The sequence below is a fragment of the Vitis vinifera genome, chromosome 13, assembly GCF_030704535.1.
Source record: "Vitis vinifera cultivar Pinot Noir 40024 chromosome 13, ASM3070453v1".
In the NCBI taxonomy this organism is placed as follows: domain Eukaryota; kingdom Viridiplantae; phylum Streptophyta; class Magnoliopsida; order Vitales; family Vitaceae; genus Vitis; species Vitis vinifera.
Window position 1 is genome coordinate 8,260,314 of NC_081817.1, and position 72,089 is coordinate 8,332,402.

A 72,089-nucleotide genomic window follows, 5' to 3' on the forward strand; every position below is an offset into this window, starting at 1 on the left:
ATTAAATTCCAACGGCTAATTTGACAAAAAAAATCTATAAATACTCCATTCCATTTCATACATAAAATTTTGATAATTTTTTTTTATCTCCATCAAAAATTTTAAATTTGGGGAATTTGGTGGTGACGGGTTGGATTAACTTCAAATGAAGGCTAATTAAGGTATGTTTTACTTTTCATAAAATTTATTTTTATTATGCATAGTTCAATTTTATTTGTTATGTATAGTTTAATTGATATTGCCTAATTTTAAAATTTATCATATTAACATTAAATTTCATATTGAAATTAATTTGACATATATGCATATTTAATTTCAATTTTTAGTTATTTTAAATTTTAATTTAATTCATATGAAAATTTAGTTATAATGTTTGTCTATCTGATATCACATCACATATATGCATAAGTCAATTTTAATTTCAATTTTTATTAGTAACAATTATTATAAACTTCATGAATAATATTAAATTAACTTAGATATTTATCTTTAATAATTTTAAATTTAATTCACATGAAAATTTAGTTATAATGTTCATCTATTTGATATCACATCACATATATGCATAATTCAATTTTAATTTCAATTTTTATTAGTAATGATTCTTATAAACTTCATGAATAATATTAAATTAACTTAAATATTTATCTTTAATAATTTTAAATTTAATTCATATGGAAATTTAGTTATAATGTTTGTCTATTTGATATCACATCACATATATGCATAATTCAATTTTAATTTCAATTTTTATTAGTAATGATTCTTGTAAACTTCATGAATAATATTAAATTAACTTAGATGTTTATCTTTAATAATTTTAAATTTAATTCATATGAAAATTTAGTCATATTGTTTGTCTACTTGATATCACATCACATATATGCATAATTTAATTTTAATTTCAATTATTATTAGTAATGATTCTTATCATTTTCATGAATAATATTAAATTAACTTAAATATTTATCTTTAACAATTTTAAATTTAATTCATATGGAAATTTAGTTATAATGTTTGTCTATTTGATATCACATCACATATATGCATAATTCAATTTTAATTTCAATTTTTATCAGTAATGATTCTTATCAATTTCATGAATAATATTAAATTAACTTGGATGTTCATCTTTAATAATTTTAAATTTAATTCATATGAAAATTTAGTTATAATGTTTGTCTGTTTGATATCACATCTTATATATGCATAATTCAATTTTAATTTCAATTTTTATTGGTAATGATTCTTATCTGTTTCATGAATAATATTAAATTAACTTAGATGTTTGTCTTTAATAATTTTAAATTTAATATTAGTTTCATATGGAAATTTAAAATACAAGCTTCGAAAATGGTTAGTGCAAGTGCAAGTGGAAGCGATGTCATGGGTCGAAATCCTTGTTGGAAATATTGTATGTACACCTATGGAAGGAAACAAAAATGGAACAATATGCAATTATTGTGGGTTGACAATAAAGAATGATAGGATTACTCATTTTAAACTTTACCTATCACATACAGACCCTAATTCAAATACCAAAAAGTGGGTGCCTCCATAAGTGAAATAAGAAATAAGACAACTTTTAGAGGAAAAAAAATAATGCAAAAACGAATAAAACTGCCTATATAGAAGAGATTCGAGATTAATTGTGAGACACAATAGGAGGAAGACATAGACAAGTAATTGATGAGAACGATGAGAAGAACATTGATGATGATAATGATGATGATGTGTATATGTATTCGGTTGACATGCACCTTAATGAGCGACATGCTTATAGAGCGATAGTTCGAGCATCAAAAGCTAGTGGATGGAATCGAAAACAAGAAGAACATTTGTAAGAGGCAAAAGAAAAAACAGGTATATGCAAAGTGGAAGATCAACTTATCAATTTGAATTATTATTGTTTCTTATCAACTTTATCAATAACATTAAATCAACATATATGTTTAATTTTAATAATTGCAATAAGCGAGTCTTCACATCCAACTAATCCAACAAGGCACATGCGAAGATCGCAAAGTATTCGACATTTGGATCTATCACTGCCTATTGCACCCTCATTGTACAAATCTTTAGTAGCAAGACAGAAAAATGTTAAAAATCTTTTAAAATGTGGTGCCATCAAGGAAACCATGCTATAATTGATCAGTAAGTTTTTCATATATGAGAGTGTTGCGCCCAATAAAGCAAACTCTCACCACTTCAAGAACATGATTGTTGGTACACAACAAGCAGGTAATTACTATAACTTTAAAAGTTTTATTTATTTTAACAATATCATTATTATTTGTAAAGTATAAATGCCAAAAATATTCTTATATGCTTTAATTATATATGGATGGTAGGTATGGGTATAGAACCACCATCTCCTTATGAAATCAAACACAAGTACTTGGATATGGAGTACAAAGACATGGAAGGTTATGTCAATGTTCAAAGAGAAAAGTGGAAGACTTATGAATGCATGATTATGTGTGACGAATGGATTGGACCCGCAAAATTAAGCATAATTAATTTCATGGTATATTCAAAAGGCAACACAATCTTCCTTAAATCTGTTGATACATCAAATAGCATAAAAGGACAACAAATACATATATGGTTTGTTGAAGGACGTGAAGAAGGAAGTCGACAAAGAAAATGTGGTACAAATAGTTACAAATAATGGGTCAGCATTCGTAAAGGCAAGGAAGCTATTAATGAAGAAATATAATTTATATTACCGTGTGCAACACATTGCATCGACTTAATGTTCGAAGATATTAGTAAAAGGCCCAGTATTACAGATGTGATTACAAAGGCTCAAAAGATAACAAACTTCATCTACAACCATAGTTGGTTGCTTGCGTACATGCAGAAGGTGTGTGGTGGAGACATAGTTCGCCTTGGAGCAACAAGATTTGCAGCCAATTATATTGCCCTCAATAATATTTTGAAAAAGATGTTGGACTTGAAGAAAGTGTTTATCAGTGATGAATGAGCACAACTCAAGTTAAGTCACACACTAATCGGCCAAGAGGTTGAAAAACTTATGTTTGACCATGCATACTGGGAGAGTGGCAAAGCTAGTGTCAATCAATGAGGTGTTATACACGGTTCTTCATATTATCAATTCAGAATTTGTTCCTAAAATGTCATTTGTGTATGAATTGATTCGAGTGATGAAAGAGAATCTCATTTGACTTAATGATAGAGAATGAATGTTAGAAATAATCGCAAATCGTTGGGATAGAACTCTTAAACATCATCTTCATGTAGTAGGTAACTAAGTATTATCCATCTTCAAAAGTTATTGGTATTTAATATATTTCTTTCATAACATTCCAATTCTACTTCACTATTGTAGCATTCTATCTCAATCCAAGGTTTCAATATAGATGTGGAGTTGGTAGTGATCCTGATCTAGTTCAAGTTGTTCATGATGTTTTTGTGACATTAGATCCTACAATGGAAGGTCTTAGTCAATTTGAAAATAAGATAAATTATTAGGGTTATAATATAAATTAAATAATTGAATTTCATTTACACAATTTTTTATTTTCAATTATTTAATATGTAGCTTATACTATTCCGAGATGCAAAAAGAGGATTTAATGATCGAGCAACGATTGCTTCGAGGTTAGAAATGGTTTCTGGTGAGTATTATTTGTGAATAAAAAATACATTTCATTAGCATATTATTGTAGATTTCTAATATAAGTATTGATATCATTTATTTGGTTAAGTTGAATGGTGGTTCATGTATGGAAACCGCACTCCTACATTAAGAAGGTTGGTCATCAAGGTTTTATCGCAAATTACGTCATTTTCAGCTTATGAGAGAAATTGGAGCACATTTGCCCTAATTCATACAAAGCAAAGAAATTGGTTTGCTTACTCATGCTATAACAATTAGTTTTTTTTTATTATAACATGAAACTAAAGATCTGTGATATGGAAGCAGAAAAAGATTACCTTAATTTACCTAACATTTCAGCTGAGATTGGTGATGAAGAAGATAATCAATGTTTCAATGGGTTAGGTCTCTTCATTTAGATGATGAAGATGGAAATCCCGACCCACGAATAGTCACACATGTCCAAGAAATAGGTGTTGATGTTGAACGGGTGTTATCCGAAGAAGTTCATACTAATAGTTTCAGCCAAGACAGAAGAGATTCATTTCTATAAGGAATTTCTCAGTCGACAGTCACTTCTCGACCCTCTTTCGACTTTACAAGTGTTGAACATAGTAGTAGACCTAGTGCTGCTGGTACTTCCGCTTCTAGTTATGATAGTTCAAGAGGAAAAGGGACTAATGATGGTAATGACCCTGGAAATAATGGAGGGGATATTAGACAACAGCAGCAAAATGGACAACCATTTACCTCATTAACTTGTGAAGATGATTTCACACATTGTACTCAAGATGAAGACCATGGCTCTAGAAGAGCTAGTCCAAGTGTTGGAGCCATTGGAAAGCCATGTAGAGAAAGACAACAAAGGATGACGCCATACAACAAGGACTCATTTTCGGCTAGTTTTGAGTCAATGAGTATAGAGACTCAATTCAATGACTCATTAAATAAAGCCAACATTTATGCTTTTTATGCAATGGGTTATGGTTAGCCTCCTCTAAATCATTCAAGTTCCACTGATGAAGAATATGAAAGGTATAACTATCCTTCTTCTACACAAATGTCATACTACCTTCCATATCAAATGCAACAACAAGGATTTCAAACTAGCACATGGGAAAACCTCATATTTCCCATCCATGGAAAGGTTATGGGTAGGAGTCAAGAAATTTATGCATGGAATGTTCATACTTACAATCAGTACTATCGAAACTCCATGTCCTGGTATGAATATTGTCTTCAACAAGATGGGATCCCTTCATCTAATAATGTGATGGAACCACATCAGTCTTCATTTTGGTACTAAGGACTATTGCAATGTCTTATGTATTACATTTATGTATAAATTATTCTCATTTAATAAAATCAAATATTCCTTAACTCAATTCTAACTTTCTAAGTATAAACTTCCAAAATTCATATTTTCTATCCTTAAAATTCAAGTATCAAACTTCCGATATATCTCTACTTACCGTTATTTTTCTCCTTGACCATACCTATGTCAATTACACTTACAAACTAGCTTTAACATGTGTATATTCTTGCTTATTTTATCTTCTTTTTTTTTTTTTTTTGGAGTTTATCCAATCATTCCCATGAATTTTGAATCATTTTTGCCCCATTGATATTTGTGTCAAAAAATCCACCAATATTTCTCCAATATTTTTTATACATCCATAAAATCCAAGTATCAATATATCTGTGTTTACCAATATTTCAAACCTTGCTTATGACTTAGAAAAATGCAAAAAACCAAGAATTTCATAAGTGGCTTGCAAACCATGTAAGTTTCATTTGTGTAATTTTCTTCTACAATATGGTTCTAAAGAATTAATGCAATTTAATTAAGGTTTAATATTAAACTATAAATAATGATGTATTTCAATATCATAGAGAAAAAATTTATATGTTAAGTAATCACCAAAAGCAAATAATGAACTATACTTATTTACTTGTGAATCAGATAATTGAGTCCACACATAGGGTTCACTTCCACTCAAAAGATCATGACAATCACCAAAGATAGTGACATGTGTTTCTAGGGAGTATCATGAGGAGGAGGTTGATTTCTATGGTGCTTTGTAATCACAAAAGATTGTGATAATCAATGTATCGGTAAAAATAATGAGATATGTGTTTTGGTGGAGCATGATGATGAGAACGTTGATTTCTATGTTGTTTTATCAAATGTGATTATTTTGAACTATTTTATGGACCCAAATTGTTCACATGCATCCTCATTCGACAACAATACTCATTTTTTATTGTGAAAAAACTTATTTTTTGAAAAGTTAGAGTTGCCACTTATTTTTGTTTATTTTTAAAATGAAAACAAAATAAGAAATAAAACTCTAATATGACTCTTTTTTAAAGAAAAAGCATGCCTACAAATGTCAAGTCCAAATCCAAAACTCATGTTACTTATTAAGAAAGTATCATAAGGTGACACCTCTCTAAGCACTAAAAAAGGTATCTACTAAGCACGTGAAGAGAATTATAATAATTAATTAATTAATTAATTATAGGTACTAAGAAAAAGAATGACACAAATCAATTTATAGTAAGATATAACAAATATTAAATTAGAAGAATAAAAATTAATTAACAAGGGAATTAAACAAATCGGTTTGTTAAATTCATTAAAAAGGGATTTAATTATTTTAAAGATTAAAACACTTTTTAAAGAAATTTCAAAAGGATTAAAAAAAATCATTCATTTATTTTCAACAAGTGATTTGATTTACTTATTATTATTCAATTTTATTTTCAAGAAAATTATTTTTACTCATTATTATTAAAAAAATTTATTGAATGCAATTTTTTATATATATATTTTGATTTTATTTTATTTACAAGAAAGATGTTTTTAATTTACTTTTGCTAGAAAAAGAATGCTTTTCTACGAGTTTATTTACCAAAGTACTTCAATGTAATTTTTATTTAAGAAAAGTAATTTTTACAAATCATTTAAAAAATATTTTTTATAACTTTATCTATAAAAAAAAAATTTCAATTTTTTTTGCAAGCAAATTGATTTTTATTACTTTTATAGAAAACAAGACTTTTACAATTTTATTTACAAAATTATTAAAAAAAAAAAAATTGAATCTAGACATATCCTATCCATAGATATTTCCAAGACTACCCTCTAATCGAAGGTGGGCTCTCTCACTTTCTTTTTTTCCCCTTGGTTTTTTTTCTCTCTCACTTGAACACCCAATGAAATTGGGCATCCCAACCTTTTTTCTTTCTTTTTTCTGTTCTCCTTTTTCCGTCCCCAACCCCCATTCCCACTTTCTCACCAAATTAAATCAAGTTTTATATTACAATTAAACGAATTAAGTTTTATTTTTTTAATACTTTGATTTTAACTAATTTTGTGAAATAATTCTCATCTTTTTTTCCCTAATTTTGAAAGCTTACTTAATTAAAAAACAAGTTTTATTTTTTTAAAGTATAATTCATTTATTCATTATTTTATATTTTATTTTAAATTTTTTATAGAATATTAAACCTAAATTTTTTTTTAAAAAAAAAAAAACATACACACACAATCCACATGTGTTGAAATTAAATTTTTTGTTTCGTTCAAAATAAAAATAGAAAAAATATTATTAAAAAAATATTAACTTACCTTTAATTTCATTCAAAAAAATTAGTAATGATCATTCTTTAAGCATATTTAATTTTAAAAACTATATTTGAAGGTATATAAAATTAAAATTTTAAAAGTGTTTGCATTAAATTTTTAAATATAAATTCACAATTCTCATTATAATACATTGATATTAAAAAAAATTAATGTTTTTTATTAAATGTATAAAAAAGTATATTTTGTTTAATTGAAAATTTAAACCATTAAAATTGTTTTTATTTTAATAAATAATGTTTTCAAAAAGTACATTATTTACAATTTTTTGGCATATTATTTAATAATCACCGTAAAAGTCATCATAATGACAATAAAAAACTTAACAAACTAGTACATCCTACTATTAACTATGATACTTTTATCTTTACTTTTAGGTAAAAATAATATCATTATCCATGTTTGATGTAAACGCTGAAGTGATGAGTAATAAAGACATTAGTACATAATTTTATTTATTGTGGTAATTTTAGTTATTAGCATTGTTACGTAAAAACTATGTTACTATTTTCAATGGTAAGTTTAATATAGAGATTGAAATGGTGATTGGGTCCAATCAAGTGTACCACATCTTAACTTATCTCCTAGTTAGAAGGTATTCTTGGAAACATGTACAAAATTTCTATTTTAGTGTATGAAATGAAAGTTATTTTCTCCAAAATGTATTCCCAATGACTTTTTGGGTTTTGAATTTATTCATATTTTATGGACATGACATGTTTACATAATTTCCTCTTTTTGTTTTTAAAGGTTTTGAATTATTTTTTTTTTTAAATGTTTATCTAATTTTATTATTAAAAAAACGATTTTCATAATTTTATTGAAAAAAAAAAAAAGCATTTCAATTTGATTTTTTATTTTTTATTTAAAAAATGAACTTTAAAATTTTGTTTAAGAAATAATTTTTCATTTTTCACAACTTTATCTAGAAGGAAAGAACTTTACTTAGATTTTATAACAAATTATTTTCACAAATTTTAGGTAAAAAAAAAATATCTCAATTCAATTTTATTTGAGAAAAAAGTCATTCACAATTTTATTTATCTATAAATTTATTTTGAAAGATGATTTTTTTTTTTTTATTTTAAATAAGGAATTTTTCTTACTTTTCTTATAAAAAAAAAATTTACTTTTTCAAAGAAAAAAAAAAAGAAGATTTTTTACAAGCTTATCTAGAAAGAGAGTTTTGTTTATCTTTTATTAAAATTATTAAAGGAGTGTTTTTTTATTATTATTATCAACAAAAAAACAAGATTGCAATTTTGTCAAAATATGATTTCCATTTTACAAAAAAAAATGTTGATTCATTATTTTTAATATATATATATATATATATATATATTTAAAAAATCACTTTTTAAGGAAGAGATTTTCAAATTTGTAAAGATAAAATAACTTTAGTTTACTTGATAAGAATTACTTTAATTTTATAAAAAAAATTATTTATTAGGAAAACCATTTCAAATTTATTATTAAAAAAATAATTTCATATTTTAAGCAGATTGGTTCCAAATTTATTATAAATAAATAGAAAATAATAATAATTTCAAATAAAAAAATTTCAACATATTAAAAACAAACTAGATCTTAGTTTTATTTTATCTACTCAAAAAAAGGTTTTATATTTTAGGAAAATGACTATGAATTTATTAAAAAATAATAATAATTTATTAAAAAGAAAGAAAAGTCAACAGGTTTATTATTAAAAAAAGAATTTAGTTTATAAAAATTATGAATTTCTATTTATTATTTTTTTGGTACATTATTATAAATTATTAAAAATTTTATTTAAAAAAAGAGTTTCAAATTTATTATTAATATAAGAACGGTTCATTAAAAATATTTTACAAACAAAAAGATTTTTATTTTTTTTTAACAGATTTGCACAACAACACAAAAATAAAAAATAAATAAATAAGAAAAGTAATTTATGCATGGTAATAACAAAAAATTCATACTTACCAAAGAAACCAAAAAACTAAACAAAAACGATATTTATAGGGATATTTATCAAAACAAATCAAATATGCACAACTCAAAAAACTAATATTTATATTAATGGCAAACAAAATAAAACCAATAGATACAAATAAATAAATATGAGAACATGGATTCAATCTGCTCTTCCCATAATCAAAATCCAGCCCTCCATGTGTGCTCATCTTGGGCCTCATTTTGCATCTCCACAACCAACTCTTGGTCAACAATCAAGTCCAACAAAAATGAGAGATTAAAATGCAACCTAAGGTCCAACAACAAAATGATATCAACATGCCATTGATAGCCCAAATAACAAGTTATGCGAGGCCCAAAATAACAATGAAATATCAAGCCCAAATGCAATCAGTGTCAATCAGTCCAATTTAATAATTCAAATAAGTTAAATTCAATTAGGAAGATAAACCCAAAGGAATTGCATGACCCATCAAATAAAGCAAATGAAGCCCAAAACCAAATAGACCAAGCAAAAACCCAAACAACATGGCCCAAATGAAGCCTAAATCAATAAGCTCAAATCAGCCCAACCCCACAAATGATTACTATTCAAATCAAAGAAAAAAATTACCACATTTTTTAAACCCTAGCACGAAGAAATGGAATGGCATTGAGTGGTAGTGCGCAATGGATTGATGGTGGCGATGTGGGTTTAGTGGCAATGGGTATGAGGGCAATGGAAAGGATAGAGAGAGAAGGATAGAGGGCAAGGGAGAGTAAGGTGGCATGACGAAGTGGTTGATCGATAATGTGCATTACCAATCGTGGGTAAATCAAGGGTGAAAATATCGGTAATCACGGATATATCGATACTTCGATTTTACGGATATATCAGAGATATATCGGTGGATATTTTGGAAAAAAATATCGATAGGATTAAAATTGTTTAAAACTCATGAAAATGTAAGAAAAACCTCATAATAATATAATTAGAAGTATAATAGACATTTTATAGTTATTTTATTGAAAAAATTGATATATGTATAACATGATTTATCATATTTAATAATAATATCGTATGCATCGATAAAAATATGAATTTTATAAGTGTACATTTATTATTAAATTACATCTAATTAATATTATGATATTTGATTATAATATATCTAATTTTAAAATATATATTAATATTAAAATTATGATCCATTTAATTCAATTGTATTAAACAATATAAAATAAATTATGATATATATATGTGTGTATATATATATATATATATATATATATATATATATATATAATTTTTTAATATTTAATTAATTATTAATGATATTAAAAACATTATAAAGAAAATTATATAATTTTTATATTTTTGGTAATCAATTAAAAGAAAATTTTGTATTTAATTATAAAATAATTATAATTAATTTGCTCTTTAAAATATTCTTTTAATATTTTCTTTATATAATGAGTTTTAGTATATATAAGTTTAGTGCACAATATATAACAAAGGCAAGTTTGCCCGAATGGCAAGTAGAGTGTGGGTTCAAATCCCCTCAGAAGCAAAAGGAGAAGGCACTGTAGCACATTGACTTCACTATAGTGCGTTTGACTTCCATTGACCCGTGTTGACCATGCGATATATCGGTAAAAATCGACGATTTATCGCCCAAATCTCCTATATATCGCGAGATATCGCCGATTTCTCGGGATTTATCCCGAAATATCATCGAACCGATATTTCTCCATGAAATATCGTGTCGAAACCCTCTGATACACGATATATCGCCGACATATCGCGATATTTTCCTCCTTGGGGTAGATTAGGTGGTGGCATAGAAGTGAGTAGAGAGAGAAGATGAGTTTTGTGTGTGTAAGAGGGAAAATGAGAAAAAAAAACAAAAAACAAAAAACAAAAAAAGAGGTGGGAGTGTTGTTCTTTTTACAACTATGAACATGAAAAGAGAAAAGAGAGGAAAAAAATAATACAAAAAAAAAAAATTTTGAACAAATTTTGAGATTTACAACTATGTTTTAGGATATAAGGTTATTCTTTTGAAATAGACATGGTTCGATGCAAACCAAAAAAAGGAAATAAAAGATAATCATAATTTTACTAACATCTAATTTAGTTATAGTTGGTATAACAATAATCTTTTGTACAACAAATGTTCTATCTAAATGACTACACGAATGATTATAAGTGGAAAGTAGTTCAAAAAGTGAATCATAGATACATTTAAAATGTTTGATAGAAAAATTAATTTTGATTTTACAACTTGGAGACTTTGTTGTTTTTACTCAAAGAATTTTTTAAAGTATCTTTTTTTCTGTGTCTCATACTAAATTGAACCTCTTCTTATTCAAAATTTTTCCTTTTTTTATTTGATTTTAAGCATCTCACTCAAAATTAGAACATCAAACCAAACTCGGAACAACCATTTCTATAAGAAATAGCTTTAGAGAAAATTTTATACTACCTCCACGATGCTTATCAATGGAGTATTTCTAAACATTAGATTTTTTTTAAATCAACTCATTTGATTTTGGAAAGGAAAACCAATTAATGGCACAATCGGTTTCCCTCACCTCTTTATATCCTACTCTCTTTGGTGTGGATCCATGTTCCCTCGTCAAACTTTAATTTTAGAAAAAGGTTATATTCACTAGTGATTCTTTAAAAATAATTCATTAAGAAAAATTGCCTTCTAAAAAAGTTATAAATCTTAAGTTAAATTTATAAAAATAAAATAAAAATAATTGTAATTATCCAAATTTGTATTATATATATTAGAATTTAAAGAAAAGTAATTTCATAAAATCGAAATAAAATTAAAAATAATAAAATTTATAAAATTTATTTAATATTCATATTTATTATTATTTTTCTTATATATATTAATATATTTTCATTTTTTCAATAAATTAAATAATTTTTTATTTTCTATAATTTTTTAAAATAAATTTATTAGGTTTATACTAATTCAATCTGAGGTAAAACACTTGAGAGGGGGGTGAATTGGGCATGGATCAATTTTTATACTTAAATGAATAAAAAAGACAAATATAAATAATTATGAACAATAACAATCAATTAAATGAAAAATAAAAATAAAAATAAATAGAAAGAGTGGAAGCGAAAATGTACATTCTAACTTATAGTGATTTAGCCTAATCCCAATTAGGGATGACAGTTTTGCATGCTATTTGGGTAACCTACCCCCTCCCTATTGGGACGAGTATGAGAAGATGATGATTGAGGATGAGGCAGGTTTAGGAAAATATTCCAAACCCAAATGGAGTTCAAGAAGGGGATGGGTGCTTGTTATTAAAACAACAACAATAATAAGAAGAACTATTTCCATTCCTATGATATAGAGTCAAAATATAACCAAAATGTGAGTTCTTATTATTTTATAATTCTTTTTTTCTTGTTTTTTGCTTTACTATTTACATTATAAATAGTTACTTTTTTCACATTTGTCCTAGATTAGCAACTTATATTCCTTAACATATTTGTCATAAGGTTCACCTCCCACTAATGAACAATGAAGGATAAATATCATTATTTTAATGTCAAGATTTATTATTTTTTTCTACGTGTCCCCAAAAATTTAAAGTAGATGAAAATTTTGCTAATTTGTGGTCTACCATACAATCTGTTATATAAATAAGCAAATGCTCATTTCCATTATGTATAGTAATAGTATGGCCGATCATTGTGGGTATAACAATAGATGTTCGGGACCAAGTTACTATTATTTCTTTTTCCCACATTGTGTTAAGCATAACAATTTTTCTTAATAAATTCTTTGCTATAAAAGGGCCTTTTTTTTCTCCTCTCATCGCTCTCCCCCATCTCTTTATATTGCCCATTTCTACTTCAAACTTTAGAAATCCATCTCCAAAGATGAATCTAAGAAGAGCAATAAAATCAAGCATTATTTGTGGATAAAGCCTTTTTTCTTTTGCAAATAGAAATGGAATCACAACGATGATCGACTCCATGGCAATAGCGATAACTTTGATATTCATCAAGAGCCAATAGTGATAACTTTGATATTCATCAAGAGCCAAAGCCTTCAAAGCATCCATTTCAAGTCCTCTCCTCTTCTAAAGGGTTAGGTTTTGATTTGGTTTTTAATCTAAGTCATATTTGAGGGTCTTGGCTAGTTGGATTGTGTAGAGATATTCAATTTTGATGGAAATTTTGGATCTTCTTTTCTTTCTAATTTGAGTTTTGGTTTGATTAATTATTATTCCAAGTGTGGATTTGTCTCAAGTCTCAAGTCTCAAATCCTTTCATTTTCTTTTTCCTATATGAATTGAATTTTTGGATTTGAAAGTTGAAACTTCTCACCTTTGTGCACATTCAATTTTTCTTTTTTCCAACATTTTCTTTCAAAGACCATTGTGGTCTCTCAAAATTTTCGTGGTCTTTTTTTTTTTTCAAAAAAGTATATCAATGGCATAAAGATTGTGAATTTGTTCATCGGGGATTTTGTGAATTGATGTAATATTATTGGTTTTGAAAAAATCATTCTTCCCATCCAAACAAAAATATGCATTTAGATTGAGACGATGTGAGAACAAGCTTATATATATATATATATATATATATATATGTATGTATATATATTGTAAACGGGGATGGGTATTCATCAACATGCCTCTTAAGTTTGGAACAAGAATGGGAAAGGATTATATAAATGGAATGGGGAATGGAATAGGGGTGCCCCATTCCAAACCCACCCCATTGTCATCCCTAATTCCATTCTATATCCACTCTTCTCTAACTTCACTAAGCTTAAGGTTCACCCTCTTCAAGGCTCAAACTAAGTCTTAATCTTGTGTTTAAAGTATTTTCTTACACTTTCCTCTAGAGACACCTCACTCTTGAAATCAAACCCTCGGGCGATACCCCACACTAAAAAAATTCTCAAATGATACTTCACACTTAACAAACCCAGATGATACCCCACACTTAGTTAATTTCCTCTTAAGGTTTACAAAGAGACATAAAATTCCCAATAATAAATTTTTTGGCTCAAAGATTGCAATTCAAACTAGGATCAAGGATGCACTAAATGAAATGCAAGTTTAGGCTAAGTTGCACTCAATATTTTCATAAGACTTAATAAATGATTGAATAATATATATCTATATAGGAGCAACTCCTTCAATAAATGAAGATATGAGTCTTTATATAGGAGTTGAGAAATTGAACTATTTGTTAAATATAGTATGAAATTGGCATGGGTTTTTCATCAAACTCAAATATCTATATTGCATTATATTACATTATGTTATTACATTATATTGTATTATTTTATATTTATTTTAAAAGAAATATAAAAAGATATTGCAATTTCCTTATGAGAGAAAGATTGTACAGATAATGTGAGAAAATATATGAAAAATGTAATAAGGGGTACAGAGAACGTGAGAGGGGATACAAAAAATGTGAAAAATGATATGAAAAATATGAGAAATGGTACAAAAAAAATAATAAGATAGAATATGACGAATGTGAAAAGAGGTACTAAGAATGTGAGGAAAAGTATAAAAAAAATATTAGAAATGATATAAATAATATAAGAGATGATTCAAAGACTATGTGAAAGAGTATAAACAATGTGAGATATTAAAAGTACAAGCTACAAAGAATTTGAGAGAATGTATAAAGAATGTGAGAGGATACAAAAAAATGTGATTGAGGATATGAAGAATGTTAGAGAGGATATGAAAAATATGAGAAGAGACATGAAGAATATGAGAAATTGTATGAAGAATGTGAAAAACTATATGAATAATATGAGAAAATGTATGAAAAATATGAAAAATGATACGAGGAGTTGTATCCTTTGTCACATTTATAGTTTCTACTCTGATATTTGTTTATGTGTTTTCATACATTCTTCTTACATTTTCTCACATCCTTCATACAATTCATATATTCTTCATATGTACCTCTACTCTTACACTCTTCATGCGTTTCCTATTCTTTATACCCTTTTCAACATTCCTTATACATCTTCTTACATTTTTCATAATTTTTATATAACTTCTCATATTCTTTGTACTTCTTACATTCTTCTTACATTCTTGGTCTTATGTATTATATTATTTGTACATTTTCTCACATTGTACTATCTCTCATATTCTACATATTTTTTTCCACATTGTTTGTACTCTTTTGTACATCCTTTGTATCTTTTCTCACACTTTTCATCCTATCTCTCATTGCTCATACCTTTTTCTCATATTTTTTGGTACCGTCTCTTACATTATCCTTTCTACAAATAACCATATGGAGATGAATTCTTTAGTTAATATGCAGTTAATGTTAGTTAGATAATAAGTGAAAACTAACCAAAGGTCAAGAAATTGAAATATCTTAATTGAAGAGAATAAATTACAATAAGTGAAAAATTAATATTGAATTATAAAAAAATTTAATTCCTAATAAAATTAATATAAAGTATTAAACATATTTTTTATGATAGATATGTACTACATCCTTTATTATTTTATATAAATAAAATATTAAAAAATTTAATCAAAGTAAAAGTTAGAACAACAGGCTCTTTGCATATATCACCAACAACTATTTCCCTACAAAAATACTATCAAAAGGAAACCATCGTGAGCACTCCCCACAATCTAGAATGAATGGATCAATAAACTCCCCACAATCTAGAATGAATGGATCAATAAACTTGAATTTGTAAATTACCTATCATTAATTTTTTTACCACGTGGATGTTTAGTAAAACTTAATCCTTATTATTTAAGAATTTAATTTGAATTTAAATTAAATTATTATTAAGTTATTAGCTAAAAACTTATTACTTAATTTTTACTTTAAATATTATGGTTGTTTAATAAAATTAACTTAAAATTTATTATTATTCATCAAATTGATATATTTATCCTCATATTTATTGTCATTAATTTTAAGCAATAATTTTATTTATAAAACGTCTATATTTAAAAACATATATATATATATATATATATATATAAAAGATAACCATAAAATATTTATTATAAAAATTGAGTTATAAATGTAAAATCATAATTTTAAAATATACTCTTATGGGGTAATGAGGCAAAAAGGATTTGACATTATTCATAAATAAACTATTTGGACTCGATACTTAAAATTAAAATAATTTTAAGCTATAATATTAAATTATTTTTTTAAGCATAATTAATCTATTTAATTATTTAAATTAAGTTATTAAGTGGTATTAAGTCATTAAGTTAATTCATCATACCTGTACATATAAGCATTTTATAACCTTGCTTTTCATAAGCAAACTCCAAACAGGTTGCTTTTCTTGACACTTGATAATTCTTCTAGCTTTATTATTCTTTTATTTCTGATCTCTTTCATTTCCTATGGCGCCCAATATCATATGGACCATTCTCCATGTCCTACTGTATTGTTTGTTTTCCATGGAAACCTCTTTTTCATCCATTTATACTCTCCCACAATTTTTCAGTTTCGAAAGGCAGACAGGGCTACTCAGAGTCTGTGGGTAACAATTCTATGGGCTCTAGCACGACTTTTGGTTGATAAAATGTGTGGGATGGAATGAAGCCCAGCTTCCCATGCGAGTTGCCTACTTCTCTTCTTGGTTTACTGGTACCATGAAACCAGGTTTGAAAAATCGGTTCTTTTGGCCGAAATATCGATGAAAAATCAGTTATCGGCGGTGGTCGAAACGATTTTGGCCACCGGTCGAGAGAAAAATCGGCCAAATGTCGGAGAATCACGGGGAAATTTCGGTTTTGGAGCAAAATTTTGACGAAAAATGGGGCATGGGGCGATGCGTGCGGTGAAGGGCGGTCTAAAAAAAAAACCGAAAAATCGGCAATTTTTTTTGGATTTATCGCCGATTTTTTCAAAAAAACCAATGAAAGTTTTTTTTTTTAAATAATATATATTTATCCTTTTTATTTTTTAATTACTTATTTTTAATTTATGTTTTATTTTAAATTTATGTTACCATTTTATTTTTAACTACTTCTCATATTTATCTCATTAATCCTATTTTAAAAAATTACTATCACTTCTCTCTTAATTTTTTTATTTATCCTTTTAATTTCAAATATTTTTATTTTAAAATATTAAAAATATAATTTTACTCAAAAATTGCTACAATATAAAAAAAAATTAATGAAGTCCTAATATTTTAAAAATTAAAATTAATTTGATAAGATAAATTATTAATAATTTTAATTATTTAAATAAATTAATATTAATAGAAAAAGTTATCACCACATATTTGTAATAAAATTTTAAAAATTAAATCTAAAACAAAATATTTTATATAAATCAATTTATTTTTTATTTAAAATGTAATAAAACATGTTTTAATATAAAAGTATTTTTAAAAATTTTAAATAAATGAATATAAATATATTAAAGGAATTTAAGCTAATTTTTTTTATAAAAATTTGATAAATATTATCTTTAATCATATTTATATTAATTACACTTACAAAAATAACTTTAATATGTGTATTTTTATTTATTTTATCTTTTTTTTTTTTTAAGTTTTCTAAACATTTTCATGAATTTTAAACTATTTATATTTTATCGATATTTTTGTCAAAATATTCACTGATATTTTTCCGATATATCCATAAAATTCAAATACCGACATATCCATTATGGATATTTCAAACCTTGCATGAAACTGGGACTGCTTAATCTAGTTTGAACCATTGAAGCGATTTTGAGATCATCAAAAAACCAAACCATCCAATGTAAAGACGATATTTAGTGTTGGTTATCTATAAGGTCGGGATCATCAAAGCACCACACCAAACCATTAAATGTAAAGACGGTTTTTAGTTCTAGTTATCCAATTATAGAAGTAACCCTATTGGCTTTTGCTTTTGCGTCTCTTAAAAAATTACAATCATGGTAAAATCTTGATTTATTTAATCATCAAAGACTTCCAATCACATGATAATTTTTCTATGAAGCTCGTTAAATATACTTTCTATTTTTTTGTTTTTAAAGATAAGAAATAATAGTAAAACACTAAGTTATAATGAAGTGATAATAAATATAGAAGTTTCTAAATCATCAAAACACCAAACCATCCAATGTTTAGTGTTGGTTATCTATAAGGTCATGATTAACAAGACATCAAACCATTCAATGTAAAGACGATTTTTCAATTCTAATTATCTAATTACAAAATCAATCCCATTTGCATCTCTCTAAAATTATAATCATGGTAAAATCTTGATTTATTTAATCATCAAAGACTTGCACACGATAATTTTTGTAAGACACTTGTTAAATATCCATTCTATTTTTTGTTTTTAAATATAAGAAATAATAGCAACTACTATATAAAATACCATTACTTTTATACAAAAATACAAAAAGGAGAAAAAAGAAAAAGAGAGAGAGAGGGTGGACTTCCTTATATTCTTAAAATTACCGTCAAATTTTTAAAATTATGAAGTAAAAAAAATTCTTTAATATTTATTTATTTTAAATAGTTTTGAAAATCATTATTCTATAGGAGTTCTTATTATTTACTATTTTTAAATATAAAAAACAATAAATATGTCCCAACACCACTCAAAGTTAAAAAAAAGACACCTATAATTAGAAATCAAAATATGTTACCTACTTTATACCTACATATTATTAATAATTTCAATTTTTTTATTACATATAGTTTTAATTAAAAAAAATAGTTGTATTTTGTATCTAAGAGTATGATCATATATATTAACATAAAATATATATAAAAATTATATTAGGTCAAGTTTCAATTGAATTTGGATAAACAAAACCTTGATTAATCTTAAATAAAATTAAGGTTTATTGATCCAATCTTTTTTTCTTTTTTTTTTTTTTTTTGTGTTTCCTTTTTGGTGTTTTTTCAAATTTAATATGAGATACTTAGGCTTAACTCAAACTGCAGGATTGCATAAAATCTAATCCAGGCACTCTTTACCCTCAGAATAAACCAACATATATGATTTCATATGTTCAGTGGGGAGAGAGAGAGAGAGAGAGAGAGAGAGATGTGAATTCCTTTAAAAGTGTTATCTCTGTTGTACTTTGATTTATCGGCTAATTGGATTAACATCGCTGCTGAAAGCAACATGTATCGTATTTAATATGCGATTTCCAAGTGGTGCCGCCACTCCCATTATCTGTGACAATGTTACCCACCATTTATTATCTATGAGATGTAGACGTAGGATTTGGAGATGAATCCCTTTTAAGTTTTATCACAAGGGGATTCATTTAAAAATACATTCCATAAAGATTGACATGTTGTTCAAAATTAATGAAATAAAATTACTCAAAAATACATTCCATAAAGATTGACACGTAAACTTTGTTTTTTTTTCTTTTTTCATTTCTTTTATTTTTTTCACACTTAATTGTTTTTCATATTCTTCTAATTATATTTTAAAACAAAATAGTTTCTTTAAATAATAAATTATAAAATGATTTTTTTCACCAAAAGTATATTATGTAAAATGATTTTATTATATTCAATGTTTTAATGTGAAACTCAAAACTCAATTTTTTTTAAATAAAATTATTATTAAAATTTTAAAATAAACAATATTTAATTGGAATGGTTTTTTTTAAAAATATATTTTTTATTGTGTTCAATATGATTTCTTTTGTAACCCAAACAAAAATATTGCATATAACTAAAGATTGATTAAGAATATGAGCAATGTAATAATTATTTGTGTATGCGAAATGAAGACTCATAAAACAAAGTATGTAATCAAGAGCCTAAAAAAGGTCAAAACATGGTGGGACTTAAATTAATAATTTATGTGGCTACTATAATGTTTTCTTACAAAAAATTAGTAATTTAGTAAATATTATAAACAAATAAAAGAATTAGAATTTTATAATTATTATAAACAAAATTTATTTCATGAAGAATTTTCTAACTATTATAAACGAAAAGAAATTTAGTAACTATTATAAACAATAAAAAAATTCAATTTTTATAATTATTATAAGAAAAAAATTTAGCCCAACCACCGTCGTCGGTGGTCGCCGACTTCCATCCCTGCTCCAAACCCTAATCGTTGTCGTCGCTGTTACCTCCTAGGATGTTGGAGCCCTATCCAGGTCGCCCTTTTTTTTTTTTTTTTGATAAATATATATATATATCTCTTTATATAAAAAAAATGAAAGTTATAAATTTTACCTGAAAATATTGAATTTCGTCATTTATTATATTTCGTATGTGATTCGTAGTCTTAATCAACTAGAATTTAGATTTAATATGTTGAGAGGAGGTTAGAGATAGTTCTTTATTAAAAAGGGTATATGTGAAAAACAAAATATGATAAAAAAAGTGTTACGTTTAACAAAAGGGATGTTGCGAATAGTAGCCCCCAAAAAGATTTCACCCCTAAACTATTCATTACAAAGCTTTCATTCTTTTGTAAGTTTTTATTTTTTTTTTTCCTATATTTACAAAATATTTTCTTTTCATAATTGAGAGAGAAGTTGTTAGCAAGAAAAAAAAACTTTGGTAACCTCATATAAGGGGTTTTACCATGTAAGTTTTTTTGCCTCATTATTATAATTGGGCAAAAATACTTGATAAAACACCCTCACGAGATAAATTACATAAAATTACAACCTCTTTCTCAATTAGAAGGAGAAAAATATTAAGATGGAGGCCCTTTAAATAGCCTATAAAAATTGTCTCCATTACTCTCTTAACTAATGTGTGATGATTTAAACCTTAGCATTGTTTGAAAATTATTTTCAAAACAATTATAAAAAAAATTAAATTGTTTTATAATGTTTTATAAAATAAAATTCTATTTAATTTTTTTTAACATGTTTTCTATATTTTAAATATAATTTTTATTATAATGCTTTATTTTCAATTATTATTTATATTTATGAAATTATTTTTTAAAATAACTTCTAAAAAAAAGCAAAAATATAAATATGTTTAAAAAAAAATACCCTATTTATGTTTTTTTTTTTAAAAAAAAAACTATTTTTGTGTTTTGATTACTAAATATGTTTTTTCTATTTTCCTTAAAAAAAATAGGAAAATTTGTATACATACATGAAGACATTCTCAACCTTTTATTTTATTTTATTTTTGAAATCTGTAAGTAAAGCAATTGGATTTCAAGGATACAAAAGCATGGAGCTAAAATAACTCATTCCGAATGTTTTTTAAAATATTATTATGAGTTCCTTTTTTATTTTTTATTTTTATTTTTATCTAAGTAACTACCTAAAAGAATGGATAAATAATTCAATCTTGGTGTATTCTAATTTAAAAATTTATTTGAATTTTCTTAGGATGTATTTGACGGTCATTCTACAAAATGTTTTTAACTTTTTTAATACTTGAAATTTTTTATTTTTCAAGTATTAGAAAGGTTAATAACACTTATTAGAATCATTATCAAATGCACTCATAGTCATCAATTAGGACATACATTATTAAATATACATGAAAAAATAACCTTTCATTTAGACCTCTGGTAATAAATTTTTAAATAGAATAAAATTAATGGAAATTTTTAGTCAAATTAAAAAAAAAAAATCATATTTTGATGAAGTGTTGATCTTAGTAAACACAGCAGGTAGAAAATATACTTTTTAAGGGCACTAGCAGCTTTAGTTATTTGGTGGTGTCCATTTCATCACTTCATTGTCTCCACTTTTCACTTCATGCCAAATCATGTGAAGGCAAGTTTAATCCAAGAACCAAAGACATGGGCATAGTTGTTAATTAATTAATGGGAGCCACTTGCCCATTGGAAATAGTCATTAAATTTATGGTGATGGACTCCTCAATGTAATGGAAAATGTAGTTGACTTGATTAGGAGATAGAGATGAAATTATTTAATTATATGATGATATACTTCTAATGAGTGTGACAAGCATTTCAATATTTCATTACAACAAGATATCTAGGAGTTGGAGAATAATATAATGGGTCAGGTTCTTGTTAACCAGCCCTACTGAGATTGTTATTGATGGTGACATGGTTAGGGAAAGGGAGAGCGAGAAAATAATGTTCTTATACTTCTTATTGTTGTCTAGTTTATATTAATAATCACTTGTGCTTATGAGATAAGGATGTATTATTATATTTATACTATTTTAATTTCATTTTTTTTATCATAATTTTATTATTTCATTTTATTTTTTTAATTGTTGTGAATGTTGTGAGTGGGTGAGTTTTATAAGAGAATATGGACTTACAGTATAATGTAACGACGTTATCCACTCTCTTTCTTTCATATTAAAAAAATTGAGGAGTTATACATTAGAGAAACAACGCTGAGTTAAATGAAAAGAATAATTATATCGTGATAATACTTTTATTTTTTATTTTTTTATTTTAGTAAGTAATGATTAAATGTTTGGTTCGTGAAATCAAATTTTTACAACAATTGGATTCTAAAGATCGTTGTATTTTCGGAGAAGAATACTAATCAACTCTGGACAGAAGAAGACTTGATTTTTCTTAAGAGAGCACTTCAATGCTCCTCGATCAAGCTTTTTCTAATCTTTATATTTTTCTAATTAATATAATCTTTGATTTATTGTTGATATTGGAATTTATGTATATCTAAATAACTTTCTCTTTACTACATCTTAAATTGATATTGTCATCTTAAGTGAACTAGTATTTTCTTAAGGGTCCTAATAGTCTCTATTCGAACTCACATTCCTAGGTGACACATTGTTTAAAGGAAGGGCGTTTTGGTAAACATGTAACATTACACAAGAACTTATGAATGATTTTTTATGATAGTACTAATTAATTAATTGCAGTCTAATGAGACTAATTAATAAATTAAGACTCAATGAACTAGATTAAGTGACTCAAACTCAAAATATGTTCAAGTTACTTAATCACATAAGAAAGTTTATGTAAACCCTTTCTAAGGGTTTAGAACACTAATCATTGTATCTTTAAGAGAAGAACAATGGTCAATTCTATATAGAAGAGAATATATTTTTTCTTAGGATAGTGCACCTACGACCTCAATTGAACTTTTTCTAATGAATTTAATTTTGATATTTAATTATTATTGAATTTTATTGGAATAACAATAATTAAACAAATTTTTTTGGATAATTTTTTATATTTACCTAGTTTTGAATTTAGGGCATATAGATAAAAAAAAATCTGCTTAAAATATATAATATTAATATTTTTAAAATTTTAAATTATGAAGCAATGAAATAATAACATATACTATGTTATTTCATTTATCTATTTATTTTATTTTGTTTGATAAATATTAGGAGAGATTGCTAATTTCAACATACCATCAATTGACAAAGATTTTTTTTTTCATTTTTAAGGGAAAAATAATTTGCAATAATTAAGTATGATATCTTGAAAAATGTGCAAAGTTTCTAATTCATTTTAGTGTGAAGTTTATTAATAAAAATACAAAGTGGCAAATTGCATGGCATGTTAAATAGGAGGGTAGGCATTGAAAAAATTAATAAATGTGGATGAGGGTGCATGTGGTGAGACTATGTGCTCCCTAGGGAAAGTTGATGGTTTATTTCCATATATTATTATGGCCAATGTTGAAGTGCATCTCATGTGCTAACCATAAGTTTACCATTAATTTTGTACTCATATCGAGTGTTCATTAAATCTCATTTAAATTTTTTATTGTCGTCCTCGATTTTTGAGCTAGGTTTACAAAAAAATACAAGATTAAAATAAAAATTAAAGGTATGTTCAAGTGTTTTTCTAGCAAATCTCTCTTATGGCTAAGTTAACTTGGAGGATTCAATGGAGTAAATTTAAGGGAAAGAATTTTCTTACCTCCAATTTTTGTCCTTTTATTGTTATATGAAATACATTTTGTAATATCTTTTTGACCATTATAACCTCTTTTAATTAGGTAACGTTGACTTGTTGATGCTGCATAACGATCGACTTGCACATAATGGACATTCATTTAAGACGACTTACTATCCGAATAGACTTTGGTCAAACGAAACCATTTGAATTGACATTACTTGAGATGAGATGTCTACTAAATATCTTACTGTTCAAGTGCCCACAATTACATTATTGAAAAAAATAATAAATAAAATTAGAATAATTATATAATGATAATTATGTAAAAAATTATTTTTTATTCCCTAAATTGAATGTAACTTCAAAGTAGTAATAATGACAATAATGTAAGCAAGAAAATTTAGAAAATAAAATAAAATGATTATGAAGAATACCTAAAAATTTAAAAGTGAAAGACACGGTACACAAAACCAATAAACCAAAATTATTTGATATATTCATTAAAAGTATTTTTTAAGTAGGGAAAATGTAAATCATTGCATATTCTTTTACAAAAACTTCACTCTTTTCTAGGTAGCATATTATAGGTGTTGATATTAGTGATGCTAGGGAGAATTTTTTTTTAAGACTTTAAAAGCAACGGTTGAAAGTGAAAAGCAACTTTCAATATTGTCTGGACATAACTTTTAGTCATAGATTCTACACTTTAATAATGTGATTTATTGGTAATTTTTTGTTATCAAGCATAATGAAAGAAATGAAAATTTTTATTTAATTAAAATTATATAAAAATATTAAAATTAATCTTATATGTAATAAAAAATAATTTCAAAAATCAAAATAAAATCTTCAAATAATCCACTAATTACGATCGAGTTTCACCCTTGTAATCTTATATGCACAAAATGCATCAACACTCTACGATTAATATGATTTTTTTTAATTAATAGATAATTGAGTATTAATTTACTTCATGGATACAGATATCACATTGATCGTCGAATTATGTTAAAATTTTCATATTTATTGTATGTGTACATAATTTAGTTAACACCCGAGAAAACAATTTAATCATATTAAAAGGTAATTTGATTACATTTTAGAGCTAATTTAGTCTAAGCACTTTTGTGATTATTAAATCCAATAACAAATATTTCATTTTTATTTAATGCAATAACTCGGCAAATGGAAGCATCACGCCTCCTCCACAATAGTCTACACCCTCCACGAAAACCTAAAATCGTATTAAATTAAATAAACCCCTCTCTCTTATCTAATCCAGAACCACAATCAACCCTGAATAGGGATGACGTGTAACATTTGATGGGACGGAACTTATAGTTTGTGCATAAAAATTATAATTTAATGAGTTGATTAGCTTATTAATTCACAAAACAGACATTAAGTTACAACTCATCTCAAGAGTCATGACTAATCCTTTCACAGCCGAAATTCCCAGAGCCATATACGTCACCCAGTACATCAAATTTCAAAATTAAAATTAATGTAACATAGCCAAGTGTCACGCCACCTATTAGGATTCCTAAAAATAAAAATTAATTAGCAAGTTTTAAAATATAGGTGGGAGAGCCCTTTCCAACTTGCATATAATTTGTTAAGTAGCGTTGAGCTTTTTACTTCATTGATTTCAAATTTAAAAAATAAAGCACCCTTATAAATTTATTTTGTTTATAAAATTTATGTTTTAGGGAGATTTTAAATAAAAAAAAAATTTAGATATGAGTATTTAATAATTTTTTAAAAACTATATTTTATTTTTAAAAATTTAAAATTTATATATAAAAAACATTGGGGTGCTAACTGATAACATGTAGCTTAGTACTGGTAACATATAGCTTAGTGTATTTATATTAAATCTTAAGGTGTCTCAATAAAATTAATCCTAATAATAAAAAAAGGGAATTGAAATGAATTATAATATTATATAAAACAAGAATTGGTCCTCCCCCTTATACAATAGGGTCGAGACACTAATCATGTCAAAGTCTCCTATCAAACAAATTATTGAAGTTGGTTCTAAGTCGATTAGTGATCCAAAAAAGGTTGTTGAACATAGTATCAAAGGGACACAACCTATCAAATGTGTTCTAAAGTCCATGGATAAAGAAGTTAAAGAGATGACTTAATTGCAGTCGAATCAACGGAGATTAGAGGAACAATCCTCATAGTCACTAAAGGTAACTAGAGCTGGTTTTTTTTTTTTTTTTTTGTTATAATCCCAATATGATTTGAGTTTTGATTTTTATCAAAATGATTTTTTTATCATTATTTTTATAACAAGACAAATCTAAATAAAGTAATAAATGAAAAATAAAACAAAATTTTCATTGCTAAGGGAATGCTTCAAAACATGGTACAATATTTTAAATCTAGGATAATTAAATTATCATGTTCTATCTATACCATTGCATAAAGAGAATGGTTTTTTATTTCACTTTGTTGAGGACAAAAATATGAGTTTTAGCCAAATAGAAGATTAATGAATAAAAAACGACAAACTGAAATTTAAAAGTACATATTTAAAAGCAAGATCCAAAATGTCTAGAAATAGATATCTTTTACAAAAAATATCTCCTAAAGGCCCACCCAAGTAATGATTCTCCGCTCCCAATCTACCCTAAAATCATTACAATGATTCATTACAAAATCAACCATAATTCGCATTTCATGAACAATGAACGTGATGGCACATGATTTTGTTTCATGAGGGTACGTTTGTTTCATTTGAAGGAAAGTTAAAAAATTTTCATTTATTTAACTCTCCTATATAAATATTAAATAATTTAAAAATATATAATTTTTTTTAAATAATTTTAATTATATTTGATTTTTTTTATATTTTTCATAATAAAACCAAAATAAGAAAATAATTTTCTCTAACTTTTTTTTTCTTTCTCTAATTTTTTGGGAATCAAATATAGCTTTAATATTATCAAGAAAAAAAAAATATAAAAAAATATAAAATAAAGAAAAGAAATAACTAAAAAAGATTTTATTACAGTACCAATCAACCAAATTACGATATTTATGCATTTTAGATCCTATTGTTTTGTATAAAAATTTATTCAATTATTTTGTATCTTGATTTTATTTATTTGTATTTGGTTTTACTTTATTAATACGAGAGTATATATATATATATATATATATATATATATATATATATATATATATATATATACACACACTGGGGTTCTTACTCTACCATTTTGCAAGTAAAAAGAGGTAGTAGTGGACTATAAAAAAGGGGATTGGAAAATGATGTATAGGTGGTTGGTGAAAAAATGGTATCCAACAAATGGGTGTCTTGAATTCCACTTTATAGGGTGAGGATGAGATACCATCCCTTCCATCTCCCCTCCACCATCCACTTTTACTCCACCAAACCCTGGGGTTGGAGCTCAATATACCTATATACCCACTTTCACAACAAAAATTAAATTAATAAAAAATTAAAAAATATATTATTATATTCTAAAAGCTTTGACTTGACTAATATTATTTTCTCTGGGATTTTAAGGATCAAATTAAATTTAACTTGAATAAATTATTTTTTAATTCAAATTAAATTTGAGAATGGGTAAAAGTGGCATTTTCGCTATCATAGTATCCGATGCTACCAACCGTCTTATGGAAACAATCGGAAGATAAGCGGTTCAACTAACTTTTCATGTTGAGTTTCTACGCACTCAAATATTAATAAAGAAGATCTACCTGTATAAATTTTATAAAATACTTGATTTTATGGAAAATGATATTATATTTATTTTTAAAAATTAATTCTCTTATTTAAATTATTTAAACACAAATAAAAAGTGAATAATATTTTAATTAATTATACTTTCCAAATAAAATCTTGTGAGGTTTGGAGAATCTGACATCAAATCTGATCATAATTAAAAGAAAGAAAAACGAGATCCATCAAATTACGTTTCAGAAAAAAAAAAAAAAAAAAAAAGGAAAAAAAGTAAACCGAGTCAGCAGTGGCCAGTGAGCACCACATTAATCAGAGTGGAGATTCCAATTGTTTTTCTAAACCTGGCTATCCCAATTTGTAATTTTATTTATTTTTATTTTATATATATATTTTTTCTGGAGCCACTGCTGCAAGCAAGATTTGAGTGCCAAGAGTGTGAAGAGGAAAAAGAAGAGGTGGTTGATGTCTTCCTTGGAAAAAGAATTCTAAGAAAAAGACAGCGGTGGTGGCCGGTGGGGGCGATGAGCGGTTGGAAGGTTTTTGTGTGAGAGAGTGTGTGTGTGTGTTTGAGGATGAGCAATGGGAGTGAAGAATTGAGGTTGCGGTGTGGTGGTGGAGCAGGGATTGGACTGGTTGGGAGACCATTTGCTAGGGTTTTTTCGGAGTGGAATCTGGAGGAGATGGTGAGAGTTTGAATTCAAGGTTGGAGTTTCATAATTCTGAGGGAAATCAGTGGGCGAATATGATATCCGGCGGGGTTAATTTGGTGATGACAGTGATTGGATTCGCGGTGAGTACGATGTTCATCGTTTTCGTCTGCACGCGCCTCGTTTGCGCCCGAATCCAGTTGAACGCGTCGCGGAGATCGTTTCCTGTTGCTTCCAGATCTGATCTTAGTATTGTGAGCATTTTTTCTTATCTCTTTTTGTCCTCAGTGGTTCCCTGTTTGGTTACTGCAAAAGCATGGGACTGCAGAATGGAAAACATAGTTTTGAATCTTTTGTTTCCAAATAATTGACACCATCTCTACCGAGCTTATTTTTTCTTCCAAGTTTTCTTAGCGGCCAAACAGAGGATAATGTTTCATTTTTTCCCCTCTGTAATTAAAACAGAGGATAATGTTACAATTGTGCCGCTAGCGCTCTTTTACCTTCTCATCCCTTCTTTTCTTCTCTTGCTATTAATGTGTTTTGGCATTTGTTTGACTAAAATTTAATGGTTATGATATCATTTTAGCATTAGGAAGGGGTTTGCATTTTTTATCTTGTATATGGCCTTTCAGGTTTTTCTATTTGAATTACACTCGGTTTTCTCTTAAAATAGGAATATCATAAATTATTTATTTATTCCTTTGATCTTCTGATATGCCCTTCTTGTGTCTCTCTGTTTTGTACTTCTAACTACCATCACTTTGATCTAGATAAATTGATCATAGTTTTTCTTTTTTCTTTTTTGAACCCCTTTTAGTACCTTATACCGTTCTTTGCTGGTTTGGACTGGTAGGTATTGATCTATTGCTTCTGGGTTTGGGGTTTACTTTTATGGGCCTCGCCGGTCCTTTTGTTTGCTCTCATGTATTTGAAATGCAATAACTAGGAAGACAGTTTTAAATACCACACATAAGTTACCTGGCATGCCAGTTTGGTGCAGCTCTTTATTGTGTTTGCTAGTAGTTTTCCTAATAAGAAAGAAAAACAAGTGAAGGAACATGCTTTAGTAAGAGGAAAACCTTCTACTTCTTAATGGATATTTGGGTATTGGATGTAAATTTTTTTAGAGTATATGATGCTCTAATTTGATGCACACCTTCTCACCTTTAGAAGATTTGATTTATGTTCTCTGGAGCACTCAATTGTTGTTCACTTTTTATGGTACAGTTGGAGCGAGGTTTGCATGGCCTTGAGCCTGCTGTTGTAGCCAACTTTCCAACAAAGAAGTTTGCTGATGAGTTTTTCTCCCCTGCAGAGGATGCTCAGTAAGTCCTTTTCCTTGTGCTATTCTTAGTATGCTAGCTGTTTTGCATTGTCACTCGTCTGGACTAGACTTGTGGGGTGAGATTCTACACATCCTCCTTTGTAGTGATATTTTGATATAAACCATTAAGATATCTGCTTCCTATGATAGAGAGAAGATAAAAAATCAAATCATTTGATTTCTATAGGAAGTTATCCCATTAGAATTTTCTGTCTGTGTGGCATTGAAGTTTGGTCTTACATTGGAACACACACTAGTCATTTGGAGTCAATCATTTGAACTGATGGAACTGATCATCAGATGCAAAACTGAGGAGACAGTAGGAGTTTTCTTTTGTGTAAACCTCTGCTATCTCTATTATTTGTTGCTGTCCCAAGGGGGAAGAATATGAGAGGGGGACATGGAAAAAAAATGGAAATTGAGCGGTACAATTTTTTCATTTGTTCTAATGCAATTTTGTCACTGCAATATGTTTTATGTTAAGTTTCTGTGTGGTTGCTAAAAATTATAAGATCCAAAATTTCCCTAAACCAGTTAGAAAGAGTCAACCCATTTCAGAAGTCTTTTCAGACTACAGATTTTATCTGCATAGTTTTTGGGTAATGCTTATGCCCTTTTAGTGCCTTTGGATCAACCCTTTCCGGGTAATGTTCGCTGGATTGTGAAACTTCAGGGCTTTCCTGATTACTTCCTTCTGTGTTCATCTTTGTGATGGCTGATTCTGGGGCCACCTGAGTTTGAGCATAAAAAATCTGTTTCTACTTGAAACTGTCATATGATGTATCTGGGGCTTAACATTTGCAAAAGAAATTATCAATTTTGTGAAAGTAGTAAGATAAATGCATATTTGGAGACTGACAAAATCTTAAGGCTTCTCTTTGAGAGCTTGTCATCAGAATATTATTTCTATGCAGAGCTTCCATGACTGAGAGTTGGAGGGATTGATGTTCTTCCAAAGGCTTTTCCACGAGGTTTTCTAGGGATATGGATGTTATTTTGGTTTGGAAAAAGAAATTAGGATTGGAAATTCGTGGTCAGATCATATTATTAGGTTTTTCATGAACACAAGGGAGGGTTCTCATGTGGTAGGCTGCTCTTGTGTTTACAAAAAAAAAGGTGGCTTTCTTATTTTGATTGGTGGATAGGGATTGATGGATAGGATTGATGCTTGAGGGTAGACAATTTGATCAAATGGGAATTGGTCTGCTCTAAATAGAGGCATTAAGTGAAACAGTGAATGCAAATCGTGGAATTGCAAAGTGACTTTACATTGTTAGACCTTATTGTTCTTGCTTTTCAATGTCCAATGCATTCTCCCTTGGTTGGTCTTCTGCATTTTGTAGGCAAGGAACAAAATCTTGATAGTGATGGCCATCTGAGAAAGATATCAACAATTCTTTAATACTGGTTTCATCTTGGAATAAATGACAGAAATTAATACCAAAAAATGAAATTAAAAATAAAATCTTCAGGAATTGCTGATAGATATGATAAAAACATAACACACACACAAACACAAGATGTTTTGGTTCAGGAGATACAAGCATGGTATACGATATGGAAATCTTATTTTGATCCACTATTATCTTGGATAAGAGAACAAGATAAATTATCATTGCCACATCTATATCCCTTGGTTGTGGGATATGAAAAACATATTATATAAGGAAGATGGGATTTTCATATCCCACAAACGAAAACATAGAGATTTGTGACAGAACTTTTTGATGTACTTAAGGTCTTGTTTGGAATCCTGATATCAATATATTAGTTTTGCTTCCACAAGGAGTCCATCTTTATTGAATCTTTTCATTATCTAATTGCTTTACCTGCTTTACCAAAGTGTGAGGAGCCAATTTTGTACACTTCATTCTTGAAACTATTCTGTCCTCTGAAATATGCAAGAAGCCCATCTTGTTTAGTCATCCGATTCTTTAAGTTACACCACTCTCTCAATTTGACAGTAAGGAGTTCATCTCTTCTCTCTAATTAACATCACCACAGCTTCTTGATAAAGACTTTGACTAGCTTCCTAATCAAAATCCACATGGATGAATGTCTCCTTTCTCATTGTCATCATATTATTTAGATGTTTAGTTCAAGTGTAATCATCAAATGCTGAGATTTCACTCTCTTGACCACTGAAGGAAACTATCAAATTCAAACCTTACTCGAACCATTAACCAGACACTAGAATCAGCTATTAAACTCTTTGCATGTCCAGATATATATATATATATATATATATATATATATATATATATATATATATATAATATCCTGTAAATATGTATATCTATCAGACTGAATAATCTATAAACCAAACTTGGCCATTGAAGTTTGTATCATAAGGTTTACAAGTTCATGGATGAAAACCCAAAATTGCAGAAAGAAATATTTACTTACAAGGAAACTAAAAGGGATTTTGTAAATATGAAAAGAGTGTCAGACAACAAGACTGTAGAAAGTTGCAGATAAAAAGGGCTGCCACAAGGTGCTAAAGAAGGCTGCATTTGGAAGCCAACAATGCTGTTGTACTGAGATCTTTGAGTTCATGGCAATATTTCTGAGACCAGCAATGTCAGGGGAAAGAAAAAGGTGATGAAAAGGAATACCAAGATCTTGGTAGTTCTCTATTAGAAAAGGCATGCTTGAGACTGAGTTTTCTTACCACTTACCAAGATATGAGATCTCTCCATTCCGAATGAGATTTTGGTCCATGGTTATATGGTTGACAGTGTTTTGGGTTGCGACCTCTTTAAAGGAAAAAGTTTAGAAGCTGTTAGGTTTTTATGGTACACTTCTTGGGTTTTACCCAGCATGTACATGAGTTTTGCGACTTCTTCCCTGATTTCTTTGTACGCATTCTTTTTTATCCTAAAGAGAAAAAGGAATGGTTTACTATTTTGCTGCATATGTGATAAGTTTGCTGAAATATTTGTCTTCAATGCAGGCAAGCAAGCTATTTGACACTGTATTTAGATAGTCTGATGTTTTCTGTAACTAGGTAGGTCAGAATTAGCCACTTTGTGATGATGTAGATTGGTGCATGGAGTTAGAATTTCTTCTTAGTAAAGTTCTTGTCCTTCTCTGTTCAAAGTTTCAAGTCATTCTGATTCCTCTCTTTAGTCTTATTCATTACCACAATTGGACCATGAGGGGAGGAGATGCATGGATATACCTCATCCATGCATATATTGCCTACATTACCTCAATAATGTAGGACAATCTTGAGGTGATTACCTACAACCAAACAAAATGGGATAGGATTTCGTTTAGAATTCAAGGAGAGGAACCTTGATTAAAGATTGTGGCAGCAAGGAAAGATAAAATAAAAAGCAGAAAAAAGAAGAAAATAAATGGAGAAAAGAAAAAGGGAAATCTTTGGTGGAAGGAAAATGTAGGAACACCAATTTGGAGCTTTTAGAATTTTCTGAATAAAGTACAAAAGGTCTTCAGAAAGAGTTGAAAACACGAAGGTGAATAGATTACTTAACACATTTCATGGACCACAATATAAAAGAAATATGAATATTACAACTTTCTTTTTTTGTTTTTTGCAAACTGTGCTAGGTTTACACTTTTTTGTCTTTCTCTTTATACTCACTTGAAACACCTTTTACCCAAAGCGTAAAAGGAATGGTCAATGATGATTTTGTTTATATTTGAAATCAAATACTATCTTAGAAGTATTATCATTACTTTAGGTTGTATTGAGTATTTTGTTTCATTCATTAAACTATTTTTTATCATGATTGGATATATTTTGTATTAGAGACTAATTTACTTTAGTAGATTAAAGTGTTTACACAACAAATCAATTTCTTTGTTGATTATAGCATATTAGAACCTTTACAACAATATTTTAAAATAAAAAATAAAGCTAAGAAAACGCAATTACCTAACTGTAATTTCATTCTTTTCCCTATTTTTCACCTTAGTAAAAATTTAATACCAAACATGATTTTACAGTTTCATTTTATAAAAACTGTGTTTTTTTCTTTCAACCAAATGGATTTTCAAAAAGGAAAAAATGAGAAATGAAAATTGTTTTCAAAAAACAAAATAGAAAACGAAAACTAAAAACCATTTTGCTAACCAAATGCAACTTGAGAGTCCCAGTATCAGAAATTGTAATGTATGAAAAAAAAAATTGATAATATTTGTCATCATTTGGTTCTCAACAATTTGACTATTTATAGACATTAGAAAACCCAAGAAGACCTAACAAACTATACAAAAAGAAACCTAATCTATATATTAACTTATTAGAACTCCTAATTCTTTCCTAAAACTATAAACCTTCCACTTAAAAAAAAAAAACGGAAAATTGAAATTTTTAGAAAATACTTTTTTAGAAAATGGAAGCTTCTACAAAATAAACACTTTTAAAAACTTGCCTTATCCTATTGGCTTAAAGTTCTATTAAGAAAAAAGAAACCTTTTAATAAAATAGAAACTTTAGAAAAGCAAAACTTTCAGAAAATAGAAGGTTTAAAAATATAGAAACTTCTTTGCCTCAAATTCTAAATGAGACTTAAATGACCAACTATTTACTAATTATGACTATAAAGATCCTTAATAAGCAGAATTTTCCTTTGAGTGCTTTTTCCTTTTCTGAGTAAATCTTGAAGAACCTGATCTGTGAATGCTTGGACTTGGTTATATCAATCAATCTTCACTATATATCCTAATGCTAAGTGTCGAAACTTCCTTGACTTTTCTTTTTAATTAAACAAACTCCCTCAACTTTTCTAAGCCTTTTTTCAATTATTTTGAGGCATGCATTCAATTGTGTATGCTCCTTTTCTACTCTAATACATTGAGTCTTACTTATCAAAAAAAATAAAAAAATATTTCTAGAACATTTCTTGAAGGCAAATGGATCTCATATGTAGCATGCTCTTAGGCTTTGAAGTTTGCTTAGGTGAGGTCCAAAATTCTCATCATTGAATTGTCTTGAAGATCAGTTTCTCTTTGTTTTATATTTGGTTTGTTTAATCTAAAATTGAGGCTCTCTCTCCTCCTCTATATCCTCTTCTTCCACCCCTCCCCTCCCCCCCACCCCCCCTCTCTCTCTCATATCTTATGTCACTCCCTCTCTCCCTTTCTCTCTCTCTCTCTCTCTCTCTCTCTATTTATAGTTTATATTTCTGAACTTTTTATTTTCTAAAAAATTCTTCTTCTCTCAAGTTTCTATTTGAAAACTTGTTAGAAACTACTAGAAAATCTTCATTTTTAATTCTAAAAGGAAAGTTTCTATTTTCTTTTGAATTATATTTTTTTGAAGACTCGAGAGTTTTAGAAAAGAAATAAGAGTATCATATTATTTCGATGACTTGAGAGTTTTACAAAAGAAATAAGGGTATCATTTTATTTTGAAGACTTGAGAGGTTTACAAAAGAAATAAGAGTACTAAAAAGTTTCATAGAAGTTAGATTTCTTTTTTCATAATTTTATTCAAGTTTTATAGTTTTCTAAAGCCCATAAATAAGGCTAATTAATATAAAATGAAATTAATTATCGATGATTAATGATATTAATTTTTTTCATACCTTGCAATTTTCAATGGTGAGACTCTTATATGGTCTTATTGAGACTTCTAAGGTTTTTTTTATATTGCTTCTCTATGTTTTCTTTTCTTATCTTTTGTTTATTTTATTTCTGCTGCTATAATTTTATTTTTGTTTCTTTTGTTAAATCTTAAAAGATTGGAATCCTAGCCCATCTTATTTGATTATATAAAACCATTCTATGGTTGATTCTACATCACTCTCTCCCTTTCCTCTCCCCTTCTCCCTTTCTCTCTCTCTCTCAAGCATGCACACACAAATAGGGGACCTCTGGGTATGGCTATATCAATATATATGAAACAATCGTTGAAGGTTTTAATATGTTTTTGGAACCAAATTCTTGAGTCAATATGAATTGATACACCATTTTGTGATACATGCAAACAAATACCATTATAGTTTGTGGATTGCACCTAGATATCACTGCCTGTAAAGTGGTATTTTTCACTTGCGGCTTCTTGTAGCAGTGGTTTGGATGTGGGATTTTGCTCATTCATTGTTGTCATTATTTATGCTTCATGATTTTCCTGCTAATGGTACTGGAAAATATCATAAATGGTAGGTGCACAGTTTGCCTAGTAGAATACCAAGCTGAAGATATATTGCGTATTCTCCCTTACTGCGGCCACTTCTTCCATGTTACATGCATAGACATATGGCTGCAGCAGCATTCCACATGTCCTGTGTGTCGAATTTCATTGTGGGAGTTTCCTGAGAGAAAATGCTTGATGCAACCCATGTTCAGTTCAGCTGTTCGATCACATTTTGGCATGGAATCCCGCAACACACATTCATACAACTGTTTGTCAACTGGCCGTGGGTTTTCATCGAGATCTCACGACAACCACAGGATGGACCCCATTCAAGAGGATCAGTTTGGGCCAGGAGGTGACGGAGCTGAAGCTCAGGAGAGCACCCTCCCCTTGACCGATGCTAATCAGCCTGCAAAGGACTCTGAAAATAAGCACATAGAAAGCCCATCAAATCCATGAAATCCTTCGTTTCTTGGAATCCTGGCTGCATTCATCGTGCTTTCCGATAGAATCAAATTGGAATTGAAATTTATTAAAACCATCTCCTTGGAATGCTCTTTTTTTTTTTTAATTTATTTTTGTGACTCACTGTATATATACGCAAAAAGTTATTCCCAGTTTTCCCCTTAGACAGTAGCTTATTGGTGGGCATTTTTGTTAGTTCAGTTGTAAAATTGAATTCCTTAAAGCTTGCTGGAGTCTCCTTAGAGGCATGTCCCATGCAGCATTTCCACATCCGTTCGGGTCCATCCCAGAGCGAGTATTCATTGTGAGTTATTATCTAATAATATGCAAATGTACGCCTCCGGATTCCTTACTATTATTTTGACTTTGTGCCCACTACTCGGTGACCAGTCCTTTTCTCATTCCTGTCAATGTCCAGGAAAGGATTAGTAGTACAAGAAAAAGAAAAAGTGGGAAGGACTGAGTCATGGAGGAATAGCATACATGCATTTATACAGTTGGAGTAAAAATCAGAGTGAAAAAGAGTTATCCCTGAGGGATGGTTTGATTTGTACTCTTCTCCCCCGTCACCAAGGGATGCATTGCTACAAATGCTTTTCTTATGAAATACGCAGTCATTTCCCAGATAGTACTTTTTACTAAAAATAAAAATTTATTAATCCTCACAGCCATTGAAGGAGTTGTTTCCATTTCTATATCGAGTCATTGTGTGTGGACCTGTTTGGTTCGCCATAAATAAAACTGCAGAGAGGGTGAGGGACGAGGGATGTCTTGCATGTGAGGTATTTTGATGGACTCCCTGTGGGCCTTCAAGACATTGGCAGTTCAATGGACTTCATCAATTCATTACAGCAACTCCACCCGCCCAACAACTTTTCTTTATTATACCATGTCCTCCCCGTCACTCCCTCTCTTCTTTATTTTCAAATCTGTCAGAGCATGTTGTGTTGGAGCCACATGTTTGGGAAATGATAATACTTTTTACTAAAAATAAAAATTTATTACATTCTCATTTTCAACCTAATAATAAGTCTATTTATAATAAACTAATTACTAGGATTTTCCTATTAAACCAAAAGTCCTAATCAATATAGAAAACCTAAATAAATAACAATTTCTAATATTTTTCAAAATTTTAAAATTCTTCTAATTTGACTTTAAGTCATATTATAATTTTAACATCTTCCCTTAATTTGAGTTGTAAAGTCAATCATACCAAGCATCATCTTAAACTTCTCAAACACATTTGTCTTTAGTGGCTTTATAAATATATTTGTAACTTGATCTTCTGATTTACAAAACTCAAGTTCGATCTCTTGATTTTTCATGAGTTCCTAATATAATGAAATTTGATGTTTATGTGTTTGCTTCTACCGTAAAACATCATATTCTTTGTCAATGTAATAGTAGACTTATTATTACATAAAATCTTTGTAAGACCCTTTTGTTTATATTTCAATTCACCAAGCATCCTACGAAACCAAATTGCTTGATATGCTACGGAAGTAACTGTCATGTATTCAACTTCTATAGTTAATAATGCTATAACTTGTTGCTTCTTTGATGACTATTAGAATGCTCATGTTCCAAGATAAAAAACATATCTAGCAGTACTTTTTCTAATCTCTACATCACTTCCTTAGTTACTATTTGTGTAGCCCATTAAACTGAAATTGTTTGAGTAGGAGTAGAAAATTCCATGATCACAAGTACCACTTACATACCTCAAAATTCGTTTTGTTGCTTGCAAGTGTGATTGATACAGTTTTTCCATAAATCGACTAATAATTCTCACTCCTTAAACAATATATGGTCTAATAGAAGTTAAATAACGAAGACTTCCTACTATGCCCTTGAAATATGTGGGATTTGCTAATTTTCTAGTGTTTTTTTTTTTTTCATCTTTAGTCGCTCTATAATAGGAGTATGGATTGTTGATGATGATTCCATCTTGAATCACTTTAGAATGTTTGTCATGTACTTTTTTGTGAGATAAAGATACCATCATCTATTTGTTGGACTTTAATTCCAAGAAAATAGGACATTAATCCCAAATCTATCATTTCGAATTGTTGTTTCATTGCCTCATTGAAATCTTTAAACATCTATTGGCAATTTCCTATAAAAATTAAATCATCTACATAGACACATACAACAATTATATCACCATTAAGAATTTTATTTGATATAAAGTGTATGCTTAAAAGAACTCTTTTGAAATTCATGCCATAATAGATGAGTATCAATCTACGTGTACCAAGCACGTGGTGCCTACTTTAACCTATACAATGCCTTTTTGAGTTTGTGAACTTGTTTCTGTTACCCTTCCTTAATATACCCTGGTGGTTGTTCAACAAAAACTTCTTATTCAAGTACACCATTAAGAAAAGTTGACTTCACATCCATTTGGTGAATTGTCCACCTTTTTTTGAGCTTTAAGTGCAATTATCATGTGAATGGTATCTAATTTAGCAACTGGTGTAAAAACTTCAAAATAATCAATATCTGGCTTTTTTTTATAGCCTTTTACAACCAATATTGCCTTGAAATCGATCAACATTACCATCAGGTTTATATTTTGTCTTATAAGCCCATTTAACACCTATAGGCTTCTTTCTAACTGGAAGAGTAGTTAACTCCCATGTATTGTTCTTCTCTATGGATTGAATTTCTTCATTCATTCCTTGAATCCACTTCTCATCGCTTGCTTCTTCATATAAATAGGATCACAATCTACAAATAGACAAAAGTTAACTAAACCTTCATCGATGAGTTTGATATCTTTCATGACTTCATAATCCCTTAGATGTGTAGGCATAATGCGAGAATGTTTTGGGCAACCTTGTGATTCAATTTTTTGCCTTATTTTTGTTTACATTGGAGAACTTCTAATAGGAGAATGCATATTTGAAATAGATTTATCTGTAATAGAATCCTTCAGATTCTCGTTGTCTTCCACAAAGTTTTCTTCAAGGACAACTCTTTTTTCTTCATTTTGTGTTTGAGTCCATTTCCACCTCTTGTTCTCTAGGAATTGAACATCTCTATTCACAATCAACTTCCCTATTTCTAGATCATATAGTTTGTAACCTTTAGTTACATCACTATAACAAATGAAAATACACTTCTCATTTTTATCATCATTTTTTTTCTGTGCTCCTTTGGTATATGGGAATATGTAATACATCCAAAAATTTGCAAAAAAGAAACTTCTAGTTTATGACCACTCTGAGCTTTCTCAGGTGTTCTTCCAAAGACTATTTTAGCGAGACATTTATTCAATAAGAACACTACACGAGTAACAACTTTTGCCAAAAAAGTTTTTGGAAGAGACTTTGCCTTCAACATGCTTCTTGTCATTTCAACAATGGTTTTGTTATTCCTTTTAGCTATACCATTTTGTTAATGTGTATAACTAGCTGTCAATTTTTGTTGAATACCCTGACTTTTGCAATAATTATACAACTCATTGGAGGTGAACTCTCTATTAGAAACCTCAGACCCCTCCATTCTCATGCCTTAGATCTCATAGGGTGCATAAAAATTTATCCTAGACTCTTTAAATCTATTGCAACAGAAAACTAGGTATTTAAAAACCAATATTGATACTACAAAAATCATAGATCTAGGAAATAAAGCCACATACCTTTGATCCAGATGTTCCCAAATTGATTTCAATCGATGTAAATAACTCCAAAGTCCTAATGAATCTCGTAAACACCATGATCTTCTGCTTGATGACTCTTCATTGTGTCTAAGCATTGGGATAGTTGAGATCTCGAGGGTGGAGGCTAGGGTTTTTTTTTAGACTATAGGGAGAAAATGGCAAGACATGGAAACCCTAACCCTTAAGGGGGTATTTATATGTTTCCTACTAAGTTTAAGTAACTTAAACCCACCATGGTCTTGGGTCACTTAATCAAGCCCAAAAAGGTTGCTAATTGATTAATTAACCATACAAGGTCCTAATTAATCAATTAGCCTAGTCTAGAGATACCACTCACTTATTCTCATGCAACCTTGTGTAATTACCAAAACGCCTTTATGCACAAAAGTAAACTAAAAACCCATCAACCCTCATAAATCGTGCCACCAAGGAATGAGTTCAGAGCGGGGACTATTAAGACCCATAAGAGTACTGGCTCCTTGAGAATCAAATTCTAAAACTGACTCAACATCCCACTATAGAGAGTCAATTACACTCCAGTACCCTATGTACATTACAACGATACACCAAGTGCTTGAGTTCGTGACCTATTATCCATTGCATGCAGACTCTTCATGAACCGATACCCATAATCTAATAAGGTAGTTTTATCACTTATCAAGATTACCTATTAAATCCTTGAGTTATAGATCTCACTTATTATGTTATTAACTAACATACTTTATCTCTAAGGAGCATATATCAAATTACGCTAATGGAATTATTGTGACCATAAATTTCATGATCACATGTCTTTTGGATCGACATACTATCGTAATTCCATGAGATATCATGGTGTTTCCATTGAGAATGCCTGTTGCCACTAACCTCCATCAATAGTGACCCAATCCATAGGGATATATGACCACTTTAGGGTCTCATTTATAGGTCAAAGTCTTGTGTTGATTTTGATATAGACTCAATATCCTCTCAAGGTTGAGAGTCCATGCAGTATAATAGTTTGGTGAATCATGACAATTGATAGCCTTGCGTCATGATTCACCATAGGTTTTGTCTAGTGTGTATTACATACACTAGTGTACTCACTATGGGAAACCCATCCCAATAGCCAAGATAAGTCATTCCTCCAATTAGGAAGTTGTGCACTACAATCTCTACTAGATTATCCAAATCCATGAATTGACTATGGACAACTTATTTACTTACAAGGAACCTATGACTTGTATCTTCTATGTAACTCTTAATGCACCCAAGTCATATACAATGTAAGAGATATGAGCTAAATGCTCAAATCAATGTCAATACACCAAAATGATAGCAATGAGATAATTAAGTCTAATTTTGTTACATCATGTCTTGCTTTTAGGGGCTCATCCCAATACTCTCCTCTTATATCATATCTTAATATCTTAATATTACAACCACTTTGTCTTTCAATAGGAACTTTGAATTCTTTAAACTTGTTAAAAGCCTTAGATTTTTCTTTTAACAAATAAATCCAATTTTTTTTTTTGTAAAACCATCTATAAAGGTCTGAATATATTTGTTGTGACTAAGAGATCTTTTACCACCGAGATCACATATATATGTATGCACCGACTCCAAAGGTTATTTACCTCTTTTGAATCTTCCAATTGGAAAAGAATTCTTATGTTGTTTCCTAATGAGATATCTTTAACATGCATGATCTAGAATATCAATCATAAGTAATCCTATTACCATATTTTTTTTGCACTAACAACTTCAACCCATGAAAATTGAAATGACCCAATCGAAGAAGTAAAAGCCAATTGCTATTTCCACTATTGCCTTCAAACTGAATAAAGTTTCTGCTTGAAGAAACATAAGAAACATCTTATTCTTTGTCATCTGCATATTGATTACTACTCAAAAAGTACTATTTCATAGCTTGTAATTAACTCTTTTAAACACTTTTGAGTAGTAGTTATCACCTTTTAACCCAATTAACATATTAAGGACCATTGCAATCAATTCTAATCAAATTGTGTTAAGTTTTGGTGTTTTGATAGCTTTTTGATCACCAAAGCAATCCGAGATTGAGGAGAGTTCTTTGGAATCCTTAAGCAAATCCAGAATACAAGGAGTATGGGATCCTGCACATTCCACCCGGGAAGGAATTCCATCCGGTTGCCGCCACTTTACACCCGGCTGACGCCGCCATTCCATCCGGCTGCCGCCACTTTCCACCTGGATGTATCACATCCGAAAATCTGCTACCACCATTCCACCTAGATGTTTCACATCCGGAATTCTGGCCGGGTGACGCTCCACATTCTCCGGATGTTTCACATCCGGCAGACATATCTGGATGGGAGAATAGAGCGTTTCAACTTCCACGATCAGGCATATCCGGATCCGCCGACAGCGCTCGCCCGGAGAGTTTCGCAGCCAATTTTGCACAGTGCCGCGGTGTTCTCCTGAAGCTTCCCAATATGTGCCACTGACATTTTGAGATATTTTGGGATATTTTGAGATATTTTTGCTTTAGATATTTGTTGTCTAAATCCCCAAAATCTCCTTGTAACCCACCAATTATAGGATTCCTTAGTTATTAAGTTTGGAAAAAGGATGAATAACCTTGTAGATATTATTATTGTAATTTTCATATAAATATATCTCGGGAGCCTGTTCTCGAGGGGAACGCAACTTTTGTATAGTTTTCAAAGGAAGAAAAATACAGAGCTTTGCTCTGCTTTTACCTTCTCATTTTGATTGTATTTTTCTTACTAACCAAACAACCTTTGAAGATGTTTTCCCAGAGGATGAGAGGCTAAACCTTTGGTTTCTTAGAGTGAAGGAAGCTGGGTGAAAAGTCTAGATGCAAAAGTGGAAAACTCTCGTGCTTTAAATACAGGTAGTTGGAGTTCATAAATGACTTTTAAATTTAAAGTTTTGCTTTAAATCCCTTATAATCACTTTGAATGGCCAATACATGATAAGCTTTTAGGTCTCTGTGGATACTTATTGCTAGATCCACATAAGACCATTAGTTATCATGTACGAGCCATTGGAAAGTGGCTCAAGGTAAAGACCCATAGTGTCTAAAGCCATTAATAGAACTTGACTATCATTTCTATTGACTTTTTATGGATTAAATCTTCATTGTTAAACCTATACCGGTTCGGGAAACAACCATCCTTTATGTTGTTGTCCCCAATACGAGGAGAAAAATCCGGAATTTCCCACTTTGCATTCTGAACTTGATCCTAGCAACCTTTAGCTCCGGGAGACTTTCTTTCTTCCATTTTTACCTAGTTCTATGTTAGTTTAGTTTCAAACACCACTTTCAAAACAAATTTTATTTTCTTTTAAACTTTAAGTTTTTGACAAAGGAAATCATTAGATTCAATTTCTAATCTTGAGTCTATCACTGGTAGAGTGAAAACCCATCCCAGAGTTCGACCCTAGAGCTGCTATACTATAGTAGCTTTGCTACGCTAGTATGAGGTCATAGGATTTAGAAATATTTTTGATTAAAATACCCGGCTGGGCACGAATCACATATTTTCAATCATTTTCTTATTTTTATAACTAAGGGTACAACCTCCATTAGAGATATTAATGATATGCCATTTTTCTTTTAATTGTCTTATGCTTAACAAATTCTAAAAAAGATCCGGAACAAAAAATACATTTTCTATATTAACATTAGTGTCATCTTTAGAACATATTTTAACATTACCTTTGTCTATGATTGAAACTTTGGATTTGTTTCCAAAATTAACTTCATCTCAGACTGATTCATTTAATTGTGAAAACAATTCCTTTTTATCGCACATGTGATTGCTACATCTTGCATCAAGATGCCAAAAATCTTGGCAGTTTACATTTGATGTTGCTACATAGCAAGCTAATACCAAATTTTGCTGTACCTTGGTGGTGTTTGCCTACTCATCTTGTTCATTATGCAATTTTGTTCGACATTTTGTCTTATAATGTCCATGTTTTATACATTTGAAACATTGCATATGTGACTTGTCTTTAGATCTAGAAGTGTTGCCTCTTCCTTTAGAAGAATTTGTGTCACCATCTCCATTTTTTTTTGTTAAAGTTGTTGTGTCCTCCTTTACTTCTACCACAACCAAAGCCTTTGCCACAAGGCTTGCTCCAAATTTGTAAAGTTGATTCTTTAATTCATTCGTTGTTTGTGCAAACACAATGGACTCATTTTGCTTCCACTGTGAGAGTGAAAATTTCGTTTCTTTTTTCAATTGTTGCAATAGCATAGTCAAAACTTCCACTTAAAGATCTTATCATTTTCTCTACTATTCATTGATCATTAAGTTTCTCACCATTAACCTGCATTTGGTTAACAATGGTTTGTACATAATCAAAGTAACATGAGATGGATTCAAAGTCATTCATGCGAAGAGACTCAAATTCACCTCTTAATGTTTGCAACTTCATTTGCTTAACACGTTCATCACCTTTGTATAATTTTTGTAGAGTAACATATACCTCTTTTGCCGTTTCTAACTGAGAGATTTTCTTAAATATTGCATGGAGTGATTTTTTATTTTTTATTTCGAGAATCTTTCAATGATTCTTTCTACTATTTTGATAGTACCTTAAATTCTTTTGAATTGATCATTTTGTTGTAACCACTATTCATTAGATCCCATAAATCTTGAGATCTAAATAAGACACGCATCTGAATGCACCAATTATTAAAATTCTTACCTGTGAATTTGGGAGTTGATGATGAATTAAGTTATTGTTTATAGCCATAATTTCACCAACAAAATTGCAAATTTCTTGTGATTTTGCACATTCCTTATTATTCTAGCTCTTATATGACATTTCACTTTCCTTGATCTTTTGGCTTTGATACCAATTGTTGGAGCCCACACGATTAGGAATTGATAATACTTTTGCTAAAAATAAAAATTTATTCCATTCTTATTTTCAACATAATAACAAGTCTATTTATAATAAACTAATTATATTTGTACTAGGACTCCAATTCCTATTAAACCAAAAGTCTTAATTAACATAGGAAAGCTAAATAAAATAACAATTTCTAATATTTCTCAAATGACTAAAATTTTTCAAATTTGACATTAAGTCGGATTATAATTTCAACATGTTGGCTAAGGGAATACTTCTCATTGTGATAACAATTTTTTAAAACAATGGATTAATATTTTCTAAAATAAAAATCTATTTGAAATCTTGAAATATTCTTAACTTTTTTTTTTATATATTTTTAAATATTTCTTACAAATAACTTTTATGGTTAGAGTTTTATTTTCAATTATTTTTCACATTTTTACAATTATTTTTTAAAATAATCATTAGAAAACAAATGCTAATAATAAAAACAATTATAATATGTTATCATAAAATATCCTATTTTCAAAATAAATTATCAAAAAACTATTTTCTATCAAAATTTATGAAGCATAATTATCCTTGGCTTTCATATGAATCAATATATATATATATATATATATATATATTGATTCATATGAAAGCCAAGGATCATTAGGTGAATATAATTTTATTAATACCAATTTTTTCTTAATTTTTCATCAAAATTAAACATGTAAATGGATACATATTTCTTCTATTTTTTTTTCTTTTCTCATGGATATTTTTGAAATCCCATCAAAGGCAAAATGCTTTTAAATTATCAAATTTCTATTATAATTTATTTGTGAAATGTTTCTTACATGCTTTTCTAGGTGCTTAATAATTAGTGGTTGCAACATAAAAATATTTTCATAATGATATAAAGTTCTAATGGAAACAAACGACCCCATATATCCTAAAAATATGCAACATATATTAATATTATAGCACAACAAAATATTCCCACCATGCGGTTGAAATTGTTGTGACAACAACAATTTTAATGCAAAACAATATTGGTTCAAGAACACTGATAAAATAATCTACATAAACATAAACAAAGTTTTAGCATGGTTCAGTCAATTATATTTGCATTTACGAATAAAAGAAAATTATTATATTATATTATAGAAAATATTATATAAGATAGAAATAGATACAATTCTACAAACCCCTTACTTCATTAGGTATCTCCCATTTTTCCTAACATCTCTATCCACTTTTACAATTGTTACAAATCTATCTCCATCTAAAATATTTTATATAATATTCTTTACAAAAAAAGAAATATATACTAATTTATAATATTCCTTACAAAGAAGAAATATATACTAATTAGAAATTTGTGATACTTTCCAACAAAAACATGTAAGAGACCACCTCAACATTATTTTCCCTAGAATTTACTTTATGGTTTAGTAATGTACCTTTTATGTTTAGTTGGAATTGCAATTTAATTGAATATAAAAGGACTTAAAAAAATTTAAGCCCAGTAAATTACACTTCCCCTTAAATTTTTTTTATAATTATATTTTTCAAAAGTTCCCAAAAATAATATAACCTTCTTTGTTAGAGTTTTTATCCTAAGACATAAAATAAAAATTATGAAAAGCAAAAATTTTGTTTTATACATTAAACTTATTTATAGTGGGAAAAAATTCAATCAAATAAAGCTCTTTTAAGCCTCCAACAATGCATTAGGATTAACTTTTTAAAAATTATAAGTTATTTTTTAAACTATATGTGAGTTTTCATATTTATTTAACTATTTTTTTTTATCAAAAAAATTATGATTTAAAAAATTTTTAATATAAAAAAAATATTACTTAAAATTCTGTTTTAACTTATAAAAAATTTAATAATATTAATATTATGTTTTTTAAACCTATAGCTTTTAAGTAGTTTTTTTTTTAAAAAAATTTTTTTTACTTCCAACTAGAATTAAAATTTTAAAAACTTTCCGAAAGAATGTCATATTATACAATTTTTGCACACATGAACAAATTTAATGTTATCTAATTCAATTTTCTCATTTAAAAATGCAATCATGAGATGACCTTTCCTAAAGGAATTTAAATTAAGTGAAAAAAACATAAAAACAAAAAAAGTCATGTTCCCATGATTGAACCTATAAAATTGAGGAAGATAAATGCATCCCATAAATAACACTCATTGTAGTAAACAACCATGGTTGTGGGGCCATACCTTATGATGTTGTGCTCCTCAAATAAATAAATTAAAAGAAAACATAAAATTAATTTTCATGACCACAAGCACCAAAGTAAAGAAGGCATCCATTGAAAGTTTAGGAAAAACAATTATATTTGCATCCACAATAAATATACATTCTTGTTCTTCTTGTTCATCATCATCCTCTATTTCTTCTCTTCTAATATTTCTATAATGCTAATAATTTTTTCAAGAAAGTTATGTTTAAATAAGCTAATAATAATCTCTAATAATATTAAAAGTGCATATGTATACTTATTACAATATATTTATTTATTTTTCATTTTTTGAGCTAGAAAAAAAAGTGTTCAGAGTTGCAACGTTGAATGAATTACAACTATTCAACATTGTATTTCTAGACATTCTTAGAATGACATAAAGAAGATATGAGAGGATTTTGTGGACAAAAAATTACAATTACTTTTACTTGTAAAAGAAGTAAAGTATAGAGAGATTCAATGAAGAATAATATCGAATATAAGAGTAAAAAGAAAGGGAAAAAAAGATTAGGAAGGATAAAGAAATATGAATGTCATATACTCTTAAAGGTATGAAGTTGCCAACAAATGATAATTGGATATTGGTTGTTAAATATGGAAGACATAATCATGTTGGAGCACAATATCTCAAAGGATATTTTTTTCGTGATTATTTAAGTCAAGAAGAAATGAGTATCTTAGTTAATATGTCAAAAAGTAACATCAAGCCAAAAGAGATTGAATAGTTTGAAGCAAAGAAGTAACCTTAATTGTAACACATTGAGGACAAGATACAATGTATAGTATAAACACATAAAGTAAGGGAATATGGTGAGAGGCCACAAATGCAACAATTGATGCACAAATTAATGGAGTTGAATTACATTAAATGACATAGAAGGGATGAACAAAATGATTGTATTAGAGACTTGATGTTCATCCACCCAAGATCCATTGATTAATTTATTGTTAGCATTTTCACTAGTGTTAATCATGGATTGCACTTACCAGCCGTATAGTTATAAGATGCCTTTACTCAAAATAGTTGGTGTAACATCAACATATAGGACATTTTCTATTACATTTTCATATCTTAAGGGTGAAAAAAAAAATAGGCATTACACATGAGCCTTACAAAATTTGAAAAGTTTGATTCATAAAAACTTCATTCCAAGAGTACTTGTAATTAATGGAGAATTTGCTCTTATGAATGAGTTACATAATGTGTTCTCAACCTCTTCACATCTTCTAAGTGGCTTATATTGAAAAATATTTTCACAAATTGTAAGAAATGCTTTGAGTAAAAAACAAGGCGGGAGGCTTTTATTTTCATGTGGAATGTTTGATGTTTGCCATTTAGAAAAGGCATGTGAGTACCATCTTACTACCTTTGACAGGCAAAACCAAAGGTACACAACAACAACTAAATATTGCAAAGTTCAATAGTTAATTTCACCTAAAGAGAAGTTTGTAGCAGTTTGGATAGATAAACTCATGCATTTTGATAATACAATAAAACATAGGTATAATTATTTTTTACTTTTTTTTTTTCGAATAATGTGTTTTAATATGTAATATATATTAAGTTCAAATTTTCTTCAATATTAATCATGGTAGAAAGTTCACATGTCTAGTCGAAGAGACAATTAGGCACACCTCAGATGATTTTGAGGGCTTTTGATTCAAAGTCCATGCCATGTTAGAGTTATAACACATGAAAATAAAGACATCATTTGAGATGAGTGTAATTAGTGTCCAATACAACATGAAAAGTCATTTGTTTAGTGAATTAAGGGGTAGGATTTCCAAATTTGCACCAAGTGTTTTGGCTGATGAAGGAAAATGATTTGAAAATGTTGGAGTGAATGTATTTGCATGTGGATGTGCATATAGATAGACTCATGGACTGTGCATATGAGATCTCTTTATATAAAATTAAAGCTTGACCAATCCTTTTAGCATCATTAGATCTTCATTTGAGGAAACTCAATTTAGTTCCTATTAAGAATTGAAAGACAAAGGAAATGGGTTATGAAACTAATATGGGACACTTCCATAAATAGTTCTTAAGCAATAATCCAATTGATAGGAAAAAATTGCTATAGGAGGTGATGGAATTAGCTACTCCAAAAATCACATCTATAACATCCCTACCCACACTAGAAGAAGATGAGATAAAAAAGAAGGTCATCATCTTCTAAGAAGAATGATTCATTAACTCGTAGGGATCCATCTTTATTGGAGTATGTCTCACAAAATGGGATGAGAAAATGATTATTGTTACTACATCATCATAATAAAAGAGAAGGTTAAAGGAGATAATAAGATGATCATGTAGGACTAGCTACATTTGCAGGCTATTTGCAACCTTATATCATGCATGTAAAAGATATGGGAACATATCATAGTTGTAGATATTGAGCTAGAGCTTCTACTTTAGGAATGAGTGATGATGGTTGGCCACATGATAAGCAAGACATGTTTTGAGAGTTTCCACTTATCATATAGAGTTTGATGAGTCGTTTTAGGGATAACTTGCAAGTTGATGAGCTCCTTCATGCCTTAAATTTCTTTTACAACCTTGTTGTGGTTAACAGATGGATGACCATGACCAATATGAGGCACACTATAGCTTCCAAATACAATGTTGTACTTGTCCATATATCGATGCAGTAGTGTCTTACCTTTTTTTTTTTTTTTTCAATCGATGCCATATCTATACTTATGCGAAAGATTATATCAATTAGTTTTATTAATGAAAATCATGTTGTGGAGGTAATTTCATGAATACTAATATATTTTATTTACAATACCCTATGCTTACTTAATGAAATAATTTTCCATATTCTAAAATTTTTTCTAGGTTTTAATGCAACCTAAAACCCTAATGAAACCTATTACTAGTAGTTTGCATATGAGTTGATATCATTGTGCTAAGGGTTCCACAACTCCATATGTACCTTCCATTATGATGCTTTGCTGTTGAATTTCTAACAATATTATCACATAAGATATTATAGATTTAGGTGATAATTATGATGTATTGTATTATTAATATGGTATAATGATTTAGATGTTTATGTCAATTTCATTATAGATGGTAATGCTTATAATACAACACCTCTAGGAATTTGCAATAGATCAATATGTATAAAAGGTATCCAACACTATACCTATGATAGGATAGCCACTAACCTCGATCTAATTTTCTACATAGACAAGTACGAGACCTGTCTATGTCACTACATATAATCAGGTGCACACTCTGATGGATATGTCACACGAATAGCATTCATTGTAGCTTGTGCACTAAAACATTAGATATAGGTCCTATAATGAATACATTGTTGGATAAACCACTAGATCTAATAATAATGAAAGCAAAATTATGCACTAAAACATTAGATATAGGTCCTATAAAAACCATATCTTTGGATTTGGATGTTCTTATATTCCACTCTAGATGATACAGAGATCTAAAAAACCTTGTGATCTTCTACCCAATCACTCCTTTAATTCTTGACACTTGTATAGAGTGGCTACACACCTTAAGAGGGAACAAGATGGAATTTGGGGTTTTTGAAAGACATTTGATTTAAAAATTAAAGTCTAACCCTAAAACTTAAGAGGTTCATATAAACTCTCCTATGGGCTTAAGTGACTTAGACTAACTTAGGTTTGGGTCACTTAATCTAACCTAATAGGTTCTAATTAATCAATTACCTTAATAATCTCTAACTAATAAACTAGTCTAATCCAAAAAACTTAAAATAAATAAAAGTTGTTGTGCAACCTTGCACTTTAGCACAATGCTATTATGCACACATGATTAAATCTTTTATTTTTCTCAAGCCTTTGTATCAATAAAGAATATGAGCTCGAGAGGGGGCCATTGGGACCCATAGGAAAATATTGAACCCCTTATAATCCAATTCTAAAGTTGATTCAACACTTTACTGAAGAAATTCAATTGCACTTTAGTAGCCTATGAAATTACATTAAGATTAAAATTGATTAAATTGGATTTAATCAATTTCTCAAGTGCATGACCTACTATCAACCACATGCAGGCTCTCCATGAACTTGTGTATATAATCTAACGAGGTAAAAGTTATTGACCTCTCAAGAGATAATATTATAATAGCCTCAGATGGATTGCCTAAGTCTATAAATTGTTTGTGAACAATTCATAAACTTGCAAAGAACCCATGATTTCGATTATTTATATAACTCTTAATGCACTTAAGTCATGTACAAGTGATGTAAGCTTAAATGCTAAGATAAAATATTAATGCAAACATGGAAAAAAAGTGGAGTTATATGGTTTAAATATATAATATTTTAATCAAATCTCATTTTATTACATCATGTTATGATTTTAAAGTATCTATCCCTTATGGGAGCCCTGGATTTTATAGGTACATGCAATCTACCCTTGGCCTTTAGATCTTATGCAACGAAAGTGAAAAATAGTAATTTTAATAATCAAGGATCTAGATTAAAAGCTTTAGAAAATAATACCTTTGATTTGGATATTCTTAAATCAAATCCTATCAGAGAAGATCAAATCTGAAAGTATTGAAGGTCTCGTACACCCAAAATTTTCCTCCCAATGGCTCTAACTTGATCTTGACCCTCAATTGGTGGGGAGGTATGAGATGATGGAGGTTATGACTTTTTTCTTCTTTGGAGGTAGAAAACAACTCTATGGAAACCCTAATACATAAAGGAGTATTTATAAGGTTCCTTAATTGGGCTTAAGCCAAGGGCTTAGGTCACTTAATCTATCCTAAAATGGGTCCTAATTAATTAATTAACCACACAAGGTCATTTAATTAATCAATTAACCCAATCTAGAGACCTTGTTCATTATCCCTTATGCAACTTTATGTAATTATCAAAATGCCCTTATGCATAAAAGTGAAGCCAATTTATCTTTTACAAACCATGCCATCAAGGTATATGAGCTCGAGCAAGGACCATTGAGACCCATTGGAATACTGATAATTGTGGATATTTACCTTGCTTTAGTTTTATAATTGATGATAAAAATTGGTTATGACACTCATGTTTTAGATATTTAAATTTTAAAAGTCTAAAATTTCTTTGATACTAAGAAGATGACTTTGTTAATTCTCCAAATGAGGTTTGTGAAACATGTGTTTTGGGAAATAAGTATAAATACCATTTTCCTGTAGGAAAATTATGGAGAGCAAGGAAGCCTCTTGAATTGATTCATTCAAATCAATGTTTAATGGAGGCTCCATCAAAGAAAGATCACATATACTTTATAATCTTTATTGATGATTTTAGTTAAAAGGTTTGGGTTTATTTTTTAAAACAAAAGGGAGATACATAAAAAAATTTCAAAATTTTTAAAGCTTATGTGGAAAACAAAGTGGACATGCCATTAAAATTTTGAGAACAAATAAGGGTACTAAATATGTTGATTATGATGTTTTATTGAAAAAAAAAAGTGGTATTGAGCATCAATTGACTGCACGGTACACTCCATAATAAAATGAATTTGCAAAGAGAAAAAAATAGAACAATTATGCATATGGTGAGGTCCATATTGCACTTAAGACAATTGGCTAAAATGTTTTAGGTCAAAGTAGTTTCTTGTGCATTTTATTTATTGCATAGGTACCCTACTAAAAGTGTTTATGGAAAGACCCACAAGAAGCTTGACATCATAGGAAGCCTAATATCAATCATCTAATTAAGGGTGTTTGGTTGCATATCATATGCTCATGTGTTTGATGCATTGCGAAAAAAAAAATTGATGATAAAGGTGAAAAGTGTTTATTGGTTATATTCAAGTGGCAAAAGGTTATAAATTATATAATCTACAAACCAAGAAAGTTATTGTTAGTCGTGATTTGAGTTTTGATGAACAAGCAGTATGAGAATGGTCTTTTAATGAAAAATGACCATCAAGTATTTACATTCATCTTGAAGAGCAAGGTGAAGATCAAAGTACGCAGCCTACTAGTGCACAAATTATGACTCCATGTTCAATAGCATCACCAAGGCATCTACAACGTCTCTATGTTTTACTTGCACACTTACAACATTCTATAGTTGATGATGATAGTAATCCAACAAATGAAGAATTGATTATTTTTTCTTTATTTACATATTGTGATCTATTAAGTTATAAGGAAGTTGCTCAAGATGGTTATTGGCTTAAAGCTATGGACAAAGAAATTCATACAATTGAGAAAAATAATACATAAGATCTTACTAATCTCCCTAATTCTAATAAGCCAATTGTTGTCAAATGAGTGTACAAACCAAGCACAAGACAAATGGAGAAGTCAACCCCTTCAAGGCAAGATTGGTGGCAAAATGTTACAAGCAAAAACCAAGTATTGATTATTTTAAAGTATTTGCACTTGTTGCTAGATTGATACTGTTCGTATGATTATCTCTCTTGCTACATAAAACAATTGAAAAAAATTTCAAATGGATAAATTAGCTTTCTTGAATGACAACTAAGAGAAGAGGCTCATGTCAAATACCTCAAGGATATATTATAAAAGGGTTAGAAGAAAAGGTTTATTAGCTAAAAAATGCCCTATAAAGCACGCACCAAGAGCATTATACACATGTATTAATACCTATTTCATAAAGAATAAATTTTAAATATGTCTTTATAAACACACTTTATATATCAAATTTAATTTGTAAGGTGACATTCTTATCGTGTGTTTATATATAAATGAATCATTCGTAATAATTTGAAGATGATTGAAGAATTCAAAGAAATAATGATTAATCAATTTGAGATGATAGATATGGGATTGATGTCCTATTTTTCAGGATTGAAGTAATTCAAGTATAAAGGTATCTTTATTTTTTAGAAGAAGCATGTAAGTGATATTCTTGAAAAATTGAAGATGGAATCATGCAATCTTATTCTAACTCCAGTTGAAGAAATACTGAAATAAGGAAAAGATAACTAAGGTAAGTTAGTTGATCTAACAAACTTTAAAAGAATGATTGGGAGTTTGTAATATTTGACTTCTATAAAACATGATATTGTATTTAGAATTGAACCTGTAAGTAGATTCATTGAGTCTCCACACCAATCTAACTTGCAAGCAACAAATTGTATCTTACGATACATTAAAGGTACACAAAGTGATAGTATTTTTTATGCATATGATAACATGATTGAGCTTGTTGGATACACATATAGTTAGTGAGTGGGTGATGTAGAAAAGCAAAAAAAAAAAAAAAAAAATTACTTTCAACTATGCATTTAATCTTGGTTTGGAAGTTTTTTTCCTGGTCATCAAAGAAACAACATATAGTTGTTTTGTCAACAACATAAGTTGTGTCTATTGCAGCTACTAGTGGTACATGCTACTCAAGCGATATGGTTTCATAAAATGCCTTTTGGCTTAAAGCATACTCAAGAAGTTCCCACAATTTTTATTTTTATTTTTTATTTTTTTTGTGATAATAAATTAGCAATAGCATTGATCAAGAATCCAATTTTTTCATGGAAGAATTAAACACATTGACATATAATTTCATTATATTTGTGATTTGGTGAAAGACAAAGAAATTATACTTGAGTTCTGTTCTTCAAAAATCCAAGTTGCAAACATTTTTATAAAGTCAATCAAGGGGAAAACATTGCCCAAGTTGAAGAAGATGACGAGTATGATGAAATTTAAACATTATTGTTTTTTTTTCTTTTTTGAGAAATTATTTTATGCTAGAAAGATTATTTTTGGTTGCTCACAGCTACTCATGACACAATGCCATATTCAAGAAATTATATATATATATATATATATTAATTTTCATTTCTTAAAAAACTCTTTTAAAAATTTGTTGTAATAAATAAAGGAAAGCCAGCGTGGCATAGAAAACCTTTGCCTTTGCAATCAAAATTATATATATATTTTCATTCTTCCATGTTTCTCTTAAATCTTTCAGAGACGGATAGAAAACAGTAAAAATAATTTGATAAATATAAAATAAAACTATTATGTTAACCATGTTATAAGAAGATGATGGTAAAGCTACCATATTTTGATGTACTTAAAAGGAAAGAAATAGATAAAATAAGGCTTCCTTTACACTTCTTGTATTTTTTTTTTCAATAACTTTTATATAAATATATTTTTTTTTATTTTTATGAAAGTATAAATTTATATTATGTGTTTAAAAATTACTTTAAAATTTTTTTAAATGTCTGAAACAATAAATTTATATCAATTTTAAAAAATTATCATATTTTCAATGTAACCTTTTTAAGAGTTAATTCATATGTAAGTTACTATTAATTTTTGTTTTTGAAAAATAAAAAAATAATATGTGAATCATAAAGAAACTATGGACCTGTTTGGAAATTGTTTTTTGAAACAATTTTCTATTCTTTAGAACAAAAAAAAATAGAAAAATACATTTGATAATTAAAAAACTTTTTTTTATTTTTTATTCTTAAGAATAGAAAATAAGGTGTTTTCAAAGTATATCTTTTAGTTGTTTTCCATTGTTTTCACTTATTTTAAAAAAAAAAACATTATACAAACATGCAGAATGATTAAAAATAAAGTACTAGATATAAAAATTATTTTTAAAATATATTTTAAAATATTAAAAACATTTTAGGTTCCCAAAACAAATTTTAGTTTTACAAAACATTAGAAAAACTATTTTTTAAAATCATTAATTACCAAACATGCCCTAAATATCCGTTTCGATACATCTCTTATTTCTTTTTAAATAGAATCATAAACATTTAAAAGTATAATATATTGTACAAAAAATTTGAAAATTTGAGATACCAAAAAGATTTTTGTTACCTCAAAATTTTTAAGTAGTTTTTAAAAGCATTTTTTTTAACATAAGTTTTTAAAAGTTTTTATATCTTATATAAAATTTATTATTAGTTTCTAATTTTAAAAAATAAAAAACAAAAAAACATATCTAAACGAAACTAAATTAAGGGTTTTTCATTTATAAATTTTGAAAAGGTTAGGTGAATTGAAGCTTATGAGGAGTTTAGACAAACGCTCTCATTAATTGTTGATAGAGGTGTTTGGTGATTTTAAAGTTAAACCACCTAATATTTGTGATTGAGAGGTTACTCCAAGGCAATTGAATCTTACAAATTCCCAACCATTAGATTTAAGTCATTGGCCCACATTACCCACATTACTGACTCCACCTCCCAGGATTCATATATGCATTAAATGAAGAGAGAATTATGTTTTGGGGGTAGATGACCCCCGAATTAACAAAAGGTCTATGTAACTCTTTAAATTGAGCTCAAGACCCAATGAAAGTATGAAAATTGAGTTGAAGGATATCATCCTTCAGTATTTCCAAAAATGTCATTTGTTGATTTTGAGAAAAAAATTAATATTTTTGAAAAATACTTTTATTTAATTTAATATTTTTGATTTAATTTAATATTTTTAAAAAATACTTTTATGTAATTTAATATTTTTTAAAATACTTTTATTTAATTTAATATTTTTTAAAATACTTTTATTTAATTTAATATTTTTTAAAAATAAATTTATTTAATTTAATATTTTTTTAAAATAAAATTATTTAATTTAATATTTAAAAAAATTATTTAATTTAATATTTTTTTAAATACTTTAATTTAATTTAATATTTTTGAAAAAAAAATTTAATTTAATATTTTTGAAAAAAAAATTATTTAATTTAATATTTTTGAAAACTACTTTTATTTAATTTAGTATTTTTGAAAAAAAAAATTATTGAAAAACAATTATTTAACTTAATTTTATAAAATATTTTATATGTGTTTTTAAAGGGTCTTGTAGACCTCCTCAACAGCAGCAGGTTTCTTTTTTTTAGATTATTATTTTATTCCCCTTTCTTTTGCTTTGTTTTTTTCGCTCTCTTCTTCAGAACCCGAGAATGAGCTGGGGGTGGTAGCCAAAACAGGGCGGCCATAGGACGAGATGGGCAGGTTTTTTTACGGCGAGAGGGGACGGGGGTACGAAGATGGCTGGGAGGGGAAGCTAAGAAAAAAAAAAGAGGAAAAAGAGAGGAGATATCTCGTGAGAGGGGGGAAGCTGAGGAGAAACACGGGCCTGCAGGCTGGGAAGAGAGCCGGGGTGGGAATTTCGGGTCCGAAGCTTGAGGAGAAGAGGTTTGAAGAAGTGACAAGAGAGAGATTTGCGAGATGGTAGAAATGGGCGTCTCAAGCTGAGTTGAGGAGGAGTTTGAAGCTTAGGTCCAGGTAAGATTTCTGCATGTTTTATATACCTCATTTTAGTTTGCTTTATTCTATTTCTTGTTAATTTCGGTTCCTGCTTGGTGTTTATTATATGGATGGCGAGGCATATGATGCGTTAGAGAGTGTGTGTATTGGATTGAGATCAATTAAAGGGGTGGAAAAGATGTCTAATTATATGATTAGTAGTGGGTTTGGTCCGGATGAGTATTTGGGGAACAAGTTCTTGTTGATGCAAGTAAAATACGGGATGAGGATTGATGCACATGGACTGTTTGATGAAATGCCAATAAAGAACATTTTATGTTTTTTTTAACACCCCTGCACATGATTCTCCCATTCATATTATATTTGCTTCAAATCCTGGAAGCGACCCCCACTAGCGACGTTGAGCCGAAGCTCCTTGCCGGCGACGACGAGGAGAATGACAGGTTGCAAGCTTGCATGGGGAGGTGCCTACAGCTGCTATTGGTCTTGGAGGTTTGGGCCCCCATGATAGTGGATTTGGGCCTGAGGTGAAGCCCCAAACCCAAATATGATGGTGAAAAGGCTTGAGTCCTTTTGCTAACGGATGTGGGCTTGGGATGAAGCCCAAATCCGAGCTTGATGATGGAAGGCCCCCATGATTTGTCCATCCACTTTAGGACCGGCCCATACTTATTTCAAGCTGGCCCATCTGGTTGTTTCCACCTTATATATTTCACCTTCTCTAAATCACTCATTTCTCAATAAACTCTTTAATTTCTAATTTCCAAGCCCAACTTACAAAAATTCAATCTCCAAATGACACTTCAAAATTCAGATTTTTAATGTTTAATTCCGATTTCCGAATTCTCATATTCCCATTAATTTATTTGATCATTAGTATTTCATTTATTTATTTCAAAGCTCCATTCTAAATCAAATTCTTCTAAAACTTCTGATTACCGAATTAAATTCAAAAAATTCCAATATTCGCATTAATTTATTATTGTTATTTTATTTATTTATTCTAAAATTCCATTTTAAACAATTCATTAAAATTTCCGACTTTCGAATTAAATTTCTATTTCTGAAAATTCCAATATTCACATTAATTTATTTAATTATTATTATTTTATTTATTTATTCTAAAATTCTATTTTAAACAATTCATTTAAAATTTTCAACTTCCAATTTTAATTTCTAATTCTGAAAATTCCAATATTCACATTAATTTATTTAATTATTATTAATTTATTTATTTATTCTAAAATTCCATTTTAAACAATTCATTAAAATTTCCACTTCCGATTTTAATTTCTAATTCTGAAAATTCCAATATTCACATTAATTTATTTAATTATTATTATTTTATTTATTTATTCTAAAATTCTATTTTAAACAATTCATTTAAAATTTTCAACTTCCAATTTTAATTTCTAATTCTGAAAATTCCAATATTCACATTAATTTATTTAATTATTATTATTTTATTTATTTATTCTAAAATTCCATTTTAAACAATTCATTAAAATTTCCACTTCCGATTTTAATTTCTAATTCCAAAAATTCCAATATTCACATTAATCTATTTAATTATTTTATTCTATTTATTTATTCTAAAATTCCGTTTTAAACGGTTCATTTAAAACTTTCGATTTTCGAATTAAATTTCTATTTCTGAAAATTCTAATATTCACATTAATTTATTTAATTATTATTATTTTATTTATTTATTCTAAAATTCCATTTTTAAACAATTCATTAAAATTTCCACTTCCACTAATTCCAAAATTCCAACATTCACATTAACCTATTTAATTATTATTATTTTATTTATTTATTCTAAAATTTCATTTTAAACAATTCATTAAAATTTCCGACTCTCGATTTAATTTCTAATTCCAAAATTCATATTAATCTATTTAATTATTATTATTTTAGTTATTTATTTTGAAATTCCATTTTAAACAATTCTTCAAAATTCCAATTTCTGAACTTAATTTCTGATCTCCAAAATTCTAATTTCTTTCAAATTTAATATCCAAAATTCTAATTCTTAAATTTAATTTTTCAAGACTCCAATCTTCAAATAATTTTCGAGGCTCTAATTTCCAAATAAATTTCAAAAATCCAGTTTTCTCTCGAATAGCTTTAATTCCACTCCGATTTTTAAATAATGTTCTATTTCTTTTGATTTTTACACAAGCAAGAATGATGAATCTTCATCAATTGCCATGTCAACTTCATTCTATTAGTAGAGACCCGACTTTAGGGACTTAGAGGGGTGCTACGGTCTTCACCGTACCTTCCCGATAAGTAACCTGACCTCCGAACCCGATCCGGTTTTTCGTAGATCACCTTTTCCAAATAAGGAGTCACACTTAGGGTTTTTCTTTCTTATTTGTTTACCCTTTAAAAATAAAACAAAAATAAGTGGCGACTCCAAATCATTTTTCTTAATCAAATAAAAATCAAATTTTCAAATAAAAATCGAGGTCGCCATCGAGTGGGAAACGCATGAGCAGAAATGCGGGGTCCACAAAATGGCGACTCCGCTGGGGATCTTTTAGAGGGTCAAGCTTGAACTTAAAGTGAAGCAAACGTGGCGTTTGGTGAGTCGATCAGTGGGTACTCATCTCTTGATTGCACATCGAGAGTTCCCGAGCTTTCACTTGGGACGTTGACATGTTGATCATGTTGGTTGATTATTTTGGTTGGGGATTCTAATATAGCTAGTTTCTTAATGCTTCATTGATATATTTGTATGAGATATTTGACATGCTGATTATGAGATTGATTATCTTGATTGAGGATTTTGATTTTTTTTTTTGTGCTTCATTGCCATGTTTGTTGAGTACATTGACATGCTGATTATATTGATTGATCATCTTGCCTTGCTTAGCATAGTCATTCTGATTTTGCCATGTTTGTTCTGATTACCTCACATGTATAGACTCACCATTGTATATCATTTGATTTGACATGATTGATTCTCTCAGTTATATATTATCTTATCATAGAGCATGCTATCATTTGTCACATATTCTTCTTGATTGGCTTGTGTGTAGATTTGGATGATATATACCTGTTTTGCATGACTGTCTGTTGCATGACTCTTCTCATCCTGATGCGACTGCATGAGTCGTGTGTCTATGTGGAACACACACTTATCCTTTTATTTCCAAGTCCCTAGTCTCGGTCGACATTGTTTTCCTTGCTCTCATATTTGATACGAGACTTGTTGCCTTGTTTGCTCTTCGACCGAGCTAGTGATTAGGAATAGGGTCTAGCGACGGGCTATATCTATGTTTGGGAGCATTCTGGAGGTGGTCAACATATTGATGTTGATTGGAGTCTGAACTTTGAAGACTTGTATAGCCCAGAGCTAGATTTCAGGATATTTGTATGGTCAGTGTGTTTTCTTTTAGTTTCTTAGGGTTTTCAGATGCACCCACACCACCCACTGTGGACTTTAGTCGATTACTGAGTGCTGAGAGTTGTGAGAGCTTTCACCATAGGAAACCCCCTGGGATGTCGAGGTAGTGCATGTGTGGAGGTGATGACCACCTTGCATGGAAGCGCCCCGTCTCTTCGGAGACGTGCAGAGGGTTGCGTACCGCCGGAGGGTATGATCGCTTCTGCTAGGGATCCTTTAAAGTCCACCCATACCCATTTAGAGCCACCTTGACTTTGTAGGTTGAGCCGTAGATCCTTCGATTAGGACTCCCTTCCTACACGTGGGTGCATCTGAGGGCCTTCAGAGCCTCTTTAGTTACAGTTCGGATCCAGTATTCCCTCTTTTTAGTCTCCAGTTGAGAGTGCTCGAAGATCGGTATGGGTTTGAGTATCGGTTGGATCACTTTTCGTCTGATCGCCTTAGTTTGTGTTTTTCACTTGACGAGTTTAACATGTTTTCTCGTTAGGGTTTTCGTTCTCATTTCTTGGCTCGACACACCCCTTCACTTTGATTATCACTCACTCGATACTTTGGGATATGTTCATTGATCATCTTTTTACACTGCACACCTATCACGGGCTCAGTACCTCATTCTTTGTTTGATCCTTGGTTCGATTTTCGACCGATGTGATGACAGGACCAGTCACTGTTTTTGTTTTTGTTTGTTTAGTCTTGTTTTACTTTTGACTTTTAGAGACTATAACTCGATTCTTGAGTATTGTCTTTGTTATCCTTCTTTTGCATGATATACTCATCGGTTATCCCATTGGATGTCTTTTTCTTTATGGACATATGCTTGTGTTTTGTGATATGATGTGTTGTTCTTTTTACTTGAGGCATCTCTTCACTTACACATTGTGATCTTGAGGCTTGACCTATCATGGAGGATATTGAGCCTATTAGCCTAGAATCAGAGATTTGACTCAGGAAGTTCGAGACTGTGACGCATCTTCTTATGATCAGAGTAGTGCCTTGCTCACTTCCCGCAATTTGACTCTGTTTTGACCTACATCCATCCATTGTGAGCTTTGCACAGCACTACCCTTGAGACCATTATATGACCTTCTCATCCTCTATTTTTTCTAGCTTTACACATTCCCCCTCTAGTCCGACCAGGTAGAGAACGAGGAGTTTGACCCTAGGGTTGATCTCACATGACGAGGGTTAGCTTATGATCTTTGGGTGGTTTACGATATGAGGATTGGTCGATTGCTTGATGAGACTGTCACTTATTTTTTCGTGAGTACAAAGGTTGATGTTGTATGATGAGAGTTGGCTTATGATGGGCAGTCGTGCCTGATGAGATCACCATTCACTTTGCTTTGAGAGGATCATCTTTGAGATTATTATGGAGCATTCGGAGTATGGTTGATACATGATCCTAGAGGGAAGTTCAGACCCAACTGGAGCGGACCTTATTTCATCAGGGAGTTGACCCCAGAGGGCGCTGCATGGTTGATGGATTTAGATGGAAACCGATTCTCAGAGCCAACCAACATGGATCAGCTAAAGAGGTACTATGTTGGAGACCATGGTCGCAGGATGGGTGGCCATCATTTCGGTTAGCCATATGCCTTGTTATTCCCTTTTTTGATATATAGTCTGTTGCTAGCCCATTGAGCCTCGCATGCGAATTATAGCCTTTCTTTCTTATCGCCTTGCTCACATTTTCACACCGGGATAGGGGCCCTTTAATGTATGCATGCATTGTTTGGTAGTTTCATGAGCCTTGGACCTAGGGGCATGTTTTTCTCATTATCTTTTCCTATCACTGCACCTCTGCATTTTCATCTCATCTTATTGGTTATGTTATTTATCTCTTCTTCCTTATCCTATCTACTATTTGTTTGTTTCATATTTCTCTTCACCCTGGGTGGTGATCCTCCTCAGTTCATCACATGGAGGATAGTCACATCATTTCCACCATCTATCTCGCGGACACTGGTTTAGAGATCCTTAGTTTGAGAAGGTCATCTTGTTAGAGAGAGTTTGTTTGTTACCTTAGTACTTGGGGGTATGTCCATTTGTCATTGATATCATCTTTGGGGTTCATTTGTTCACGTTCAGGGTACGTGTATTTGCATATATGTAAAAAAAAAAAAAAAAAAAAAAAAAAAAAAAAAAAAAAAAAAAAGAGAAAGAAAAAAAAGAGAAAAAGATCATTATTATTATTAGCACATGTGTGTATGTGCATAGTGTTCTCGATCATTGAGTATGTATATTGATGTCTGGGGGTCATTTTTATCGAGTATGTTCGTTATTGGGAGTTCGTATGTGAGCTCTCTGAGATCCCATGATTATTTGTATTACTTTGTCATATCTATTTTGTGAGAGAGATGAGTGACCTTCTCCTAAGGACTCTGAGTCATTGTCCTTTCCATCATTACATTCATTATTGATGTGACTTCACTTCATGTTTGATCTTAGTCGATCACCATCTTTCTTCATATATTCATTGTTCCGGTGTCATTTTTATCGTCACTTGTGTTTCACCTCATTCACTTCACGTCTTATTCTCTCCTTACAGCAACCCATCTCGGGTTCGATACTCACTTCGCATCATCGTTACACATATCACCATCAGTTCATTTTGTTTCATTTGTCTCCTTACCGACATCATATTCACGTTAGGCATCCTCAGGTCCATGGCTCATGGGATTCACTATACATGTTGCATTTCATATATGAGGGCATGTTTTTCTGATCATTGGGTATTTGGGCCTAGTTTCCTTTCATTTCTGTTACCTTATCACCTCAGCCTACGTTACGTCCTGTGTCTTAAGACCACCTTGAGGCCGTGGGATCAGATGTCGTCTTTGACAGCCTCTACTTGGATAGGTGATTGAGATCTGATTGACATTTAGATATCGTCATGCTTCTTCTTCTGGGAGTCACCTCTTTGATGTGTAGGACTGATTCAATTGTGTTCGGATTACCGGGATCGTGAGTTTGATGATGATTGACTTGGTGTCACCTGATTTTTTTTGACCTGTCGTACCTCTGGTGCCACACTGCGGCATATCCCATTTCATTTGGAGGTTTATGGATCCTCACAGATTTGCACGTTCATTATCACTTACTGGATGCTCATTGAGACGTGGACATGATCATTACCTTACGGAGCCCCTGAGATCCATCCAGCTAGTTCCGCACTTCTCGACGCTTGGATGCCATCATGCCTCTCCATCTGGGAGGACATCTTGGATATGTGTGCATGATTCAGTTATGGATTCGGATGACCAGTGTTACATGTGCGACGATAGATGATTTCATGACATTTGTCATTTGGACCCGTCGCGCACTTGATGTCATACTGAGGCATATTTCCCGTTTCAGATGTGATTTATGGATCTTCACTTATGTTGCATGATCGATGATAGATGATTTCGTGTCGCCCGATTTCTGACCTGTCGCGCACTTGATGTCATACTGGGGCATATTTCCTTTTCGATTGAGATTTACGAATCCTCATGGAGTTGCACGCTCATCCCCACTTATGAGGTACACATTGACATGATGTTTCCACCATGAAGCCTCTCGGGAGTTACCCAGTTAGGCCTGCACTTCGCGACGCTTCGATGTCATCATGCTTTCCTTCCGAGAGACGCCCCTTTGATCTATGGGTCTGATTCAGTTGTACACGTGGATGACTTGGATCGCGCATTCGATGATGGGTGATCTGAGCTCATTTGGTTCTTTTGACCCATCATGCATTGTGTTTGATAGCTCTTATGTGAGCGGTACTTGGGATTGATTCGAGAGCATTCTGATTGTGATGGACCGGGAGTTATGGTATGACCTTACACTGGGGCATAGCCATCTCAGAGAGTTTTATTATCGGATGACCATTATGTCGAGGCATACTCTTCTCAGTCGATGACGGATTTTTGAGCCATGTCCTTTCCTGGGAGGATATCAGATGTCCTTTTTCACATTGGAGCATGAGACATGATTGGCGCGTTTCATCTGGTGTATTTTACACAGGGGCATACCCCTTTCGGTCCATGATGGTTTTTAGGCATAGTTGTTCCTTGGAGGCGATTAGATTCATTTTACATTGGAGTATGAGATATGATTGGGTGATATGTTTGATGTGATCACAAGAGCATAGCCTTCTCATCATTGTTGACATATTTTTTAGATGATTGGATCAGGACACAGACACTTATGAGAGCATGCAGCGGAGTTTAGTCATTTCAGGGTTTGCCCTATATTGGGGCATAACCCTTTCATTGGCGGTTGATCTTAGAGATATCAGTTCACATTGGGACATGCTCTTTATTTGGGGGAGGTTAGATATTCTCTTCACATTACCACGATGGCTTTGATGAGCAGATGTTCATTTTGATCAGATGATGTATGATTGGTTGTACTCCTCTCATTGATGTTTGATTCAGAGATGCTTACACCGGGGCATAGCCCACTCATCGATGATGATTTTGTGAGATGACAGTTTAGGCCAGACACATACTTCCCAGGGTTTATCTTGCACTGAGAACTTATCCATTTTGAGATGATGCATTCATACTGGGGGCGTACCTACCTTGCTGATTTTGACATTGAGACTCCACTTCCTGTTTATGATCGCTGCTCTCGATGGATTATAGTCATTGGCACCCTGGGTTCAATCTTCTTAACGTACTTGGTCCGACTTGGGTACCCACTTTCCTTTGTTACACACCCATCCATCCTACATTGAACACCGTTATACTTGCACCCATCTTATCAGAGCCTTACATCTTTTGAGCCTACATATTTCATCATCTTACCTGACTTTATCCCTTTCTCTTGATCAGAGGAAGGTGTAGACTAGTCTTGAGCTTTCTGGTTGAGTTTTCACATGCCTTTGGACATTAGGTTCAACATCTCTTATGATGGTAGGACCTATCAGATTTGTTGATGCATTTGTGATGATATTCTCATGTTGATAGTTGACATCGTGTCTTGATTTGTTTATATTCCAGGTTTAGAGTCTTGGTCAGCATTTGTTTGATCCATTATTTTAGTTTTGCTTTGTCAGCATGATTTCAGTGATGCTTGGACTTGTTTTAGCATTTGTTCATTGAGGCTATGTATGTGTTTTTTCATTGCATCATCATTGAGCATATCCCAGAGTGTCTTGTTTGATGACATTCTGTGCCTTATCTTGGTTACTATTTTACACTGGGGCATAACCCCATCCTCAGGTTCATCAGATGTTTTGCGGACTTTTCTCACTGCTTATTCTATTTCACACTGGGGCATACCCCCATCCTTGGGTTTATCAGGATTTTTGTGTACTTTTTCACTGCTCAATCTATTTCTTGATCTTTGCGAGTCGTCATACTGGGGCATACCGCCTTTAGCGCTTTTCAACTGGAGCATACCCCCTCTCTCTTTGGGTTTACCGTGTCTCGTGTTGATTTCATGGTTGTCAGACCCATTTTGTCGATCTTTACGAGTTATCACCTAGGGCATTCCCCTTACCGTCAGTTTGTTTAGGGCATCCCCCTATTGTCGTCTCGTTTGGGGCATCCCCCACTGTCATTTACGTTTGGGGCATCCCCCCACTGTCATTTACGTTTGGGGCATCCCCCACTGTCATTTCGTTTGGGGCATCCCCCCACTGTCATTTACATTTGGGGCATCCCCCCACTGTCATTTCGTTTGGGGCATCCCCCCACTGTCATTTACGTTTGGGGCATCCTCCCACTGTCATTTCGTTTGGGGCATCCCCCCACTGTCATTTCGTTTGGGGCATCCCCCCATTATCATTTTGTTTGGGGCATCCCCCCACTGTCATTTCATTTGGGGCATCCCCCCACTGTCATTTACGTTTGGGGCATTCCCCCACTGTCATCTCGTTTGGGGCATCCCCCCACTTTCATCTTGGTTAGGGGGTATTTCCATTTTGTTTAGGGCATCCCCCTTTATTTTAGTTTTATCACCACCATGGATTTTCATCCTTGGGCTTTCAGTTATTTCACCACCATAGATCGGACATCTATGGACTTTGATCAGTTTGTCACCACCATGGATTTTCATCCTTGGGCTTTCAGTTATTTCACCACCATAGATCGGACATCTATGGGCTTTGATAAGTTTTTCACCATCATAGATTTTCATCTATGAGCATTTATTTCAGTTATATCACCACCATAGATCGGGCATCTATGGGATCTATGGGCATTTCAGTTTTCACCACCATGGATTTCCATCCTTGAACTTTCGAGATTATCACCACCATGGATTTTTATCTGTGGGCATTTGGGAGTTTCACTACCATAGATTGGCATCTATGGACTTTTTTTATTGTATCATCGTCATAGATTTTTATCTGTGGGCTTTCGAGATTATCACCACCTTAGATCGGACATCTATGGGCATTTTTATTGAATCACCACCGTGGGTCTCCACCTATGGTCCTTCTAGTTTAGTGTTTAGAATTAGCTTTATGGTTTGGCTTCCAGAACTATTATTTTCTAGTTTAGTGTTTAGAGTTAGCTTTTCGGTTTGGCTTCCAAAGCTATTATTTTCTAGTTTAGTGTTTAGAATTAGTTTATTGGTTTGGCTTCCAAAGCTATTATTTTCTCAATTTGACGTTCAGAGTCATCATCATCACTTCTCAGCTTCGGCGTTCAGAGCCATCATCACTTTTTAGTTTCGGCGTTCAGAGCCATCACCGTGTTTTCAGATCGACATTCAGAGTCGCATCCTCGGTTTCGGCGTTCAGATTCGTTATCACTTCTCGGCTTGACGTTCAGAGTCATCATCATCACTTCTCAGTTTCGGCGTTTAGAGCCATCATCACTTTTTAGTTTCGGCGTTCAGAGCCATCACCGTGTTTTCAGTTCGGCGTTCGGCGTTCAGAGCCATCATCGGTTTTCAGATCGACATTCAGAGCCATTCTCATCACATTTTCAGTCTCGGCGTTCAGAGCCATCGTCACTCCTCAGTTTGACGTTTAGAGTCGTATTCCTAGTTTCGGCGTTCAGAGCCATCATTATCGTTTCTCAGTTTCAGCGTTCAGAGCCATTATTACTCCTCAGTTTGACCTTCAGAGTCGCATTCCTGGTTTTGGCGTTTAGAGCCATCACCGCATCTTCGTTCGGCGTTCCGAGCCATCACTTCTCAGTTTGGCGTTCAGAGCCATCTTCGTTCTCAGTTTTGGCGTTCAGAGCCATCACTATTTTCAGTCTGGCGTTCAGAGTCGTCATCACTTCTCAGTTTGGCGTTCAGAGTCATCATCGTTCTCAGTTTTGGCGTTCAGAGCCATCACCGCATCTTCGTTCGGCGTTCCGAGCCATCACTTCTCAGTTTGGCATTCAAAGCCATCATCGTTCTCAGTTTTGGTGTTCAGAGCCATCATCGCTTTTCAGTTTTGGCGTTCAGAGCCATCACTATTTTCAGTTTGGCGTTCAGAGCCTTCATCACTTCTCATTTTTGGCGTTCAAAGCCATCATCGCTTCTCAGTTTTGGCATTCATAGCCATCATCGCTTTTCAGTTTTGGCTTTCAGGAGCCTTCATAGCTTTTCGGTTTCGGCGTTCAGAGCCATCATCATCACTTCTCAGTTCTGCGTTCAGAGCCTTTCTCATCGCTTCTTAGTTTCGACATTCAAAAATCATCACCGTTCACATTCAGGCGTTCAAAGCTATCATCCACATTCAGAGTCACAGCTCCTAGTATTCATGTTCGCTAGCATTACGCATCCTGTCTTCACGATTTTTACATTCGTCCTCATTTTCCTTACCTCGTTACCCTATGCTCATCGCTCATTCATCATGCTCTTCTAGACCTCTCTTCCCTCTACTTTAGGGCATCCTCTTACCTTTATTTTGTTAGGGCTTCCCCATACTTTTAGTTTGTTCAGGGCATTCCCCTTTCTCGTCACTTTGTTTAGGGCATCCCCTTACTGTCGCTTCGTTTAGGGCATCCCCCTACTGTCGCTTTTGTTTAGGGCATCCCCCTACCTTTAGTTCGTTTAAGGCATCCCCCTACTTTCAGTTTGTTTAGGGCACCCCCCTTTCCTGTCGCCTTGTTTGGGGCATCCCTCTTGTTTACTTTGTTTAAGGCATCCGCCCACCGTAGGTCTTCACCTATGGGCCTCCTAGTTTAGCTTTTATAGTTAGCCTTTTGGTTTGGCTTCCAGAGCTATTATTTTCTAGTTTAGCGTTTAGAGTTAGCTTTTTGGTTTGGCTCCCAAAGCCGTTGTTTTTCTCAGTTTAGCGTTTAGAGTCAGTCCCATCATTCAGAGTTACAGCTCCTAGCATTCATATTCACTGGCATTGCACATCTTACCTTCAAGGTTTTGCGTTCGTCCGCGGTTTTCCTCACTTCGTTACGCGGTGCTTATCGCATATTCATCTCGTACTCTAGGGTGATTTGACCGTTACTCATCTTTGATATGGTTTTTCGAGTCATTTTTGGAGACGTCTTAGAGGGAGCCTAGGTCCTTAATGTAGCTTTAGAGGCGCTTTGGGACATCTTTTTCTCTGTTAGGGTTAGAGCCTTTGTGTTCATCTGTTGGCTTGAGTGAGTTCTTATTTTACTAGTGTCACTATGGGGGTCTCCTTGGTTCTTCGGTAGAGTTCACTTCATTCCACTCACTATTCACAATTTCTTTTCACTCTAGTGTTCATATTCCTTGCACTCGTGAACTCTATCAAAGAGGGGCATATTTGTAGACCCCCTCAGTAGCAGCAGGTTTCTTTTTTTTAGATTATTATTTTATTCCCCTTTCTTTTGCTTTGTTTTTTTCGCTCTCTTCTTCAGAACCCGAGAATGAGCTGGGGGTGGCAGCCAAAACAGGGCGGCCATAGGACGAGATGGGCAGGTTTTTTTACGGCGAGAGGGGACGGGGGTACGAAGATGGTTGGGAGGGGAAGTTAAGAAAAAAAAAAAGAGGAAAAAGAGAGGAGATATCTCGTGAAAGGGGGGAAGCTGAGGAGAAACACGGGCCTGCAGGCTGGGAAGAGAGCCGGGGTGGGAATTTCGGGTCCGAAGCTTGAGGAGAAGAGGTTTGAAGAAGTGACAAGAGAGAGATTTGCGAGAGGGTAGAAATGGGCGTCTCAAGCTGAGTTGAGGAGGAGTTTGAAGCTTCGGTCCAGGTAAGATTTCTGCATGTTTTATATACCTCATTTTAGTTTGCTTTTTTCTATTTCTTGTTAATTTCGGTTCCTGCTTGGTGTTTATTATATGGATGGCGAGGCATATGATGCGTTAGAGAGTGTGTGTATTGGATTGAGATCAATTAAAAGGGTGGAAAAGATGTCTAATTATATGATTAGTAGTGGGTTTGGTCCGGATGAGTATTTGGGGAACAAGTTCTTGTTGATGCAAGTAAAATACGGGATGAGGATTGATGCACATGGATTGTTTGATGAAATGCCAATAAAGAACATTTTATGTTTTTTTTAACACCCCTGCACATGATTCTCCCATTCATATTATATTTGCTTCAAATCCCGGAAGCGACCCCCACTAGCGACGTTGAGCCGAAGCTCCTTGCCGGCGGCGACGAAGAGAATGACAGGTTGCAAGCTTGCATGGGGAGGTGCCTACAGCTGCTATTGGTCTTGGAGGTTTGGGCCCCCATGATAGTGGATTTGGGCCTGAGGTGAAGCCCCAAACCCAAATATGATGGTGAAAAGGCTTGAGTCCTTTTGCTAACGGATGTGGGCTTGGGATGAAGCCCAAATCCGAGCTTGATGATGGAAGGCCCCCATGATTTGTCCATCCACTTTAAGACCGACCCATACTTATTTCAAGCTGGCCCATCTGGTTGTTTCCACCTTATATATTTCACCTTCTCTAAATCACTCATTTCTCAATAAACTCTTTAATTTCTAATTTCCAAGCCCAACTTACAAAAATTCAATCTCCAAATGACACTTCAAAATTCAGATTTTTAATGTTTAATTCCGATTTCCGAATTCTCATATTCCCATTAATTTATTTGATCATTAGTATTTCATTTATTTATTTCAAAGCTCCATTCTAAATCAAATTCTTCTAAAACTTCTGATTACCGAATTAAATTCAAAAAATTCCAATATTCGCATTAATTTATTATTGTTATTTTATTTATTTATTCTAAAATTCCATTTTAAACAATTCATTAAAATTTCCGACTTTCGAATTAAATTTCTATTTCTGAAAATTCCAATATTCACATTAATTTATTTAATTATTATTATTTTATTTATTTATTCTAAAATTCTATTTTAAACAATTCATTTAAAATTTTCAACTTCCAATTTTAATTTCTAATTCTGAAAATTCCAATATTCACATTAATTTATTTAATTATTATTAATTTATTTATTTATTCTAAAATTCCATTTTAAACAATTCATTAAAATTTCCACTTCCGATTTTAATTTCTAATTCTGAAAATTCCAATATTCACATTAATTTATTTAATTATTATTATTTTATTTATTTATTCTAAAATTCTATTTTAAACAATTCATTTAAAATTTTCAACTTCCAATTTTAATTTCTAATTCTGAAAATTCCAATATTCACATTAATTTATTTAATTATTATTATTTTATTTATTTATTCTAAAATTCCATTTTAAACAATTCATTAAAATTTCCACTTCCGATTTTAATTTCTAATTCCAAAAATTCCAATATTCACATTAATCTATTTAATTATTTTATTCTATTTATTTATTCTAAAATTCCGTTTTAAACGGTTCATTTAAAACTTTCGATTTTCGAATTAAATTTCTATTTCTGAAAATTCTAATATTCACATTAATTTATTTAATTATTATTATTTTATTTATTTATTCTAAAATTCCATTTTTAAACAATTCATTAAAATTTCCACTTCCACTAATTCCAAAATTCCAACATTCACATTAACCTATTTAATTATTATTATTTTATTTATTTATTCTAAAATTTCATTTTAAACAATTCATTAAAATTTCCGACTCTCGATTTAATTTCTAATTCCAAAATTCATATTAATCTATTTAATTATTATTATTTTAGTTATTTATTTTGAAATTCCATTTTAAACAATTCTTCAAAATTCCAATTTCTGAACTTAATTTCTGATCTCCAAAATTCTAATTTCTTTCAAATTTAATATCCAAAATTCTAATTCTTAAATTTAATTTTTCAAGACTCCAATCTTCAAATAATTTTCGAGGCTCTAATTTCCAAATAAATTTCAAAAATCCAGTTTTCTCTCGAATAGCTTTAATTCCACTCCGATTTTTAAATAATGTTCTATTTCTTTTGATTTTTACACAAGCAAGAATGATGAATCTTCATAATTCCGAAATAATGGGATTCGTGAGATTAATTCGTGCAATATAAATCGGGCTTTGGTGGGGCCCCACATATTTGATTTTATGACTGACTGATTGATTAATTGATTTATTTACCATGC

General features: G+C 30.5%; 1 protein-coding gene across 1 annotated transcript; it reads left to right on the forward strand.

The window, feature by feature from the left end:
• Window positions 1–27,940: 27,940 nt before the first annotated feature.
• On the forward strand, window positions 27,941–36,653 carry LOC100267780 (RING-H2 finger protein ATL8). Its single transcript, XM_002270917.5, has 3 exons — window positions 27,941–28,654; window positions 29,631–29,728; window positions 35,863–36,653. The coding sequence occupies exons 1-3, from the start codon at window positions 28,496–28,498 to the stop codon at window positions 36,290–36,292; spliced, it is 687 nt and encodes a 228-aa protein (XP_002270953.1). The 5' UTR covers window positions 27,941–28,495; the 3' UTR covers window positions 36,293–36,653.
• The last annotated feature ends 35,436 nt before the right edge of the window (window positions 36,654–72,089 follow it).

Excerpts from the sequence above, each read along its gene's own strand:
- LOC100267780 (XM_002270917.5), top strand. The coding sequence starts at position 28,496 with ATGATATCCGGCGGGGTTAATTTGGTGATGACAGTGATTGGATTCGCG. Across the intron at positions 28,655-29,630 it reads CCAGATCTGATCTTAGTATT|TTGGAGCGAGGTTTGCATGG; the intron begins GTGAGCATTTTT and ends TTTATGGTACAG. Across the intron at positions 29,729-35,862 it reads TCCCCTGCAGAGGATGCTCA|GTGCACAGTTTGCCTAGTAG; the intron begins GTAAGTCCTTTT and ends CATAAATGGTAG.